General features: G+C 38.2%; 2 protein-coding genes across 4 annotated transcripts in view; one reads left to right on the top strand and one right to left on the bottom strand.

The window, feature by feature from the left end:
* Pm20d2 (peptidase M20 domain containing 2) overlaps nt 1–16,893 on the top strand; it is a 20,096-nt gene extending 3,203 nt beyond the window's left edge. The window contains exons 3-7 of the mRNA XM_076859929.2: nt 3,267–3,409; nt 5,217–5,371; nt 7,936–8,071; nt 11,856–11,963; nt 12,171–16,893. Of these exons, the coding sequence (XP_076716044.2) occupies nt 3,267–3,409; nt 5,217–5,371; nt 7,936–8,071; nt 11,856–11,963; nt 12,171–12,325 (697 nt within the window). The 3' untranslated portion in view covers nt 12,326–16,893. The remainder of the gene's footprint in view (nt 1–3,266; nt 3,410–5,216; nt 5,372–7,935; nt 8,072–11,855; nt 11,964–12,170) is intronic.
* Nucleotides 16,894–31,990: 15,097 nt separating this feature from the next.
* On the bottom strand, nt 31,991–69,456 carry Gabrr1 (gamma-aminobutyric acid type A receptor subunit rho1). 3 transcript variants are annotated; one of them, XM_076859925.2, is made up of 10 exons: nt 69,335–69,456; nt 53,655–53,708; nt 50,840–50,946; nt 48,901–48,968; nt 47,481–47,704; nt 41,723–41,805; nt 38,827–38,967; nt 34,693–34,845; nt 33,268–33,470; nt 31,991–32,284 (listed from the first exon to the last, which is right to left on the bottom strand). In XM_076859925.2, the coding sequence occupies exons 1-10, from the start codon at nt 69,454–69,456 to the stop codon at nt 31,991–31,993; spliced, it is 1,449 nt and encodes a 482-aa protein (XP_076716040.1). The 3 variants fall into 3 exon arrangements, with proteins under 3 accessions (XP_076716040.1, XP_076716041.1, XP_076965665.1); XM_076859926.1 differs by lacking the exon at nt 53,655–53,708; XM_077109550.1 differs by lacking the exons at nt 53,655–53,708; nt 69,335–69,456 and having other exon boundaries at nt 33,238–33,470; nt 50,840–50,888.
* Between the last annotated feature and the right edge of the window lie 2,633 nt (nt 69,457–72,089).

Genomic DNA, 72,089 nt, shown 5'->3' with positions numbered 1-72,089 from the left:
CTTGATCCTGTATGAATTAGGAGACCAGAATGGGCAGTGTATTGAAACCCCATCTAAAAATAGAACAACAAAACAAAAAGTGTATTGTAAGGGCTGGGGATAGAGTGCTTGCCTCCTATGCACAATGCCCTGGGTTTAATCCCCAGCAACCCCCCCATCACACACCCAACAAAAGTATATTGTAAGATAATGTGATGTCTTAACTTGCATTGAATGACATTTGGTAAGACTCCAAAACAAAACAAAAAGTGTATTGAAAGATAATGTGATGTCTTGATTAACATTGAGTGACATTTGGCAAGACTCTTCTAATTGAGATTTATTATAGTATTCATAATAGGGCTGCTAAAATAGTGCCTAAAAAACATAGGAGTAGCAAACAGAACATGGTGACATTTGTGTTCTGTTTTGAACTCTGAGAGGAATCTGATTTCTGGAAAGCGTGTATTCTTTGATAAGGAGTTGCCTTTGCAACTGAAAAGATTTGTAAGAGATGGTTTTATTAGTCAGCCTACTTGGCCCCAGGCCTGTTTCAGTGTTTGGCTTCTTTGTTTTTTCGTGGGTCATCTTTTTAAGATTTCCACAAAAGAGGAACAAGATGAAGAATTTAAAGAAAGTTATTAATTTATCTCTTTAAATTTCTAATAATGAATAAGATAAAGCAAGTTTTTCCTATTGGCCACCTTTCCCATATCCAGTCCCTTCTTTGCTGTTGTTGTTTTCTCCAGTGCTGAGGATGGAACCCAGGTCCTTACACATGCTAGGCAAGCACTCTACCGTGCAGCTACAGCACTAACCCTCCAGTCCCCTCTTTAGAGGTGTATTTATAGCACATGCGTAGGTTTATAGGACATGCATAGGTACATGTATAAATTAAATATTGAAGGAAGGTTGTTGTTTTTTTTCTCTCTCTGAGGAATTCATCTTAACACACACACATACACACATTTTATTTTGTTTTATTGAGGTACTCAGGGTTGAAATCAGGGGCCCTCTAAAACTGAGAAACATCCCCAGCTCTTTTTTTATTTTTTGAGACAGAGACTTCCCATGTTGCTAAGGCTGGCCTTGAATTTACAGTCCTCTTACCTCAACCTCCTGAGTCTCTGAGATTACAGGCATGTATCACTATGCCCAGCCATTCAATATATTGTTCTAGCTAGTTGCAGTGGCACATGTGTGTAATCCCAGTGACTCAGGAGGCTGAGGCAGGAAGATTGTGAGTTCAAAGTCAGATGCAGCAATTTAGGCCCTAAGTAACTTAGTGAAACTCTGTCTCAAGTAAGAAAGAAAAAAAAAAAAAGGTGGGGATGTGGCTAAGTGGTTAAGCACCCCTGGATTCAATCCCTATTACCAATAAATAAATAAATAAATAAATAAACAAACAAACACACACACACACACACACACACACATTTTTTGGGCCCTATTTTTTAATTTAAATTTTTCTTTTTTTTTTTTTTTTTGAAATGGGTCTTTCTGTGTTGCCCAGGCTGGCCTTGAACTCTTGATCCTCATGCTTCAACCTCCAATAGCTGGCACCAGAGGCAAGTGCCACCATCATAGGCCCTTGTTTTGTTAAAACAAGATCAAGGGCTGGGGATGTGGCTCAAGTGGTAGCGCGCTTGCCTGGCATGCGTGTGGCCTGGGTTCGATTCTCAGCACCACGTACAAACAAAGATGTTGTGTCTGCCAATAACTAGGAAATAAATATTAAAAAATTCTCTCTCTCTCTCTCTCCTCTCTCACTCTCTCTTTAAAAAAAAAAATCAAATAGTTTGTTTTGAAAATAATTTCATATTATTTTGCTTGAAGTATGTTTTTAAAGGCCAAAATATTAATGCTGATATAAAATAACTTTTAATATTTCTTTTCCTGTAGCTAATTGTTCTTTAATTGTATATTTAAGCGCTCAATGGAAGAGCGCTTGCCTGGCAAATGTGAGGCACTGGGTTCGATTCTCAGCACCTCATATAAATAAATATATAAAGATCAGTCAACAACTGAAAAAAAAAAGAAATGGTACTAGAGCCATTTTCATAAAGGACTTCCTTTTCCATTTTATACTCTAGTTTCAAGGTGATGGTGAAAAGATATATGTCAAGGAAATAAGTATCTTACAATCTTATAAATGTGTTTGAATGTTTTTACTTATCTTCATTCTGCTAACAGAATGTGAGGATTGACATAAGAATTGATAGCATTCTAAGAACTCCTGAATGTCCAGAATGGTTTTTTAGTCTAAATGTGAACAATACTAGTTAATTAGGTTTAAAAAGTGTTAACTAAGTAAGTCAATCACTTAGTTACACTATTATTTAGTTATAAAGTTATAAGTATTTAATTCACAATCTGAGAATATGAAAACCATGGAGTGAAGTAATGATAATTTATAGAATTTTAAAACATTAATGAAGTATGGGGATATAGCCCAGGTTTCATCCCCAGTGCTGGAAACAAGTTAAATAAAATGTTAGCCACCTAAAGTATTTGGAAACATTAAAATATTGCTAGGGTATCTTATGATAAAATTGTGAGTATAAAGTGATTTTCAAAGATTATCTTAACCTATTTCAAATGTTACTTTCTAATAAAGAATTATCTGAGTTTTTTGGGTTTTTTTTTTTTTTTTTTTTTTTTTTTGTTGTTTGTTTTTCTGGTGCTGGGTGCTGGGATTGAACCCAGGGCCTTGTGCATGCAAAATAAGCACTCTACCAACTGAGCTATTTCCCAGCCCTTATCTGAGTTTTTGCAGACTTTTGATAGAGAGCTATCATCATACAGTGTAAAAGGATGCAAGAACTCCTATTTTATAATCGCATCATGTAATACAGTATTGCATATGTGTTCAAGTTGAATTGTGTACAAATTTAATCTGTAGGAGGTTGGTTGAGCAACATTTTCTTTCTCTATTTAGAATGCTTTCTTTGAGTTAAGTACTATGTCACATAATAATAAGTTGTAACTAATGCAAGTAAATGTAGTGCTTTTACTGCAAATAATTTGCAAGCAAAAATTTCAGCAATGTGAATTAATTTTGAATAATAGTTTGGTAGTTCTAACTACCTGCATTTTTTTTCTTTAGTGATACTGGAGGGAGTAATTTTCAATGATTTTTTTTTTTTTTTAGTTGTAGATGAACACAATACCTTTATTTTATTTTTACATGGTGCTAAGGATCCCACCCAGAGCCTCATGCATGCTAGGCAAGTGCTGTATCACTCAGCCCCAGCCCCAGCCCTTTCAATTATTTTTTTATTTCCTAGTGTGACTGTGAAATACTATGGAAAAGCATCTCATGCTGCTGCTTACCCCTGGGAAGGAGTCAATGCCTTAGATGCTGCTGTTCTTGCCTACAACAATTTGTCTGTGTTAAGACAGCAAATGAAACCAACCTGGAGAGTTCATGGTATTACTGTCATATATTTTGTATAATGGTGCTTAATATATTTCAGTGAAATATAATTAATATTTGATTTTTTAAAAAATTGGAAACATAGTTATGTACTTTATGAAAATTCTAAAATTTTGAACATTTTCAGAATTCATGTGACAGGGTACTAGGATATTTATATGTGGATAGGAAGATATTTACAACTATTGTACATAAATGGAATGGCCATCTTTGAGCAATAGAGCTGAAGTTTTATGTGGGGAACTTTTTTTTTCTGTCAGTATTTGAAAGTAAGAACTTGATTTTCTGGTTATCCCATTGTCTATTAATGTTAACAACATTTTGTCCATTCCTCAAATTTAAAAAGGTGTAACAATTACTGGATTTTAATAAAGGTTGTTACATCCTGAAGAACATCTTTTTTTTTAAGATGTTGATGGACCTTTATTTTATTCATTTATTTAAATGTGGCGCTGAGAATTGAACCCAGTGCCTTACACATGCTAGGCAAGCACTCTATCACTGAGCCACAGCCCGGCCCCATGAAGAGCATCTTTTAAAATTATGTGTATCACCATAATATAAATACAGTAATAAAGTATACTGTCTTAAAGGTACATATTTTGTTATAGTTTAATATCTATTTTTTTACCTATTAATTTTGCTATAGGCTGAAATCAGTTAGTAATTGCACTTTTGTCAATTTCCTGCCTTATTTTCTTTAAAAGGAAAAAAAATAGGAATTTTTAAATAATAGAAATATATATTTTTTAAAATTTATTTTTTAGTTGTAGTTGGACACAATACCTTTATTTTATTTATTTTTATGTGGTGCTGGGGATTGAACCCAGGGCCTCACACATGCTAGATGAGTGCTCTACCACTGAGCCACAACCTCAGCCCCTAGAAATATATTTTTAAGATGATGGAATGTGCTGGACATTATTATCCAAAGTACATGTATAAAGACAGGAATTGGTGTGAATATACTTTGTATACAACCAGAGATATGAGAAATTGTGCTCTATATGTGTAATAAGAATTACAATGCATTCCACTGTCATATATAAATTTAAAAAATAAAAAAAAGAATGACATTTTTAAGTAGGTCATATAGAATTAGACTTTGCGTATCTATTTTGTTATTACTTTGGATAAATCTTCATTCTGTGTAGTTCCAAATGTATTTGTTTTGACAGTTTATAGTACTTAGGATCCTGACCTGAATTATTTCTTTTTGGTATGAAAATTATTTTCCCAGAGCTAAATACCATTTAGAGTATTTATGGAATTCTTGAAGTATGAGGGTAATTATAGAACCTCAAACATTGTTTTTTTTTTTTTAATGTCAAAATTTTATCAAACAGTACAACTGTAGTAAAATAATGAAAAAATTTCCCAGATAGCTTATGATATTACCACATTTTTTATAGTTATACATTTTTAAATTTTTTAAAATAATCTAAATTATAATTTCTTTCTGAGGTGCTGGGGATGGAACTCAGGGCCTTGCTTATGTTAAGCTAGTGCTCTATCAATGAGTATACCCTCAGCCCTGAATCATAATTTCCTAATGTTATATAGATTCCTTAGAATAAAGTACTTATAAGCAATTTTTTCCCTCTTAGCTAGGAAATATCACTCTCTCAATAGAAACTTATGTTGTATAACTGTTAAAATGTTTGATTTTGGTATATCAGTGAAGTAAATAGGTTTAGATTATTTTTCTTTATGTACATATTGTCTAAAAAACTTATGGATTATATTTAACCTTAAAGTAATGATCACAGGCTTAATTTCAGTAATTTGATTCTTTTTATAGGTATAATAAAAAATGGTGGTGTAAAACCAAATATCATTCCCTCTTACTCTGAATTAATTTATTACTTCCGTGCACCCTCATTGAAAGAACTTCAAGTTTTGACCAAAAAGGCAGAAGATTGCTTCAGATCTGCAGCTTTGGCTACAGGGTGCACAGTAAGAACTTTTAAGAGTTAATTATAATCAGAGGTATATATGTGGACTTGGGCTGTTTATGTTAAATTAGATTGAAACCTAACTTGCTTGCCTCCTTCTCATTTGGTGGTGGTAATATTTTGGTGCTGGGGATAGAACCCAGGGCCTGTACTCACTGGTGATGTCTGGAATTTGTAAAGTGAGTTGGTTTAATAATTAATATGAAAGCCTTTAATTCTTATGTATTTTACTCAGTGTCTGAAAAGGGAAGACTACACATCTTTTTTTTTTTTTTTTTTTTTTTTTTGGTACCGGGGATTGAACTCAGGGGTACTTAACCACTGAGTCACATCCCCAGTCCTGTTTTGTATTTTTATTAGAGACAGGTTCTCACTGAGTTGCTTAGCGCCTTGCTTTTTACTGAGGCTGGCTTTGAACTTGTGATCCTCCTGCCTCAGCTTCCCCAGCCATTGGGATTACAGGCATGTGCCACCACTCCTGGCTTACACATCATCTTATAGAGTAATTTGGATATTGCTGCTCTAGAATCCCTGCCTTTTGGCAAGTTACAACCTTCGTTGTTGGCAGTTATGCTTTTAGAAGTGCTTACAGTAAATGGAACTTAATGTCAAAATCTGCAAAAGCTGTTTTTGTTAAAATAGTGATATAAATACTCATAGATGGCTGGAATGGAAGTTAAACACAGAAGTTAGTCAAGAGAATTTGCTGATTTGCATTTAAGTATCAGTCATGTATGGTATAAAGTGGGGTGAGTTTTAGGATTATATAAAGTAAGAATTTTGCACATAGTCTAGTTGGAGAGACAAGATCTTGACTTGTGCTGCTCAGCCTCGAAACATTATTTGTATCTCTGAGTCTCCATTTTCTCACTTGAAAATAGGGATAATGTCACAGTCTTACAGTTCTTTTGAGAGATAAATGAAATAGTGTTTGTGAACAGGTAAGAGCATAACCTTCACATGTATTAACATTTTTTCTGTCCTCCGTAGTCTAGTGATGTGTGATTTGTTCACATGGTAGCAGTGTTTCATGGTAGCAGTAATTCTCAGATAGTGTATGTTAAGTGTATTAATAGTAATGTGGATAGTAAGTGTCAGGAAGAATCTGAGACAGGAAATCACTGGCCTGGGGATGTTAAAAGGAAGATTTTATGGAAGACTATAGATCGGAATGGAGCTTTTAAGGATGATCATACTTTCAGGTATGTGAAGGACAGAGAGTGAGAGCGCAAAGATGGGAAATGTGATCAACAAAGGGAAGAATTCTGTAAAAGCTCATGTTGTGTTGTTGTGAATAGATAAATAAATACATGGACAATTGTAAGAGCAAGTACATAGCCTCATATGCCATTACAGACAGCAGGTATAGAATTAGTATATAATTGTAAAGCATCCATAGCTTAGGGCAGTACAAACTAAGCTTTTATTCCCTTACTTACCTATAAATATTTAAATATTTGTTTATAAAATACATATGTGAACTCTTGCCATTAGCCTATCTCTCAAAGTGTACAATATTCCCTTAGTAAAGTTTATTGTTATAGTATTTAAATCTATGTAAGTGATGTTTTAATAATTTCTTATATTTTGACTGACTTGAAAGATGTGACTAAATTGTCATTGTTTCTACCTTAGATGTTACTAAGAAGAGAAGAAATGTGATCTCTGCTATTTCATGATTGGCATTTGCTATCATTTTTGATATTATATTTAGTCCAAGGGAATTGCCGATTTGAGTTAGTCCTGAATCTATAAATCCACTTAACAGGGCACATACACACCCCAGGCCAGTGATTTCTTGCCTCAGACACTTGCTATCCACATTACTATTAGTACACTTAACATACACTGTATCTTCATACACTTAAATTAATGAATGAGAACCACTGTCAACCCCCTTCTCTTTGTGAAACTTTGGTATTTCTTGCAGGGTACCTTTCGGACCAGGCAGGGGTATCAGTGTCATTTTGTATGTTGAATGTTAGTGAAGCTCAATTTTTTTTTCTTTTGGAAACTGAAACTAGAGTGGTAATCTTCAGACTGTGGTTTTTTTGGCCACCTGCATCAGAATTACTTGGGGATGCTAGTTAAAAGAGTAATTTCTGGCTCTCCCTACACCTTCTTCAGGTGACTGAAATTGACACTTGCTGGCTAGTTTAGAGCTTGGTGACATTATGTGGTTTAGATCATTTGAAACATTAGGGAGATAGGATCTTAAAAACTTTCATTATAAGATACATTTTTTTTTAAGTGCCCCCTCTTGGCTGGGCATGGAAACACATGCCTGAAATCCCGGTGGCTTGGAAAGCTGAAGCAGGAGGATTGCAAGTTCAAAGCCAGGCTCAGCAATTTAGCGAGGCTCTATCTCAAAATAAAATATAAAAACTGGCTGGGGTTGTAGCTTGGTGGTTAAGCACCTCTGGGTTCAATCCCCAGTACACCCCCCCATCCCTGGCCAAAAACAACAAATCTGTTCCTGTTAGAGAGAACCCTCACTGGATTGAAAATTAGAGAATTTGCATTTTTTTAAATTTCAAAATTTGTTCTGTAATTTTTTTTTATTAGGTAGAAATTAAAGGTGGAGCACATGATTATTACAATGTTCTACCCAACAAGAGCCTATGGAAAGCTTACATGGAGAATGGAGAAAAGCTGGGAATGGAGTTCATTTCAGAAGATACAATGCTGAATGACACTTCAGGTAATTAAGTTCTTTTATTGTATTTCGAGCTACCTGAGGATGAGTAATGCCATCTTCAATTAAATGGTTTTGGAGGTAAGGAAGTACTGCTGATGTTTTTGATGACATTTTCACAAACTTAATGGTTGGGGGGAAACTAATGGATTCTTCAGTGAGTATAGACTGTCAAGTTAGCAGACTTGTTTTTATAAGTAGCCAACCTAGTTTTTGATCTGTTTTCTGAATATTTCTAGTGTTTCAGTTTCCTTAGTTCTAATTTTTGAATAAGCTATTAAAATGGGATATATAATTTTAATTTATTCTCAGTTATTATAATGAGCAAGTTATAAAGTATTTAGTTATTTGGGGCATTTTCACATTCTGAAGAGTCACAGACAGCTGTTAGGATTTAAAATATATATGCATGCATTAAATAGCATAATTAATATATTAAAAATATTTGGACTATTTTAGATTTTTTCTTTTTAAAGAATATTATTACTAAAGAGACCTGCAAGTTACAGATGTACCTCCTAAGATAGAAAAATAGATATTGTGAAGTAGAACCAAAAATACATCATAATAAAAATGGAGTACTGATATCATTTATGAGAAGAAGTTCAAGAGAAAGTGTAGAAATTCTAAAGTGGAGCTATTCAGAAGTCTATTGAATCTGGAACCACAAAAGTTGTCCAGGTAGGAGATTTAGGGAGGTTGTTGTTAGTAAGATTGCCCAAGTATGAAGAGGGAGAAGATGCCCGAAGATGGAACACTGGGGTCAACAGCTTTTAAGAGATAAGCAAGGACACATTGTCTCCTTGATGGAGAAAGAGACAACATGCTCAGAGAAGATAATCAGGAGAGAGTGAGGTCATGGTAGCCAAAGGAGTAGAGAACTTCTAGAAGGGAAGGAGGAATAAATCATGTCAGGTGCTTATAGAGGTTGAATAAGGTAAGTATGGTCTAGTATTCATTGCACCAGCAATTAGAAATTTGTGGATTGTTTGGAAGAAAATAATGGGTGGCTGGTGAGACCAGATGCTAGATCTCACTTCTTTACCCACTGCATTGACTGGTGAGACAGTAGAGATAGCAAAGGAACATTCTTCTTTTTTCAAGAAAGTTAGCTTTAAAGGAAAGCAGAGTGGATGAAAACATAGAAAAGGTTTTTAAAAGAAATAGCTGAGAGAAGTAGATGCAGGTAAGTGTTCAGGAAGAAGGGCAGGAATTCAGAGATGCCCTCCCTAAGAGGTTCTGCCTTCACATGGTAAGCCTTGAAGTGGCAGCTGGAGCACTGAAAGAATTGCCACTGACAGGAGTTGGCCAGGCATCAGTTGTGTGTGAACAGCATCAAGAACTCAGCTCAATATTGAGACCATGAATTTATTGTCAAGGCTACCTTCATGTTCCTGTACTTTTATGCTGGCATGTTTATGCAGCCTAGCTGTGGGAGGGAAGATGCATGGTCAGATCTACCCAGAGATTGGATTTTATATAATAGACAAACAGCATGTGCAGAGATCCTGTGGTATCCAGATTGGATTTTATATAATAGACAAACAGTAGAATAAAATGGCTATAATTTGGATATGGTTTGCAGGCTCTAGGATCTAGCTCCACAAGTAAGATATTAAAATACTTAGCAGGCATTTGACCATCTTGTCCACTGATGTGCCATCACCATGTATCCTGAGTGTCTGGAGCCATTCCTGGTACTTTACTATGTGCTCAATGAATGTTTTCCAGTGAATCATTTTTCCAGAGCTCCAAAGCTTGGCCTTGGTCTGCCTTTACTACATAACTAGTAGCTATGAGATTATGGATACATGACTCTACACTTTGATTTCTTCCTGTGTAAAAATAAGAACTTTTCAAATGTTAATGAAGCATTAGAATTACATTTGGAACATGGTAATTCCAGATAAACATGAACTGCTGTTAAATATTTTGCTTTCATTCTCTTACCACTCATTCTTGTATAGTCTAACTTTGCCAGAAACAGTCTTTGACACATAATAAGCATTCAGTAAATATCTATTGAGTGAACAGAAGGCTTTGTTTTTACTATGATATATTTAGCAGATGTTAGTGTCAGTCAAGTGAGAGGCTAGAAGCATGGTGATTTAAAATATTGCTTTTTGCCTTAGAGAGTTTCAGAATGTGGTTTATGAGAGACATTAACCAAATAAGCCAATAAATGGAAAATGAAGCCAGGTACCTTTGCGCACACCTGTAATCCCAGTGGCTTTGGAGGCTGAGGCAGGAGGATCGTGAGTTCAAAGCCAGCCTCAGCAAAAGTGAGGTGCTAAGCAACTCAGTAAGACCCTGTCTCTAAATAAAATACAAAATAGGGCTGGGAATGTGACTCATTGGTCAAGTGCCCCCAAGTTCAATCCCCAGTACAAAAAAATAAAATAAAATAAAATGAAACCTGGAAAATTTTATGGAGGATTATAATACAATACTGTGAGAGCCTTTGCTAGAGGACCTTACCAGGGAGATAAAGTAAGAGTTCACTGAAGAAATGATGTTTAAAGCAGGTGGAGAGGGGACTGCACGTGTAGAAGTCCTATAGTGTCCAGAGTGGCTGAGGTGGAACAGTGGGAGTGTGGTCTGAAACCAGGGTTTGGAAGGTGAATGGAGTCAGACCATATTAAGATTGAAAAAATTTTTAAAAAATGGAAAAAATATTGGCAAACTAGATGCTGCTAGACCAATTAGGAGACTGTTATATCATTTCCAACAAGAGGTGGTAATTATGTAGACTAGGGACAGGTGATGGTGATGGTGATGGTGAAGGGAAAAGTGTTAGGCTTCTGAGGCATTTGGAAAATAGTATTGATGGGTAGGGTTGAAGAACAGGAAGCTTATGAATTTTGATTTTAAAAGAAATAGTTGAACAAGGCCCTGGGTTCAATCCCCAGCACCCCCCACCCACACACACACACAAAGAGTAGTTGAGAAAAGTAGATGCAGGTAAGTGTTCAGGAAGGAGGGCCGGAGTTCAGAGATGCCCTCCCTGGAAGTCCTGCCCTCACATGGTAAGTCTTGAAGTGGCAGGTAGGGGACTGCAAAGATTGCCAAACACTTTGGCTGTGTTTGATCTACCTTGAAGACATCCAGGAAGAGTTAACAGTTGGGCTGGGGATGTGGCTTAAGCGGTAGCGCGCTCACCAGGCATGCGTGCAGCCCGGGTTCGATCCTCAGCACCACATACAAGCAAAGATGTTGTGTCCACCGAAAACTAAAAAATAAATATTAAAAAAATTCTCTCTCTCTCTCTCTTAAAAAAAAAAAAAAAGAGTTAACAGTTAACAATTGGATGTACAAGCATGGAGCTCAGAAAAGACCAAGTTAGAGTTGGTGGTTATTTGAAGCGATATGTATGAACACAATCTTGAGCAAGAATATGGCAGGATAAGAGGAAAGGGCCTGGAATTGAGTCTTGAATAGTAATGTTTTATGGTTGCAGAGAGGAAGTTAAACCTCCACGGGAAACAAAGGAAGGGACCCTCATAGTTCACAGAAGGCAGGAAAGGGAGCAGCCCACTGTGGAGGCTGCTAGGAGGTCAAGTGAGAGTAGTCTTGGGGTTGGGAGGGAGTAGGTCTTGGGAGACCTTTCTGACAGCTGTGTGGGGACTGATGCAGGTGAAAGGGGAGGCAGTGAGAGCATGAGCCTGTGGGCAACTCTGCAGGGTGTTCACTTCACCAGGTCTAACAGGGCAGAGAACCATAACCAAGTTCAGGTTACGATTTCATCATGCAAAGTATTTAACCAAATATATCTTTCTTTATGCATTCCAAGGATCTACCGATTTTGGAAATGTTTCTTTTGTGGTCCCTGGAATTCATCCCTATTTTTACATTGGATCCAACGCCTTGAATCATACTGAAGAGTACACTAAAGCTGCAGGTAGGCTGTTGAGGTTTTCACATGTGCTCACTCTTTTCCTATCAGTAGTGCCTTTCTAACTATTTAGTTTAGCTTGTTATTTCAGAAATAGATTCCGTGTTGGGTAGTTGGAGAGGCAACTTAGGGATTGGGACTTAACCTGAGGAATTAATAAGTTGATTTTTAATAAACGTAGAAATAATTTAATTTATTTTCTCTGTCCTTTAGGATCACAAGAAGCTCAGTTCTACACTTTGCGAACAGCCAAGGCTCTAGCAATGACTGCATTGGATGTTATTTTTAAACCAGAATTGCTGGAAAGAATCAGAGAGGACTTTAAATTGAAACTTCAGGAAGAACAATTTTTAAATACAGTAGAATAAAAAGGAGACTTAGGAGTGGTTTATGAATCATTAAGTGATGATTTTTTTTCTTTAATCTTTTTTAATGAAGAGAACATGCTTGTTTTTAATCTTAAAGGAATCAAATTCTTCTTACCTGATATGTAAGAACAGGGTATGGTGAAAACATATTCACTCATATCTAAAATGAAATTTTTGGGTGAATCTGTACTTGATGGAATTGTGATATTTCAGGAGTTGGTAGGTGATACTGCTGCTTAAGATGGATGGTACATGATGTGTCAAAATAATATTGACAAAATCTGTATAATAATTTACAGATTTATATATTATATATTTTAAAAGGTCCAAGAGGTTTCAAACCTTATATACAGAATTGACACCCACGAAATGGTTTTGTGGTACAGAGTGGTAAACTTATTTAATGTAGTTTTAAAGTTCATGGTCTAAATTTAGGTAAAGTTTGCTTCAAATATTTCTGTTTTTACTTCAAAAAATCTCTTCATTTATAATAAAAGTAGCTTTTAATTAGAAATGCTTACGAGTAACAACTAGAAACTCAGATACAAAGAATAACTTTAGTTTTACCATTTGAAGAAAAATGAGAATGTTCTAGTTTTCACACATGATCAACTCTGGGAAGTGGCATTAAAGTAATTGGTAATTCAATAAGACAGTAAGAGGGTAGGTAAATGTTGGATGGTCAGCATCAGACTCTTCCTTTAAGGCATTTGCATGGTAGCCCTGTGTGTTCTAGGAGAACTCGGGGAGGAGCATTGGCTGGCACCTACTCTGCTCTCTAGAATGTTCAGAATCCTGCACTGCCCCTCCAGCCAGCAGCCTGCTCAGGCTCCCACTTAGAAGCCAGCTTGCCCCACCTGGCTGCACTGAATTCTGAGCCTCCTTAAGCCTCCTGCTAGCCCAGTATTTTTTAAAAATTATTACAGGTTTTCCATGATTCTTATTTTAGTGTGAATTTCTTGAACATGCTAAAAAGAATGTGTGAAAAAAATATTTGGTAAAACAGATATTTTAAGCTGTGAATGCAGTAAATCTCCAATGTACTTTATTTTAAAGGAAGTCCTCAGCTTTGAACAAGCATTCCAGAAATGGAAGGGGAAGGAGAGAAAGTGTCCATTTGGCTTTTATGGTATAATACGCAAGTCACTTGGGCCCTCTGAACTATCAACTCACTTTTTGAAAAGTTAGATCTTCTACTTACAGTCTTTTGAACCCCTAACTCCTGCTGTATCTGAAATTATTTAAAATTGCAAGAGAGGTGGTTGTGTTTGGGAGAGTTAGTAGTTGAAAACTTCCTTTCTTCTGTATAAGGGTCTGTGGATTATGTGCCTGACTTTGGCATATAGCTGCCTTCTTTTTTTTAAAGCCTGCCAAGAATGGGTTTATATTTTTTTAAAGGGTTGCTAAACAAAACAAAACAGAGACTAAATAATATGACCTGCAAAACCTAATATCTTTGCTGTCTGGCCTTTTACAAAAAAGGTTGCCAGCCCTGGCTGTATATAACAGTAAAATAAAATCTGTCTCTTTGACTTAGGTCATATGGTCGGATCTTCTGGAATAAAACTTCATAAAGAAACCCCATATCTTTTAGCAATGACTTCTAATGCTGTGATTAGAAATAATTTCTTTCTTAACCCTCACACTTCAAAGGTATTTTCATAAACCTTTACTTAACTGAAATTTTCATTGGTTGGTTTTTACAACATCAAATTTCTAAATATTTTAAAATGTAAAGAGGGAAGTGTTACAACATCAAATTTCTAAATATTTTAAAATGAGGGAAGTGTTAAATTATATCTAAACAAAGTGTTCCTTTTAGAAAAGATTCTGTTCAGCTCCTCCTCCTTTTTCTTTTTTTTTTTTTTTGAGACCAGGACTCACTAACCTTGAACTTTTAGTTCTCTTGCCTCAGCCTCCCAAGTAGCTGGGTTTGAGGCATGTGTCATAGCACCTAGCTTTACCTCTTTATTCTTACAAGATGAATGTTAATTCTTAGATGGTTAGCAAATAAGACTCATTTTTTTTAAAAGACTGAGTGAGAGGAAGAGAGAGAGAGAGAATTTTAATATTTATTTTTTAATTATCGGCAGACACAAACATCTTTGTATGTGGTACTGAGGATCGAACCCGGGCTGCACGTATGCCAGGCGAGCGTGCTACCGCTTGAGCCACATCCTCAGCCGAAGACTCATTTTTTAAAAAAAATATTTTGTAGTTGTAGATGGACACAATACCTTTATTTATTTATCTTTATGTGATGCTGAGGATCGAACCCAGTGCCTCACCCATGCTAGGCAAGTGCTCTACACTGAGTCACAACCCCAGCCCAAGACTCTTTTATTTAGAATATTTATATTGTTTTTGAAGAAGGAGATAACCAAGTTTTTGTTCATTAGTTTCATGACATTTTATTATCACTAACAGATTCTGTGATTATATATAGTTTTCCTTCACTGCCTATATATTTGAAGCTAGTGTGTGCATATTTTAAATTTTATTTTATTTTGATACTGGGAATTGAACCCAGAGGTACTCTACCTTTGAGCTATATCCCTAGCCCCTGCCCCCTCTTTTTATATACCAAGGATTGATCCCAGGGCCACTTAATCACTAAGCCACATCCTCATCCTTTTTTATTTTTTGAATTTGAGACAAGTCTTGCTAACTTGCTGAGGCTGGCCTCGAACTTGTGATTCTCCTCCCTCAGCCACTGGAATATTTAGGATTATAGACAGGTGTCACCGTGCTTGGATTGTTTTTAAATTCTTAACAGTATCTAGCATAGTGGTTTACCTGGGAATATTCAGTACTTTTTGTTTTGTTTTGATTGGAATACTGGTGGTTGAACCCAGAGGCACCCTACCACTGAACTACATCCCCATACCTTTTTAATTTTCAAATGGGGTATCCTAATTTGCTCAGGCTTCCCTTAAACATGATTCTCCTGCCTTATGTCCTTTTTGAATGAGAAAATACTGCATCCTTGCTTGAAATCATTAAAGTTTAAAATAGCTCTGTGGAGAGATCATAGGTACAAAATATGTTTTAATTTTGTGAACATAGCAATCTTTTGTACAATCTGGAGTAGAAATAGATACCTTATATTACTTTGCTTCAGATACAGGAAAACGAGATTCATTTTTGAAAAAAGCTGCACTGGTTTAATGCAAAGTTTAAAATTATAAGATTTTAAAGAATTAGTTTCTGATCTAAAATTAGTTTCTTGAGGTGTCTGTTTTATGGAAAGGTCTTTTATTGCATGCATTTATAATCTTTCATGCTCATACCCTACACTTTAAACTTTTTCCTCAAATACCAACTTTGGGCTGTGTTAAATTAGTATGCTTTAAAAGATATAATGTAAATTAATGGTTTAAATATAATTACAAACTGAAGATGTTTTTTCTATAATGACAATTTTAAGCAGGCTTGAATATGGGACCCTGTAAAACAATTATGTGTTATAGGCTGAATATCTCTTATCTGAAATGCTTGGGGGCCAGAAGTGGTATTTTGTTTTTTTGTTTTTGTTTGGTACCAAAAATGCTTAGCCACTGAGCCACATTTTCAGGCATTTTTTATTTTTTATTTTGAGACAAGGTCTTGCTAAGTTGCTTAAGGCTTCTCTAAATTGAAGAGGTTGACCTTGAACTTGTGATCTTCCTGCCTCTGTCTCCTAAATCACTGGGATTACAGGTGTGTGCCACCACACCCAGCCAGAAGTGTTTTGGATTTGGGAGTTTATTTGGATTTTGAAATATTACATATCCATAATGAGATATCTTGGGGGATGCCACCCAAGTTTAACCACAGAATTTTTTCATGTTTGCACATATATATATTATAGACTTGGGCCAAAGATAATTTTATAGAGTATTTTTAGTGTGCCTGCATTTTGACTGCAACCTGTCACATGAAGTCAAGTGTGAAATTTTTCACTTGTATAATGTTGGCATTCAGAGAGCTTGGGATTTTGGATCATTTTGGGTTTTCAGATGAGGGATATTCAACCTGTTTTATTAATTACCAAGTTGCTATATAAGATTGAATGCAGTTAGTATTTAGCTTGTCTCGTAAAATTTTGGGCTGCTTTTTAGTCTTGCAAATTCTCCTTATTTGAACTACTCAGGACATTTTCCTCTTTTCATTGCTTCTCTCTGTAGCACTCAGAAATGCTGGGGCATTTCGGATAAACTAGAACATTTTGTATGTTTATAAATATGTATGTGAACTTAAAGCATTTTGATTTTCCACAAAGTTATTTTCTTTGATATTTTAGCTTGTAATCTTGACATTTGAGCTCAATAAACATTTGTTGAAGAGTGCCTATTTCTAAGAACTTGGTGAAAGAATAAGACAAAGTCTCTGCTCAGAAAGCTTGCTGTTGGTGGCAAATTCTCACTTCTTAATTCTTTCTTCATCTGAACAACACTGGGGCTGAAGCAACAACTGAAAGCTATTGTCTTGGAATTTTTTGAAAAAGTGTTTCTAAAATATTTTAAAATATCTGAGTTTCCCCAATCTGTTTGAACAGAAGAAATTGATGTGCAAAATTTTTTTTTAAAAAAGGAACGAATGTCTTGTTTGATAATATATTCTGTAAAAAAAAAATATTAAAACCTTTCTGATAGTTTTTGTGCAGTTCTAACTTTTTACCTTAAGAAGTCTTTTGTGGGGCTGGGGATGTGGCTCAAGCAGTAGCGCGCTCGCCTGGCATGCGTGCAGCCAGGGTTCGATCCTCAGCACCACATACAAAGATGTTGTGTCCACCGAAAATTAAAAAATAAATATTAAAATTCTAAAAAAAAAAAAAAAAAAGAAGTCTTTTGGTAAATGTCCTATATACACCAGCCTTCGCATTATCAAAGTGAATTTTCATTATAAGATAAATGTTGTCTTGGTGCTGTCTAGCAATTTTTGTAAGGCTGCAAGCTATGACAAAATACTTTTTTTTTTTTTTACTTCAAGTATCTTGTACAATTATGGTTGAGGGTGGTGCATTTTGATGTGTGAAGTTGAAATTTTCAAGTAAGCAATCACTCTACTATCAGATTATGATAGTTTTTGTAATATTTTAATATATATTAAAATGTGTATGAAATATAAAATGTTAAGTATGTTTAATAACACTTGTTATTTTTAAAATGACGTATATGAAGATAAAGCACAATTACCCAAATGCACTGTGGTAATACTGTATTTTATTAATTTATCAGTATTGTAGGTGTTAGGTTGCTTTTCAACTGTATAAATGCCACATATTATTCATGTAATGCGATTTTAAAAGAACAGTTAAATCTTTTGTTTAAAAATGAATGTTTTACTAGTCTCAGCAGCTGAAAAATGATAATTTTATCTGGTAGGAATTGAATACACAGGAATTAGAATTAGAATTTCCATTTTTAAAAAATTCCACCACGTAATAATGCAAATGCAATAGAACGGATTATTAGATTGTTATCAGTAGCTAGAAAATAAGTATCTCATGTGAGTAACATAATATGGGTCCAAATTTATTTGTTTAAGTTGGCTTTTAAAAGAGTTCATACTTTTTTTCTTCAGTGATTAAAATGTAAGGTTAGTTTTGGTTAGTTAGTTTGGGTCAAAGCATCCAATAACCTTAGATATATAGAATGAAAAGAATCTAGATCAGAGTCCTAAATGGACAAGCATCTGTTTAGTTTAAAAATCAAGTAGACATTGCCCCACTGGATGAACAATTTCATGATGTCTATGTGTCTTCCTTTCTTGTAGTGTGGATCTGAGATGTTACAATTTCTTCCCTATATTCTTGTAGTACCCTTGCAGATTGTGTATATCTCACTTTGATGTTGGGCTTCCAGATCCTGCCAGTGTCCCTCAGTGTATGCTATTGCATCTAAGGTTGGTGGCAATAGCAGAGGTAACTCGAGATAATAGTTAAGGTACCCCAAGATGGAAGCAATGTTTTACAGAGAAGGGGCTGCAAGACTGGGCCTCACACTCCCTTTGGGAGTGCCTGCTCTGAGATGCAGCTGCTTTTAGGCCCTGTCTGTTGTCAAAAAGTTAGGGGCTACTGTGTGGGGAAGGCTATGGATGACTGCAGTGTTCCAAGATGGAAGTAGGTTAGGCTTAGGCTCCCAGGTGTTGGCGGGTGGCGAACTTGGACCTACCCTAGGCCTGGGTGGGTTCTGCGCAAGTCAGTGTGGACAGATCTAGGCCTGCCTGACTCCGCAGTAGTCTGCTGGTCGGAAGGGGTGGTCCTGCACCAGAGACTAGGCTCTGGTGGGTGTCTGACCAGCCGGTAGAGGGGTGGACCAGGGCCTACTATTAGCCTGGGTCCTGCTGTGGGCTGGTGTGGGCGGTCCCCATCTATGGGTTTTTATTTTTTTATTATTTGAGAGAGGGAGAGAATTTCAATATTTATTTTTTAGTTTTCGGTGGACACAACATCTTTGTCTGTATGTGGTGCTGAGGATGGAACCGGGCCGCACGCATGCCAGGTGAGCGCGCTACTGCTTGAGCCACATCCTCAGTCCCAAACACCTATGGGTTTTTAAAGACAAAATCTCATTTGAAATTGTGTGTGAGTGAGTGTGCGTGCGTGCGCACGCACACATTTATAGAAAATCTTGGGCAGGAGATTGCAACCATGATTCTCTTGGGTTTTTATCTCCAGGTATTTTCTCTAAGCACATTTGAATTCATGTTCCTCAATTCTGATGTTGTTACTAACCCAGCCTGCTCTCTGCAATTTTGAAATTTCTGGCCATAATATAATTTCTTTTGTTTCAATGAATCTAAATTTGAACAAAAAGAATTAAGGTAATCCAGAGGAAAAATTACAAAAACAAATTGATTCACAAAGCACAAACTTCTTAACCTAAGATGACAATAATTTGGTTAATAAAACTTACAGTTTGGAACTTGGAACTGGAATGTCCCCTAAAGGCCTTTTTTTTTGTTGTTATTGCTATTGTTTTTTTTTTGTTGTTGTTGTGTGTGTGTGTGTGTGTGTACTGGGGATTGAACTGGGGGGGGGGCACTCACACACTGAGTCACATCCCCTATTTTGTATTTTATTTAGAGACACGGTCTCACTGAGTTGCTTGGTGCCTTGCTTTTGCTGAGGCTGGCTTTGAACTTGTGATCCTCCTGCCTCAGTCTCCTGAGCTGCTGGTATTACAGGCGTGCGCCACCGAGCCTGGTGAGGCCTGTGTGTTTAAAAGCATGGTTACCAGCCCCTGGCACTGTTGAGAGGTAGCGGAACCTTTAAGGTGCAACCTAGTGGAAGGAAGTTGGGTCATTGCAGTTGTGCCCTTGAAGGAGATATTGAGATGCAGCCCCTTCTTCTCTTTGCTTCCTGGCTGCCATGAGATGAATAGACCACCTCCATCACCTGCTCCTGTCATGATTTACTGTACTGCCACAGGCCCAAAGCAACAGGGCCAACCACAGACAAAACCTGAGATCATGAGCTAAAACAAATCTTTTCCCTTATTAAGATGATTATCTCAGGTATTTTGCACAGTGATGGAAAACTAACAAAAAATGTGTTTTTAGTTCTTACCTCAATATATTACCACCATATTCACTTGTTTATTTTTTATGATCAATGTTTTTTATTATATAATATTTATTGGTCACGCACGTTCAATCAACAAGATCAACAGAAACTTGTATAGCATACATTATTTTATGTAGTACATTAAAATAATTCCTTGTCCTTTATATAATTTTAAAAACTGGGGAATAAATAAAAGACATAAACACACAAAACTATACATGTAAATATTTTTTTTCTTTTTTTCTGGAGATTGTACCCAGGGCCTTGTGTATGCTAGGCAAGTGCTCTGCCCCTGAGCTATATCCAGAGTCCTTTTTTTAAAAAAAAAGTTTATTTTGAGGCAGGGTCTTGCTCATTTTCCCAGGCTGGCCTCAAACTTGGGATCTCCTGCTTCAGCCTGGGGAATTATAAGTATGCACCACGCCTGGCTATATTTCTTATTTTTCAATTCTATGCCTTGATCTATGGCCCCATTACCAAAGAAATATATTTTCTGCATATTTCAAAAGCCTGTCCTTCATATTGAACCAGTTGCTGATTTTTCTTTTTTCTTTTTTTTTTTTTTTAAGTCTGAAGGGTTCCTCTAGTTCTGGCTATTGTTGAGCTCATAGTCGGCTAGTAGGAAAAATCTTGACTGGGTTCCGGTTACTTATTCCTTCTAAGTTCCCTGGAGGTCCATTTCTCCCTCTTTCAGCCCTTTAGAAGGCCTACCACAAACTAAAATAGAATTCTGATAAAGGTGGGAGTTAACTCTACTGAGAACTTAGAATTGAGACAGGATCATTTAGGTGATGATGAGCCCTGGAATTCTGAGGTTAATAAGCCTGGAGCTGAATGTTATATTGGAGAGAAGGACAATCTTGAAAGAATAAGGGAATCACCTATCAAGAAATAAAGGAAGGTACTACACAACTATACTGTTGTGGAATCTTGCTACTTTTCATAAGAGCCAGCTGTGCTTCCCTTTAATTCCTTTATTTATATCTGTGAGACTCTCCTGTCTTCTCTTTCTTTCTTAAGTGGGTTACTGGCCCATACTATTTATATACAGGCTATGGATTCAACCAACTGCAGATCAAAAATATTCAGGAAAAATGTATTCGTGCTGAGCATGTACAGAATTTTTCCCTTGCCACTGTTTCCTAGACAGTACAGTTTAGCAGCTATTTACATAGCACTTACATTGTATTAGGTATAATAAGTAATGTAGAGATGATTTTAAATATCCAGGAGAATATATACAGATTACACACAAATAAAATACCATGCCATTTATAGGAAAGATGAGCATCATTGGATTTTAGGAAAGATTTCAAAAATACAAAATTTGGGGGTCCTGGAACCCCAAAATTTTCCTGGAACCAATCCCCTATGGATACTAGGGAATTACTGTATTGCTGAGGTATAGACTCATATGGGTTTCTGATTATTAGAGTGTAATAAATCTGGGAAGCTAGAATTAGACTATTGTAACATAAAGAACTAGATCTCGGGGTTGGGGATATAGCTCAGTTGGTAGAATTCTTGCCTTGCACGCACAAGGCCCTGGATTCAATCCCCAGCACCACAAAACAATGACAAGAACAACAACAAAAAAACCCTAGGTCTCCAATTACCATCCACTCTATGCATTCATTGTTAATATAAGGAAATGGAGTGACAATGTATGCCTCAGATTCTTCATCATAATGCTATTTTTTTATCCACTATTAGAGGAAATTTTTGACTTGTATATCCATAGTATTTAGTGATTTAAATGGCTGCGATATATCATGGGAAGTTTAGTAGAAAAAGGTCATAATATGTTATGGAAAAGAATCAAAATCAATTTGCACAGAAAGCATGATAGCAGCTATATAAAAATTTGTAGACACAAAGATAGGAAATAATACTAATTACTGCTGACTAATAGGATTATGAATGAGGGTTTTTGTTTGTTTGTTTGTTTATATTTTTGGCAGGGGGTTATCAGGAATTGAACCTAGAGTTTTTGTTGTTGTTGTTGTTGTTGTTTTAACCACTGAGCCATATCCCCAGGACACCCTCCCTCCTTTTTTTTTTTTTAAGACAAGGTCTTGCTAAATTGCTTAGGGCCTTATTGAGTTGCTGAGGCTGCCTTTGAATTTGTGATCCTCCTGCCTCAGCCTCCTGAGACACTCGGATTACCAGTTTGCATCACCACACTTGACCCATGAAAGAGGTTTTTTTTGACTGTCTTCTGTAACTTGATGAACTTCACAAACTCCTACTTCTTTCCCCCCAAAAAGGGATGGGCAGGGAACAAAAGGAAATATGCCTTCCAAATTAGCACTTACACCCACGTAACTCAGATGCATACTCTCTGAGAATTAAAACAAGTTTTTAAGCTTGCCTGAGTGTTGTGGTAGAGGAATATTTTAAGAATATTCCTGGACAAACATTTCTTCATATTCTGAAGAGGCATTTGTGTTCTTTCAGCTGGACCTTGAGAGGGTGTCAAGGAGTACTTCACCAACTTCTCTGAGATCAATAAATCAGTTTAAGACTGACAGTTATTATATACATAGCTGAATGGGTAAATGCAGTGCTCATATCACTTTTAGAGAATTTTACTGAAAGGTGAGTAGTTCTGAGAACTTAGTTCAGAGCTTTGCTAACGAAAGTGCATATAAATCACTTGGGGAATCTTGTAAAATACAGGGTCCAATTGAGTAGGTCTCAGGTAGGGCCCAAGATTCTGCTTTTTGTCATGTTTTGGAATTATATTCATCCCTAGTAAGGCAGTGCAGAGGTGTTTTTTTTTTTTTTCTGGGATTACATCTAGGAAACTAGTTGCATTTATTACAATTAAAAATAGGTGCAATGATGACTCAAAGATCAAAATCCAACCTGGGGAATGCCATGGTAATTAAATCCTGTTATGGAGCAGTATTATGAAATGGCAAAATAGTTCTGATTGCTGTACTTCAATCTCTAGTTTTGAGGTGAAACTGCTAGATATATGTAATCATGCCATATTTCACAATTAAAGACCACTTTTCACAGATTTTTGGCAAGAAGCCAGAACATTAAAATGGATTTTAAAATAAGGATAGCTATGTGCAGATGCATAACATGAAAAAATGGTGCAGTTTTGGATGAAGATTGAGACATTTTTTTGAGAGGGTTTTTCTTCTGTCATCATGTTTGAACTGTTTCTTTGGGCATACCATTAAATTGGGCAATATAAGTTGATTGCTTTCCAATAGAAAGCCTAAGAAAAAGAAACCGCTGGAAAATTACAAGTGAAATCCTGTTAAGACATGCCTGAATAAGATTTGAAACTTGGCCTTTGCCAAGGAAAATTTTGGCATTGTATCAATAACATTTCCTAAATCAACTTGAAAAAAAAAAAAAAGAATTCCTTTTTTAGTTGTGGATGGACACAACACCTTTATTTTGTTTATTTATTTATTTTTATGTGGTGCTAAGGATTGAACCCAGTGCCTCATACATGCTAGGTGAGCACTCTCCCACTGAGCCACAACCCCAGCACCCCCTAAATCAGCTTTTGCTTCTTTAATCCTTTAACCAAATAATTCCATTGAGCTCTTAGCCTGCAAAAATTTCTTTCCCTTTGGAATCCATTTTTTTCAGGGACAATGTTTTGGAATTACATTCATTTAGGTTTTACATTGCAATTGAAACTTAAGATTATATTTTTATTTTTGTTGCCAGAATCTTTTTTCTTGCTTTAGTAGGTTTTTTTCCCAGTGTAAATGAGTACTTTTAGAAATGTCAAAAATTTTAAACCAAAGAAAATGGAGGGAATTGGAAAGACTTATTTTTTGCATTTTTAAAATAGCATTGTAGTCCTCTGTCTTATTTTTGCTTTTCCGGATAAATTAGACTTATCAGTTTTAAAGGGCTCTTATTTATTGGAGAATCACCAGGTTTAGATAAAGTCGCAAATGTACAAATTTTTTAAAAATATCTTTATTTATTTATTTTTATGTGGTGCTGAGGATCAAACCCAGGGCCTCATGCATGCAAGGCAAGTGCTCTACCACTGAGCCACAACCCCAGCTCCCACAAGTGTACAATCTTAAAAATGCCACAGCAACCATTCAATTCAGCATACCAGTCAAACTGTTGGGGATTATATAGACTGAAGAAATTGTTTGCACTTTATCTTGAAGTCACTGGGGGGTTGTGTTTAACTCACATTTGGCCCCAAAATGGAAAGTGTTCCCCCCGCCCCCCGCCTCCCCCTCCAGTAACCAGCTTTAAGATTTTCATCAAGAGTTTTTATTTAACTTCTTCCTTAACATCTTAGTCCATGTTTCTTAATATGCATTCTCCAGTCCATTATTATTAAATGAAAGGTTTCTGTACTTAAGGGTTGGAGTATTGAAACATGGAAGTCATGGAAAATGAAAAAGCTAGATAGAAGCTTCTCCTTTGCTTCCTCCTGTTATACATAAAAAATATCACATAAATTAGCCTCACTTTGGCATGGATTTGATTCTCAAGGAGACCCAGTTGCCTTCATTCAGTTCTCATGGTCAAGACCTGTGTACCAGCCAGGCACCCTTCAAATGCAAGTTATGTACAATAGCATTCAAGTTTCCAAAAACACACTAAATTCACCAATATGTAAATTGTTTTTTAGGTAAACCAAAGGGCACTTATAAAATACTTTGGTCTCAAAAAGGGTAAAGATGTCCCCTTCCACCCAAAGGTACCAGCAAGAATTGAACAAAAATAGATTAAAAGTAAATTTAGGGGGCTGGGGTTGTGGCCTAGAATGTTGCCTAGAACGTATGAGGCACTGGGTTCAATCCTCAGCACCACGCAAATAAATAAATAAATAAAGATATTGTGTCCATCTACAACAAAAATAGATTTTTTTTAAAAAAAAAGTAAATTTAGAATAAGGAATTAAAAAGTTGGAGCTTCCACTTTTTTAAAAAAAGTTTCTGACAATACTGAAGTGAAATAAATGGTGTACTTTAAAGTTCTTGATTGAGTATAGGATAATGTGCTTATTATTGTAGGTACTGAAATTTATCATATTTATAAATTTATCATATCAAAATAAAATTCAGTTGTAACATAGTTTTTCTTAACTTCAAAATTAAATATTTCTTGCTGTATATGGTTTATTGTGATAAATTGTCATTACATCCACACATAGTAGCAAGCTCCATGGTTGAAACTCACAAATTCATGTTCCCAGAGGTAGAATGCAGGAGTAGGACTAGATCATGTCAGGGACTGCACTTTCAAAACACTCATGATGCAAAAGATGATGGTTTGAAAATTAAAAACAAAACAAAACAAAACAAACTGGCCCTTTAGTGCATATAGTTTGAGAAGCACTGGTCTAGAATGTTACTTACTACATAATAGCTACTAAACATTACTTGATGAATGAACAAGATGGTGCCACTGCTTGGTAAAAAATATTTCCTTGTATCAGTGCAATGTAATGTGTGTGATTATTTGCTTGTCCAGTGGCCATCTATTATATATGATAAGATGAATAAGCATTGGGTTAGGACTTACTGACCTTGTGATCTGCCTCCTGGTCAGCCAATCTTTCTCAACTTCATTCAAGTTTGGATGAAACAGTGAATGTGAAAGTGCTTTTTGTAAAACTGAATTTACAAATGTTAGTATTTATTGTTCCTAACATTTTTTGTTCTTCTCCATAAAATATGAATTATGAAAAACTAAAGAATACTGATTAGGAATATATAACACAGAAAGAGAGTATAGTCATTAAGTAAAAGTTGGTTTGACTTAAATCCCAGTTCTCTACTGGCTAACACTTCTCCACATTATTGTTATTTTCACATTGTATTACAACAAAATCCTGAAGTACCTTCTGAACCATCAGGTACAGACTACATTACTTTTAATGTAGTTTTAGTCAAGTGTATTTTACAGTATTTTAACTTTTTAAAAATTATTAAAAGTGGGGCTGGGGCTTAGAGATAGAGCGCTCACCTGGCATGCGTGAGGCATTGGGTTCAATCCTCGGTGCCACATAAAAATAAAATAAAGGTATTGTGTCCACCTACAACTAAAAAATTTATTAAAGATTATAAAAATGAATATGGTCACACAGTATCAGACAATAATATTAACCAAATCTTTCTACTCATACCAAGAAAAGTTTAATAAGTACTATAGATGCCCACATATATGATGTTTTCTCCAAAATTATCCACTAGAAAAGAGGGAGATGCTTTATATTTCTTACCACATCATTTCAGAGCTCTCTTTCAATTACCTATCTTTGACAGCAAAGCACTGCCTGGAGGAAAAAAAAAAAAAAAAACAGTAGCATGGTAATTATCTCAATCAATGCTAGTCTTAGATGCTTTAAAGGTCACAAGAGAATTGCTAGAAAAGGTACTAACGAGGGGCTGGGATTGTAGCTCAGTGGAAGAGCACTTGCCTAGCATATATGAGGCACTGGGTTCGATACACGGCACCACATACAAATAGATGAAATAAACAAATAGATAAAATACAAGGTCCATCAACAACTAAAAAGTTTTTTTTTTTTTTTTAAAGAAAAAGGTAGTAAAGAAATTTAATATGACAGGGACACAAGGTTGGTTCAACATATGGAAATGTAATTCATCACATCAACAGACTTAAAGACAAGAATCACATGATTATCGTAATAGATGCAGAAAAAAAATTTGACAAAATACAACATCTATTCATGTTCAAAACACTAGAAAAACTAGGGCTAGTAGGAACATACCTCAACTTTGTACAAGCTATCTATGCTAACCCCAAAGCCGACATCATTCTAAATGGAGAAAAAATGAAAACAATACCTCTAAAAATGGGAACAAGACAGGGATACCCACTTTCATCACTTTTACTTAACATAGTCCTGAAAACTGTAGCCAGAGCAATTACACAGAAGAAAGAAATTAAAGTGATAAGAATAGGAAAAGAAGGGGCTGGGGATGTGGCTCAAGTGGTAGGGCGCTCGCCTGGCATGCGTGCGGCCTGGGTTTGATCCTCAACACCACATACAAACAAAGATGTTGTGTCTGCCGAAAACTAAAAAAATAAATATTAAAAAGTTCTCTCTCTCTCTCTCTCTCTCTCTCTCTCTCTGTCTCTCACTCGCTCTTTGAAAAAAGAATAGGAAAAGAAGAACTCAAACTATCCCTATTTGCTGAAGACATGATTCTATATTTAGAAGACCACAAAAACTCCACCGGAAAACTTCTAGAACTAATAAATGAATTCACCAAAGTAGCAGAATATAAAATTAACACCCACAAATCAATTGCATTACTATTCATCAGTGATGAATCAACTTAATGAGAAATTAGGAACTCTATCCCATTCACAATAGCCTTGAAAAAAAAAATTTGGGAATCAATCTAACAAAAGAAGTAAAAGAACTCTTCAATTAAAACTACAGAACATTAAAGAAAGAAATTGAAGAAGACCTTAGAAAACAGAAAGACCTCCCATGTTCTTGGATAGACAGAATTAATATTGTCAAAATGCCCACACTACCATGGGGCTGGGGTTGTGGCTTAGTGATAGAGTGCTTGCCTAGCACATGCGAGGCCCTGGGCTCGATCCTTAGCACCACATAAAAATAAATTACTTAATTAAATAAAGATATTGTTTTCAACTATAATTTAAAAAAAACTGCCCATACTACCAAAAGTGCTATAGAGATTTAATGCAATTCCTATTAAAATTCCAATGACCTTCTTCATAGAAATAGAAAAAGCAGTCATGAAATTTATTTGGAAAAATAAGAGGCCCAGAATAGCCAAAGCAATCCTCAGTGAGAAAAGTAAAGATGGAGGCATCACAATAACAGACCTTAAATTATACTACAGAGCTATAGTAACAAAAATGGCATGCTATTGGCACCAAAACAGACATGAAGACCAATGGTACAGAATAGAAGACACAGATATAAAGTCACATAAATACAGTCATCTTATACTAGACAAAGTCATCATTAACATCATTAGAGAAAACATAGCATCTTCTGTAGCAGAATGAAATTGAACCCTTAGCTTTCACCCTACACAAAACTCAACTCTAGTGGATAAAGGAACTAGGTGTTAGACTGGAGACCCTAGTAGAAGTAGACTAGTAGTAGAAGAAAAAGTAGACCCAACTCTTCATTATGTTGACTTAGGAACCAACTGTCTCAACAAGACTTTAGGAAGTAAAATCAGGAATCAGTAAATGGGATGGTATCAAACTAAAAAGCCTTTTTAGAGCAAAGGAAACAATCAAAAATGTGAAGAAAGAGCCTACAGAATGGGAGAAATTCTTTGCCACCTGTACCTGAGATATAGCATTAATCTCCAGGACATATAAAGAACTCAAAAAACTTAACACCAAAAAACAAATAACCCAATCAATAAATGGCCAAAAGGACTGAATAGACACTCTACGGAAGAAGAAAAACGAATGGTCAACAAATATATGAAAAAATGTTCAATACCTCTAGAACCTGGAGAAATGCAAATTAAAATTACACTGAGATTTCATCTCACTCCAGTCAGAATGGTAATTATCAAAAGTACAAGCAACAATAAATGTTGGCAAGGATGTGGGGGAAAAGGTATACTCATACATTGCTGGTGAGACTGCAAATTGGAAAGCACTTTCCACTCTGGAAAGCAGCATGAAGTTTCCTCAGAAAATTTGGAATGGAACCACCATTTGACCCAGCTACCTCACTCCTTGGTTTATAATTAAAGGACTTAAAATCAGCATACTACAGTGACACAGCCACATCAATGTTTTTTGGCAGCTCAATTCACAATAGTTAAACTTTGGAACCAACCTAGGTGTCCTTCAACAGATAAATGGATAAAGAAAATGTGGTACTTATACATAATGGACTATTACTGAGACTTTAAGAAGAATGAGTTTATGACATTTGCTGGTAAAAGGATGGAACTGGAGACTATCATGCTAAATGAAATAAGCCAATCCCCCCCAAAACAAAGAATTTTCTCTCTGATATGTGAATGCTGACTCACAATAAGGGGCAGGTGGATAGAAGTCCACTGGATTAGACAAAGAGGAATGAAGGGAAAGGAGGGGAATTGGAATAAGAAAGTAGAATGAATTGGACATAACTTTCATATGTTCATATATGAATATATGACCAGTGTAACTCCACATCACATACAAGCACAAAAATGTGGAGTTATACTCCATCTGTTTGATATGTCAAACACATTCTACTGTCATGTATAGCTAAAAAGAACAAATAAAAAAATTTTAAGAAAAGAAACAAAATATAAACAAATAAATAAATTTAATATAAATTTAATAATTTATTCTTTACAATGGCTAGCATGGCTATCAGTGTAAACAAACTTAAAAAATAATACTGTATGTATTTGTGTTGTAAAAGTCAGGATAAATATATTAGAGGGCTAGGAGTGTAGTTCAATGGTAGAACACTTGCCTAGTATATGTGAGTGAGGCCGTGGGTTTAGTCCTCAGTACCGCACACCCAAACACACACACAAAAGCATCAGATGGCTGGGTGTGGTGGCATATGCTTGTAATCCCAGTGGCTCAGGAAGCTGAGGCAGGAGGATCATGAGTTCAAAGCCAGCCTTAGCAACTTAGTGATGCCCTTGGCAACTTAAGGAGATCCTGTCTCAAAATTAAAAAATAACAAAAGGGCTGGGGATGTGGCTCAGTGGTAAAGCGCTCTTGGGTCAATTCTTGATACCAAACAAAACAAAATAAAAGTATCAGATGTACTACTGAGCAAACAGATGATTTCCACGAGCATGTTATTTTGTCCTCCCACCCCCAAAAGTTATATGTTGAAGCCCTAACCCCCAATGTGCCTGTGTCTGGAGATAGGGACTTTAAAGGAGCAATTAAGGTTAAATGAGGTCATTGAGGTGAGCCCTAATCTAATGTGACTAGAGAAAAGGAAAACAGGACCCATTTGGGTATAGAGGAAAGACCATGAGCAGACTTAACAAGGAAGTAGCCATTTGCAAACCAGAAAGAAAGGCCTTTGAAGAAAACAGATCTGTTGACGCCTTGATCTTGGACTTCAGCCTCTAGAACTATGAAAAAAAATTTCTCTAAGTTACCCAGTTTGTAGAATTTTGCTATGGCAGTTTTAACAGACTAACAGATCATTCTATTTGCTGGTTTAAATGTGGAGTATCTCGAACAAGGTACATGGAAGGTCAGATGGTCTGCCCTGGAAAACTTCTAGATGATTTGGTGCCCCTACTGATGAGGAAGAAGATGGTGGTAAAGATGTTTGTGAAGAATTTGACTGAAATTATTTCATAAAATAAGAATAAAAAAAGCAGTGTTTTAAATAATATTGTTAAATATCAAATGTTAACTTTTTTTTCCTGGTGCTGGGGATGGAACCCAGAACCTAGGGCCTTGCTTATTGTAAGCAGGCACACTACCACTGAGCTACACCTCCAGCCCCCAAAGTTAACATTTAACAATTTCATCTAGATTTAAGTTTACCACTTGAGTTTGCCAAAAATCTTCTGATGAACTTTTATTGAGGGGAATAGAGATTGTCTTATAATTAGGATATGTGCAAATAGATTTTTTTTTCAAGTTAGAATGAAGTATAGGCCTACTGAAAAAAAAAATAACCATGATACTATTTAGTGTTAATCGGTCAAATTAATTCGGAAATGAAAATGACAAAGGAAAGAATCACTTTATTGAAGTGAGTTTCAAATACGACAAGTGTTGTTTGGGTGGTTTTGGTTGGAGTTGATCTATACAGTTTATAGATACATACCATAAAGGATGCCTTTTGAATAAAACATAAAATGAACCCTCTCCTTTATCCTATGTCCTGACATCAGTTGCTACTGGGTGTCCTTCTGCCGGGTACAGAGGCTGCCTAATCTAAAATCTAAATGACAATTGTTTTGTGGCTCTTAGAAAATGCTGGTATCCTAGCTGGGCGTAGTGGTACACACCATAATCCCAACTACTCAGGAGGCTGAGGCAAGGAGGATCATAAGTTTGAATCCAGCCTGGGCAAATTAGTGAGACTCTGTACCAAAATAAAAATTTAAAAGGCTGGGATATAGCTCAGTGGTAGAACACCCCTGGGTTCAATCCCTAGGACTACAAACAAAAAAAGAGTAAAAGAAAATGCTCTTGTTCACTGAGTGTAAGTGCAGACATCCAGGAATGTCTTCCCACTTCTTTTGATTTTTGGTGTTCTTTTCTCTTTAAGAAACCATGTGAGTACTTCTCATTCTCATGAGTTATACGTAGTCCTGAATTTTGCATTTTCTTTAAATGCTGTTTATTTAGTCTCTTCCCAAGTTCCCCAGTGAAGATACTAGGATACTGAGAAAGGACCTCGTTTTGACTGAAAACCTGCCGCAAGGCAGAGAGATGCTTGAAACAGTGATTATGGAAAGGGAACACTTAAATACAAGTTTTCTAGCCTAGTTATCTCTATGACAAAATAGACAAAGGCATGCATACATCCTCATCTTCAAAATTTCCCTATCAGAGATGTTTCCACCAGAAGCTATTAAGCTATTGCTCCAATTTAAAGAGCTTGTGAAGAGGCAAAGTCTTATGAAGTGCAACTTGTAAATAAACTGAACATTGAATATTATTGCCTTTTATTAAATACAAGGAGATGCATAAGAAATAGGTAATAGACTATAAACTGAAGCATGAGTTTCTGTTGAAGTAGGGATTTAGGTGCATGTGGGTTCCATGCAAGTGAACTGTGTTTTCCAATTCCAACTAGCCCAAAGAATATAATGACATTCATTCCAAGGGAAGCATTCATGTGAACAAGCATCTGGGATCTAAACGAGGTTGAACTACAGTGCCCACCACACTGGTACTGTGCTTTTCAGGGATACCAGGGTAACAGATAACATCAGTTGCTATAGCACCTAATATGATGCTTTGTATACAATAGATGCTTAATAAATGCAAAAACTGTCTTGCCAATGAAATTTTGGAAAGCTGGAGAAGGGATAGTGAAGATGGTACTGGGAATTTTTTTAAAAACCAAAATCTTAAATCTTTTTCATCATACAGGTATTTCTGTAGTACATACCATGAAAAAAAATTTTTGAAATTTATAGAATTACAGACACCTATGAGAAAATAGACCAGTATATTAAATTGAATAAAATATATGCCGCTGGAAAAATGATCCTGGAATATTTATCAATAGCATGGGTGTTGATCTTCATGCTCACGTAGCTGCTTCTTGGACTTTTCCTCTGGGGAGAGCTCCTCTCTGAGGCCAGGGTCAGCTGCACCATCATCCTGTCGGGCTTCTCTCCATTCTCTGGCATGTAGTTGCCCAGGTCGTTCACTTCGCCATCACTGTAGCTGCCATCCAGCATCACAGCCCGCGACTGCGGTAACCCACAGGCGCAGGGGAGCTGCAAATACAGCAAACGTTCACTGGCTTTTGAGCTCAGTGTCATCGCTCAGAAGGAAGCCCTACCAATGCAACTGCATGATGATGTTGCATTTCTCCAGTTTCTTTTATTCCCAGTTTGGGGGAAAGGTGGGAAAACGACAGTGTTTTCACTATCAACAGCCTAAAAGAGCAGGTATTCATTTTTGTTGAATCAAAGTCTACAAATTAACGCTTAGGAAACAGTGCTGTGTCATGCAACAGACTATCAAGAAGGTTCACGATTAGAAAAATCACCCTATTCTCTGTGAGATTATAAACATACTGAGCCTGTGGTTAAAAGTGTTTACAAAATCACATTATTATGTGTGTGTGTGCACGCACGTGAGTGGTGGAGGTAGGAATTGGAAAGATGTGGCAAATAGGTTGTGGGAATAGGTTAGTACTGTGTGGTAAGATTTTTCTGGAGGAAATAACTATCAATTTGCAGACTGGGTGAAGAAAAGAAAGCCAGATGGGAGGAAAGATAATCTGGGAAGTGATGGGAGATGTATGAGGTCATATGTAAAGGAAAATTTCCCAGAATGGAGGAGCTTCATCCCTGGTGTGTTCTTTTATTCCTCCTCTGCGTTCATAATTTGTTCCACGGTGTTAAATTGCCATTTATTTTTCTCCTGGGATTCTCTCATTAAACTCTGAGCAGCAGCAAGATTAAAGAAATCATGCCTTAGTTAAGTTGGCTTAGTGGCTCCTGGTATATGGTAGCTGCTAAAGAAAAGTTTCAGTGAATGAAAGATGTAGTCAAGTAAATGTTACACTGTTAGGATACACATCGATTTGTTTGCTCTTTACTAAGCCCTTGTGAAGGAGGAGGGGGAAGGGATATCACAACCCCATTTTACAGAGAGAGAGTGTGACTTATCCACAGTCCCAGAGCCAGACCAGGCTCCACCCTAACCCAGCCCCATTATGTGCGGGGGGTAGGGGGGGGGGCCGGAAAGTCACCTTCTCTCGCAGCTTCAATTTCCGTTCCTTCCGCTCCTGCACGGTGGTCAGGTAGTTGACCGCTGCATACTCCAGCACCGAGAGGAACACGAACACAAAGCTGACCCAGAGGTAGATGTCCACGGCCTTGATGTAGGACACGCGGGGCATGGAGGCGTTCACGCCCGTGATGATGGTGGACATGGTCAGCACCGTCGTGATGCCTGAAGTAGACATAGAGAATGAAGCACACCGCTCATCTTCCACCAAATACTGAATGGCTCTGTGCCTCTGCTTCTTTGTCCCTACTGCTCCCTCAGCCTAAAAGGACTCCATCCAGACCCTCTGTCTAGCAAACACCTACTCATCTTTCAAGATTTAGCTTTTATGAAAGTTTTCCTTTCCCTCATCCCCACCTTTTCTCTCCTCTGTGTACCTTACAGGTTCATCTTAGCCCGGGATTCTTTTTTTTTTTTTTTTTTGCAAAGAATCCCAGACATTTTGGCATTGAGACATTTCTTTCAATTCAATTATTAAAAAGAAATTGCCTACTTAAGCAGGTATGTACATATGCTTCTTGTAAGTACTGCTCAATCTAGGCAATGAAAGTGCATGGAATTTATTTTAATATTTTTGTCCTTGCTGCTATTGTAGAAACCTATGGTCCTGAACCTGCCTTATCAGCTATTAGGCATCTCTGGCAGCCCCTTTTACACTGGACCTGGCTGCCCACTTGAGAATCTAGAAGTCAATTTTATGAAGTATGATGTTGTTAACTTCATTTATAGGAGACACATTTAAAAGCTGAAATGTATATTTGTTTAACACAATAACAGTTTTAGCTACCCAACAACCATTAGAGGACAGGGCATCTGTCTGTGGAAATTTGCCCAGGATTTCAAATTAAGCTCAGAACATTTGCTTGGCAAACATCAAATCACAGGGGATTGGGGTCATCCTGGAGGCCAGCTCCAATCCATTTTCACTAAAACCTGGTGGGTCACACTGTCCCTTGCAGCCCCTGCACTGTCTGCACAGTGGTGGTGTATGTGTGATTAAATGGGTCCAATATTTACTTGCCATCCATGGAATGTTTATGGAGGGGGGATTTCTAGGCTGGAGAATATCCAAGCTGGGATAGCTCGTTAAAAATGCAGGTTCCTTGTCCTTGTTCAGAGAGTCAGAGTCTTTCAATAAGATAGCATTCAAAAGTTCATTTTAAACCACTTCCCTCAGAGATTCTGTCACAAAGATCCCTTAGGCCATCTTCTGAAAAAAAACTTCTTGCTATGTAAAGTCTTAATTATGAAACTTTGCCTGTGAATTAATACCTTGAAGTATTTTCAAGCACCCAAAGGAGTATAGGACCAATTTAAAAAGAATTATTTTATCTGGAATAACTTGAATTTTCAGATACTTGAAATGTGCATTTGGGATGTTCCTTACCTAAAGGGACTCTGGCAGGCACCGCTCTACGGTCAATCCAGAAGGACACCCAGGACAGCATGACCATCAGGGTGGCAGGGAAATAGGTTTGGAGCAAGAAAAAGAAGATGTGACGACGCAAAGTGAAATTAATGTATAGACGATTGTACCAGCCTGAGAGACATAAGGAAGAAAAGAGCACATGTCATAGCTACTCGGCAACATTAAAAAAGAATTTTTTTTTTTTTTGGTAGCTGTGTTCCTTTTATTCCTTTTCTAAAATTGATGCATTATAATTATATATAATAGTGGGATTCATTTTTATGTATTTGTACATGCACACATGTAACAATATAGTTTGGACTATTTCATTCCCCAGTACCTCCCCCTTCCCTTCTGCCCGCCATTTCTTCTACTGGTCTCCCTTCTTTCATGAGATTCCCCACACCTATACATACACCCCTTCCTTTTTTTTTTTACTAGCTTCTACATGTCAGAAAAACATACCTGACTTTCTGAGTTTTGCTTATTTTGCCTAACATAATGATCTCAAGTTCCATCCATTTTTCCTGCAAATGATATAATTTCATTTTTCTTTATGATTGAATAAAACTTCATTGTATATACATACTGGGTTTTCTTCATCCATTCATTCACTGACAGATACCTAGGCTAGTTCTTAATTTGGCCTTATGCTGCTAAAGATGTTGAACATTTGTTTTCATATATTTGACCATTTGTATTTCTTCTTTTGGGAAGTGTCTGCTTAATTCATTTGCCCATTTACTGATTGGGTTATATATGTATTGCTATAACATGCTGACTTTGTTTTTTGTTTTAGAATATTTTAATCACATAAAACAAGATATATTTCATATAGCTATTACTCCCCAATCTCTAATCCCATTAAACATTTCAGGTCAGAGAAACTGCCAAATTGTTTTTCAAAGAGGCTGCACAATTTTATATACTAACTAGCAGTGTGAGGGCTCAAGGTTCCCACATCCTCACCAGCATTTCTTATCTGTTGTTTTGACTATAATTATCCTCCTAGGAGTTAAGCAGTATATCTTGGAGACTTTGATTTGTATTTCCCTGGTGATTAATGATGTTGATCATCTTTTCACATCCTTATTGTCAATTTGTACATTTTCTCTGGAGAGATGGCTGCTAATACCCTTTGATAAAATTTTTTCCCACATTTTTATTGGTGCATTATAGTTGTTCATAATGGTGGGATTTGTTGTTACATATTCATAGATGCACATAATTTAACAACATGATTTGGCCAAAGTCATTCTCTAGTATTTCCCCATTCCCTCCTTTTCTCCTTCCTTCTCCCTGTATTCTATTGATCTCCCTTAGATTTTCATGAGATCCCAGCCCTCCCATCTTTCTTTTCTTTTTTCTTCTCAAGCTTCCACATATGAGAGAAAACATACAACCCCTAACTTTCTGAGTTTGACTTATTTCGCTTAACATAATGGTCTCTAGTTCCATCCATTTTCCTGCAAATGACATAATTTCACTCTTCCTTATGATTGAATAAAACTTCATTGTGTATATATACCATGTTTTCTTTTCCATTTATTCGTTGATGGATATCTAGGCTGGTTCTATAGTTTGCCTATTGTGAATCGTGCTGCTATAAACATGGGTATGCATGTGTTACTATACTATGATAACTTTAATTCTTTAGAATAAATACCAAGGAGTGCTATAGCTGGGTCCTATGGTGGTTCCATTCCTAGTATGTTGATAAACCTCCATACTGATATCTGTAGTGGTTGCACTAATTTATAATCCTATCAACAGTGTAAAAGTATTCCTTTTTTTCCACATACTTTCCAACATTTATTATTGTTTGTATTCTTGATGGCTGCCATTCTAACTAGAGATGAAATCTCAATGTAGTTTTGATTTGCATTTCCATCATTGCTAATGATGTTGAAGAATTTTTCATGGATTTGTTGGCCATTTGCACTTTTTCTTTAGAGAAGTGTCTGTCTAGTTATTTGTTCATTTATTAATTGGGTTATTTGGGCTTTTGGTGGTAATTTTTTTTTGAGTTTTTTATATACTCTGGATATTAATCCTCTGTCCAAATATTAGCTAGCAAAGATTTTCTCCCACTTTGAGGTTCTCTCTTCACATTCTGAATTGTTTCCTTTGCTGTGCAGAAGCTTTTTAATTTGATGCCATCCCATTTATTAATTCTCAGTATTCATAAAAGAAATTTTATTCAGGGAATCATAAATGACTTTGGTATTCCTCTGGAACCCTATCATCCCTTTACAAGGTGGAAGTACACAAAATCAGGGAACAGAGGATTATGTAGTAATTCATATCATCTGAATCCATCTCAAGAAATCTTTGGACTTCATCCTAAATGTAAAGAGGACTTCTTAAGAAGGTCATATAAAGGCTGGGGTTGTGGCTCAGTAGTACAGTGCTTTCCTAGCACATGTGATACACTGGGCTCGATTCTTAGAACCACATAAAAAAATAAAGATATTGTGTCTATCTACATCTAAAGATTTTTTTTTAAAAAAAAGAAGGTCACATATAAGCTTTTCTTACTCAAAATATGGTATAGGGCCCAGCACCAGCAGCCTCACCATCAACTGGGAGCTTGTTAGAAATTCAGACTCTTAAACCACAGCCCAGATCTACTAAAGCAGAATCTCCACTTAACCACATTCCCTGCATGATTCACATGCATTACGAATATTTGAGAAACACTGATTTAAATAACCCCCTTTGCATTTCTTTATGAGTAAATGTGTTTTAAGATAAGATAAAGCTAAACACAATATTGTATTTAGGCACAGAGTACACAATCCTTGGTCCAGCTATGCTTTACTTTGCTTTTGTGTTCTTTACAAGGAAAAAGTATGCAAGGAGGAGGTGAAGGGAATGGAAGGGTGATAGAATGAAAGGGAAAGGCAGGATGAGCATGACATGCCTAGGACTTGGCAGGATTAATTTAGAACTTAGCACCCTGGGTAACTGTGATTCATGGAATGTGCCTCTTGGCCTCAGTAAGTTATTGTGGAAGAACTGTCAGAAGGCTGAGAGTCAAAAGAACAGTTCCCATCCCCTCCCATGAAATAGGGCTCGTGGGTGATGGATATGGAAGAGAAGATGTGCTTAAAGGATTTTGAATGTCTTCACCATAAAGAACTGGTAAATGTTTCAGGAGATAGATATGTTTGCCCTGATTTAAGCATTACTCAATGTATACATGTATTGAAACATAACATGGTAACCCACAAATATGTACAATTTTATGCTTTATGTATCAGTTAAAATAAATTTAAATGAGAGAGAAAGGGAGAGAGAGAAATGCTACACTGGAATTAACTGGTTCTCTTGTTTGCAGATTAGAGAGAACACTTAAAAGGCCACACTTCCCCATCCAGCCAATAATTATGCAAGGTTTTAGCAATATAAACTGCATAAAAATTTGAGCAAAACCATTCTGAAAGGTGATTGGTCAAAAGACAAGCAAGGGATGGAGAGATGACCTCAACTGTTCCAGCAACACAGGCTGGCAACCCAGAGGAAGGCCACAGAGCATGCCCTCAGGAAGCAATGAGGGGGCACACCTGTTCAGACGTTGGACTCCAAAAACAATGACCAGGCCCATAGGGGAATGACCAGAGGTTCCTGCACTGCAGTTCAGAAGAAGATCATCCAGAAGAACCATGTAAGCCATGTAGCAAGAGGGGATTGGCCAAGAGTGGAGCATCACATGGGACTGACTGGAGCAGGGAGAATGTGAATGAAAATCAGGACAAAGTGAACTTCTTTCTTGCTGTACAGAAGAATTCTGGTGAGTATATTGGGGGTGATATGCCATCTACTAATCTGGCAATGTGAAAGTCTCAAAACTACTTACATGTTTGAGTCCTTAATAGTATTTTCTAGGTTATCACTTTTGGTGCATTGGTGGTATTAAGAAAAAAAAAAATCACCTCCATCCAATGCCTGAAACCCACTAAACTTCACTTAGGACTGTCATCTTTAGTTTCAAATGCAAGTGAAACAGGTTCTGCTTACTTGACAAGCAAGTCACACCTTTTCTGAAATAAAAAATGAACCACCACAGGCAAACCAAAGCCTCCCCACACTCAGCCCCCACCCCATGCTCACCTGTGCTGCTGTAGAAGGCTAGTTTAGTGGTGGTGTGGAATTCTTGAATGAGGAACTGGGAGAGTGAGATCCGCTCATCTGTCTTTAAAGAGTCATTGCCCTTTTTCCAGTAGAGCATGAGGTCATCTTCTGTATAGGCATCTGAAAAGATGGGAGCCAGCATCAGGCAGGAGGTATGGCAAGGCAGGTCTGCCTACCAGGCTACATGGAAACTGTGTCCTGATCTCCCCTACAAATCTCTAGGATTGTGCTAAGATAATCCGAATAAACAAATTGCAGTATAAACAATGCAAAAAAAAAAAAAAAAAAAAAGCAAAAGGACAAATATAATTCTCTCCAGTCTTCCAAAAGTCTTCAGAGAAAAATACTCAAGCTTAAGGCCTCCTGATTCCTGCAGAAGGGCTCACACCAACAATCCAGCCTACCCTTATAAGATTAAACCAAATGAAATTGCTATTTTGTGGTCAGAAATGGCTAAATACTGGCATATTTTCACATGGTTCAGCCTCATAAACCAGGAGTGTTGATCCTTTCCTTCTTATCCTTTTTTTGGGGGGGTGGAGGGAGGCGGGGACTGGGGACTGAATCCAAGGATGCTTTATTGCTGATGCTTTATTTCATCCTCAGTCTTTTTTATTTTTTGTTTTGAGACAGGGCACACTAAATTTCTAAGGCTGGCCTTGAACTTGAGATCCTCCTGCCTTAGCCTCCAGAGTCACTGGGATTACAGGTGTGTGTCACTGCGCCCAGCCCTATGTGTAAACCATTCTTGCTGGGTCTCCCGACACCATTTTAGTCCCATTTTCTAACCCTTGATCTGTGATCATAGATTTCTTGTGTTCGCTTAGCTTGACTCTAGTAGACAGTCATTCAATCAGACACTAATCTGTGAAGGTATTTTATGGATGTGGCTAGTATCTACAACCAGTGGATTTTAAGTAAAGAAGATTATCCTGGATAATCTGGGTGGGTCTGATCTAGTTATGTGAAAGGCCTTAAGAGTATAACTGAGGTTTTCTGAAAGAAGAACTTTGACCTGGACTGTGGCATCTGCTCCTGCTAAGAGTTCCCAACTTTCCCTGCAGACCTGGGAGAACAGAGCAGCCCCTATAATCCTGCGAGCCAATTCCTCACACTGCATCTCTTACCATAGGTAATGGATTGTTTCTGTTTCTCTGGCAGGACCCTGACTGCTACAACCTTGAAGAAGCTACATTTACAGATGGAGGCAGAAGCTGCCTAGTATAGTGAGGGTAGGGGAAGCTCTGGAGCCAGCAAACTTGGTATTTCAGCCCAGCTTTGCCATTCATCTCTGTGTCCAAGATACAGGCCTTGAGCCTTGAACGATGGAGATAACATTCTTGCAGGGATTTTGTGAGGGTTAAATGATAGCACAGAGGTAAAGACACTGTGTAATTACTAGCCACTGTCTTGGTCCTGGGTTTGGCCACACACTTTCCCCACATTCAGTGCCTAACAGAGGGTCCATTTGTCCCAGCTATGGGTGGTGTCAACATCCCCATACTCCCAGGTTCCAGTTAATTACAGTCAGGAGCCACTTAATCCACCACCATAAGCCCAGGCTGGCTTACAAAGGGGCCCAAGATCAAAACAAGGCCACACTAGGACTTGAACGCTGCAGGGATTGTCAGTGTTCAGGAAGAGTGTGAAAACTGGAGTGATGGAGGAATCCAGACCATGCCCATCAGAAGGAGTGCTTTGGCAGAAAGAACAGAGCAGGAGAGTGGACAGCGAGACATGGGGTGGCTAGCTTGGCTATCCTGCCTCAGCCTGGCTCTTCCTAGTGCCTGATTTGGGTGGTTGTTTTATTGTGGTAAAGCAAGAATAACATAGAATTCTCTTAACCATTTTTAAGTGTACAGGTTAGTGGCATTAAATATATTTATAACGTTGTGAAATCACCACCACCTGAACAGTTTCTCATCTTATATTGAAACACTGCACCTATTAAACAATAGCTCTTCGTTTTCTCTCTCCCCAAGATTCTCACAGTCACTATTCTACCTTCTGTCTTTATTATTTTGACTACTCTAAGTACTCATAAAAGTAGAATTGTACAGTATTTGTCTCTTTGTGATGGACTTGTCTTATTTAGTACGATATCCTCAAGTTCCGACTATGTTGTAGCATGTGTTAGAATTTCCTTGCTTTGTAATGCTGAGTAATATTTCATTGTATGTATACAGCACATTTTCCTTGTCCATTCACCTATCACTGGACACATGGGTTGCTTCTACATTTTAGCTATTGTAAATAATACCTTTTCAAGGCTTTGCTTGCATTTCTTTGGGTATATGCTGAGAAGTGGAATTGCTGGAACCTATGGTTTTTGATATTTTGAGGAATTGCTGAATTGTTCTCTACAGTAAGCTGCACCATTTTACATTCCTGTCCCCAGTGCACAAGGGTTCCAATTGCTTCACATCTTCACCAACACTTTTTGTTGTTGTTTTTTTGATAGTGAGCATCCTAATGACTGCAAGTGGGTCACTCACTGTACTGATTTGCATTCTCTAATCATTAGCCATATTGAGCATCTTTTCATGTACTTCTTTTTTTAAAAAATTTCTTTTTCAGTTGTAGTTGGACATGATACCTTTATTTTATCTATCTATCTATCTATCTATCTATCTATCTATCTATCTAGTGCTGAGGATCGAACCCAGGACCTTGAACATGCTAGGCAAGTGCTCTACTGCTGAGCCATGACCCCAGCTTCTTCATGTGCTCCTTTGTAAGATTACTCTGGACTCAGCTTCAATCTAAAAAATCACTTTAAAAGCATAGCCATGAATGAGGAGCACATACTCTTCCTACTACTCTTTAGAATTACTTTAGGAGCTGTGTGCCGATGCCTGGGAACAAGTCTACTCACAGCTTTCAATTTCAAGCGAGCACGTTTGTGTGTCCAGGGGAAATCGGCTGAAGTCCATGTTGCACATTGCAGTCACTGTAACCCTAGAAACAAAAAGACAAACACCCAGTTTTCAGAGCTTGCAAAAGACAAGTGCAAAATGACAAAGCAAACAGAAACTGCTTCCTTGCAGTATGATAACTGACTCTTTCTTATAATTCATAAGCAAAGTGTTGGGATTTAGATAAGAAGCTTATGAATGACACCTCTTTGGAAAACTCTTAGGTATTTATGTCTAACCTTAAGAGCAGTGTGAGGCAAATAGAATGTCTCTAATTGCTAGCACATTCAAGCATTTTAAAGAAGCAATGGTCTCAATCAAATAGCCATGTGAAATAAAAACTCATTCAATATGATCTCTTAAAACAAGCTTTAGGAGCATATATTATTTCTCATGTTTTAGATAAATTCAAGTTCTTCTGTTCTTTTATTGATTGTATTGATGTTCAACATTGTTTACAATGTTATGTATACTTAACTCCAGTTGCCAAATTTGGCATTTAAAAAATATACTGATATTTTTGTATTAATAATAGTGTTTATAATTCTATGGCAATCGTAGTGACAGAAAAACACTGAGAGATCTGTTATACTAATATGAACACATTAGCTGGCATTGAATGGTTCTGTTCCAGAGTTTACACAGCAAAAGCAGTTTCTGCATCAAAGAACAAACAAATATAGGTCATTAGTCATAGATGAAAATCTCCTAGTCAGTGGGAAATTTCATGGCAGGATACAATACTGGTTGTTGGCTCATGCTGGATGTACCATTTTTCCTCCAACCATACAAAATCTGCTATGCATAAATTGTGGAAATGACTTGGATAATATATAGCTAAAAAGAAAGAAGTACATATACATTTGAAATTTAAATAGAAATTTCAAGGAAGAGTATTCAAGAAATGCAATTATCCAGATATTTGCCTTATTTCCACCCCACTCCTTTATACATGGAATGGCTGTGTTCTACAGGGTATTTGGGATCATGAGCAGTTAGGTAGCATGACCCCTGGAAATTCTAATAAACAGGGTATATTAGAATATTGACGGAAGTGAGGATTCAGGCAGCAGTTGTCTGGGACACCTAATGGGTGGGCTTCCATTTCTGTGGTTCCGTCATCAGCATAACTATGCCTAATGGCATCACTAGTGAGGAAGAAATAGGAAGTTTGGGGATACTTGGAGCTAACTTTAAGAACTTAAAATATCAGATGCAGGATTTTTTTTGGGGGGGGGGCGGTTATGAACAAGAGGACTGAATATCTCCTGTCTTTTTACTAGCCAGTACAGAAGCAGATCTTTTTAGAATCACAAACATCATCAGACTGGCCCCTCCTGCCTTGATGCTTTTCCATTCAAAACCTTACATCACACAAGCATTTGTGGTGTAATCAAAACCCATGTTTATCTTTGTTTCTCCAAGTCTTTTTAATTAGTTTATGGAAAAGGATCTTCCCTTGCCCTGGATGGGATGGGTAGAAACTTAGCAGGTCCTATTTCGTTTATTTGTTCTCTGCTCAGTCTCACCTGATAGTCAAAACTCTTTTGGGTCACAAACTACATCTCAATTCAGAAATAAAGCATTTTGGTCTGAGATCTTATTAATCAATGCTTCAAACTTCATTCAAATTAAGATTTCTGCTCCTCAATGAAGATACAAGGCTGGCATTTGAGTGGTTGGTTTCTACCCATGTCTAGTGAGAGAAGAGCAAGAGGGCAGGACGGGTCTCAGGCTGGGTGGCTTCATGGCTCTAAGGACCTGCTATCTGGTGGACGCTGATCCTTTCTTTTCTGAGACCCTCTTCCCCACCTCCATGCAGCAGGTGTCCATGCTCCAACAGTAGCTCCCCACCCCAGCATGTGGTCCACACTCCATCACACTTAACCACCCCAACAGTCCTAGGGTGCAGACTGACCCTACTGCCATGACAACTTCTGGCTCCATCCACAGGGTGGCTACAAAGCTCCCTTCTCCCCTCCTTCAAACTGCACACTGTCCCCCAACTGTAGGCACATACATATGGAGCCCTTCAGGTAGTCCCAGTGAAGGGCCACTCCTGGCAGCCTACAACCCCCAGGAAAAGCTTACCAGTCTATATATGTATATATATATATATAGTAGCTGGACACAATACCTTTATTTTATTTATTTTTATGTAGCACTGAGGATCAAACCCATTGGCCCACACATGCTAGGCAAGCGCTCTACCACTGAGCCACAACCCCAGCCCCTCACCAGTCTCTTTTCCTCACACAATCATTGACTTTTTTATATCTTGAGTTCAAAACCCATGGAATTGCTTTTCAATATTTCCTTTGTAAAATCTACCTAGTGTGATAGAGCAACTCTTTTATGAATTTCCATTTTTATTCTATCTTGGTGCCTAGGAAACTTTAGTTTTACCACCCTGATACCTATTGCCTGTCCCTCTGCCCTCTGCACGGCAGCCACGCAGTTTGTACTCTGATCATTTGGTTCCATGTCTGTCCTGTGGCCACTAGCCTTCAATCACACTAAGGACAGTGGCTTTCTACCATTCTCAGCAATTTAGGCCTTAATCTTTTTTTCCATTTAAATCAAGAAAACCCATGATTTTATTTGTAATGAGAAATCAAATACTCTGCTTTTAGGCACAAAGATGGAAAGAACGTGTTTCTGCTGGTAAGGCCAATTGAGGTTTCCTGAACACACAGGAGGTTTTCCATTCTGTTTCCTTTGTTCTGCTTCCTGTGGTCACAACCAGCGGTGTCCTGGACTAGCCGTCTACAAGCTCTTGAGAGCTGATTGTTAGATTTTCAGAAAGTTTGTGAGCCATTTGTTAAACACAGCTATTAATAAAAATTAAAATTAAGTAAGTTACTGTTATGGTTTGAATATATGTGTACCTCTGAAATTCTTGTATTGGAATTTAAATACCAACATGATAGTTTTAAGAGGTGAGGCTGTTGGGAGGAGGTCAAAAGGCTTTGCCCGCATAGATGATTAGTACCCTTAAAGAAAGGAATTGAAAGGAGCCAGCCTTTTCTTGCCCATGTACTCTCCCACCATGTGAGCAGACAGCAAGAAGTCACTGTATGAGGAACAGGCCCTTACTAGGCACCCAATCTCCTGACCCTTGAACTTAGATTCCCAACTCCAGAACTATGAGAAAATAAATGTCTGTACTTTTTAAATTACCTGAACTGAGGTATTTTGTCATGGTGGCACAAATAAACTAAGCCAGTTACACTAAAAACAAAAATAAAATATATTCGAAAAAAAATAAAAAATAAAATAAAATATATTCGAATCTCACTCCTACTTATATTATTACATTTTACTATTATCTGTGCTCCTAAAGTTCTTTATGCCTGTGTATGTGTCTGTGTGGTGAAAATAATGCTGAGTGGTATGCTGCCTGCTTGTGTCCCCAGCTCCCCATTCAGCAACAACAGGTTTGAAGCTTGAAATCAGCCATGATGGGAGTATTTGCAGAAATTGAGGCTTCATTTATTGTTTTGTTGTTTATTTAGACTGAAAAAGTAGATTAAACTAAAAGTGTTTTGTGTCCAATGCTATTCATTTTTGAATAGTACAATATATTGAGGAAATATTCTTCCAACATTTGAAAACTATTATCTAGTTTAGCTATGAGGTTGCTTATTTATTGATGAGTGAGTAAAGTTCCTGCTTAGTTCTCATAGTTTCACTTTGTCTCACTAATGTAGCAAAAATATCACCAACATTCATCAAATCTACACTAATTTGACAGTCATATAAGGGAACAGGTATTTACAAACACTTATTCATTGTCTGACTCTGTAGAATGATTATTGGTGGTTGAATTATAAAAAACTGATGAAAGTTTTAACAAGAAAAAAAATAAGAAATAATGCTCAAGTTATATGTACACGAAACTTACACAAATAGTATAAAGTTTTATTTAATTTTATAAATCATGTGCTATACATACTTTCTAACAGTAATGTTCATAATAAACTTACATAGTGCATGTCTGCATACCATGTCTCCAGACAAGTAGTCATTAGCACACCAATGATAGGTTGTATGTGATTTGGTCTAGTTTTCTGCAGCCCTGGTGGTATTGTGAAATTGTATTTTTGGTGGATTTTGAACCTTAAGATACCTTCACAACCCTTCAAAAATGAATATTGCAAGGAGAACCTGAGCAATGTGGCTTGGGAAAGAGTTGTCTGTCCTTGATCCCTCAAGTACTTCCTATAAGAGATGGCATTTTTTTTTTTTTAAAGAGAGAGTGAGAGAGAGAGGGAGAGAGAGAGAGAATTTTTAATATTTATTTTTCAGTTTTTCGGCAGACACAACATCTTTGTTTGTATGTGGTGCTGAGGATCAAACCCGGGCCGCACGCATGCCAGGCGAGCGCCCTACCACTTGAGCCACATCCCCAGCCCCCAAGAGATGGCATTTTAAGCTTTGGAGATGAAAATTCCATAACCCCACTCTCAGTTTGGAATCTAGTTGCTTAGATTCCAAATCAAGATGAGTATTACAAATATTGCTTTTGAACATGGGACAGAAATTTAGCGTTGACATTTCTGGCTCTAACCTGTTGTCACTTAATGGGGAGCTGGGGAGAAAAGTGCTCCACTCTGCAGAGTGTGTCGGGCATGCCTGTAATCCCCACTACTCAGGAGGCTGAGGCAGGGGGATGGCAAGTTTGAGGTCAGCCTCAGTAATTTAGTGAGAAACTGTCTCAAAATTTAAATAAATAAATAAATAAATAAAGGGCTGGGGATATAGCTCATGGTAGAATGTCCCTCTACCAACCTGTAAATTTGTGTGTGTGTGTGTGTGTGTGTGTGTTTCTTAGATAATAGAATGTGGGATTCATCTTTACCATTAATCAACACGTGAACCAAAGCTAAGTTCGCAAACTTGAACTGTACCATCTGCAGAGTAAATTACAGAGAAGTCAACCACAGCCAGTAACCGTGTCCCTCTCCATGTCCACCTCCCGGGGAGGTGAGCAGCAGGACAGAAGCAGAGGCTGTGTGCTGTGTTTAGGAAAACCTTCCACAGGTTAGTGCTCCATGAGCAATTAAAAACTTCTAAGGCATTTGAGCTCATGAGAAGAAAAAATTTTACTCATTAATTTGTAAAAGTTGTAAAAGTGATATATTCAAAATGTCATTGAATGTCACAAAGTAGCCCAGAAACCCATAGTTTCTCAAAACAGAAAATATGCTTGTGGCCTGCAGGTGGAACAAAAGAATTTTATTTTATTTTTTAAACAAGGTTCTAAAATTTACCCCCCAATGGGAATCAAACAGATCAGAGGAGGCAAGCCTTGGAGCACACATTATCTATTTCTCTGACTCCCACTTGAGGTGTAAGCATTTCATTAAAAGTAAACTTTTTTGTTTTTTCTTTTTTTGCAGTGATGGGGATTGAACAAGGCCATGTATGCGAGGCAAGCACTCTACCAACTGAGCTATAGTCCCAGCCACCTCAAATAAACTTTTGAAACTTAAAATATAACATTCAGGATGCAGCATAAGCCACAACTGACCAGCTTGAGAAATTTCCCCAAATGTATGTTCAAATTCCATAAAATCTTTACTCATGTGTCAAGTTAGTTTTCCTTGATGTTGATAAGTTTGGCAGCTACGGAAAAATTAGAAGTTATTCAGAGCCCAAAAGCAAAATTACTGGTGTACAACTCAAGCTTGTTTAGTGAGCCACCTGGCTTCCTACCTGAGGCTGTAGAGCACCTTGCCATCCGGCTGGACCCGTAGCATGACGTTGTCTGTGGTGGTATCGTGGATGAAGGAGCGCTTGGAGTGCACGAAAAACATATCTGGGACCCAGATCTTCTTCACCAGCCGGCCGTCAAATGTCATGCTGACGTTATTGGTGCTCGGAAAAGACAGCCTCTCGTCCTTCCAGTAGTGCCTCAGGTAGAGGGTCATCGTAAAGTCCTTCAGGCAAAGAGAAGAGAGAAAATCCAGACACACACCCACCCGCTAGAATGTCAGCAGGAGATTCTGTACCCCTGGGGAGCAGTCACCTTGCTGAGGAATGAAACTGAGCCAGGTGAGGTCTTGCTTTTGCTACAGCAGGAGGACACTGTCAGGGAGGGGGAGCCCAGCAGGAGACCTGTGGCAGACAGTGTCCCTGAGTCCCACCCTGTCTCCAGCATTTACATCTGTGCTGGGGAGGCTGCTTCACCAACTTGTGAATTAAACAGAAACGTGGCCTGAGAGTTGATACCTGTGGGCTTCCCTCAACCAGAGAGGAGGGTGGTGGGTAAATGGTCCAGCTCTCTCACCCTTCGGATGGGACAACCCTGGGCCTTTTCTGATTCCTGAAGAACTACAGTGGGACTGAGTCCTCAGGAATGACTGTCTCACTTCCCCACTGTGTTCCGTTGTTTCCCAGGATCACCTCCCCAATAAATTTATGCTAGAATGCTTGATTCCGATTTTTTTTTTAATACCAGGGATTGAACCCAGGGGCACTTAACTCCTCATCCCATTTTTTTTGTTATTGTTGTATTTTATTTGGAGACAGGGTCTCATTGAGTTGCTTAGGGCCTCACTAAGTTGCTGAGGCTGGCTTTGAACTCACGATCCTCCTGCCTCAGACTTCTGAGCTACTGGAATTACAGGTGTGCACCATCATGCCCAGCTCAGATGTGCTTCTTGAGGGACCCAAACTAAGATAACATCTTTAAAAGTTCTGTAAGTTAAGTGTTGTAGAATGTTCTAATATTTTATCAGAACCCACCAATAAATAAGTTAATTAATTCAAATTAAATGAAATGGAAGGGCACTCTTTTGCTGCTTCTGCATTTCTGTAGCCAGGCGTAGAATCTGCAGGAGTAAGATGTGTTGGGCTACTTGGCAGCTGCAACCTTAGACCCTGCAGTTTATATTTGACAGCCTTTGCCCAGAGAATGCATTCTGGCCTCAAGAGACTGTGTAATAAAAGAAGAAAGGTCAAGTTTGTCATACCAATGGGGTAGCCTTGGGCAAATGTCACAATCTTCCTGATCCGTCAGTAAAGTCAGCTTGGGAATGTCCACTTCCCAGGAATGCCCACCTCCCAAGGAAGCTGTGAATTCAGGTCCCCTGTGAATGTCCTTGATCACATTCCTGGTCAGAGAAGCACTTACCATGTCGACCTCTGAGATACTGTCCAAGCTCTCCACCTGCACATCCACACCAACAGGAATGGCTGGGCCTGAGGAGAGGGCATAACAAGAGCATTTATTCTTTTAACTTAAACTTTTACTATGCAACAGTTCAGCAAAAGAAATATTTTCCCTGGATCTTCAGAGTCAAGTCAGATTTGAAGGTCTGGTTATGCCAACCTGAAGTCAAACCCCAGATAAAAGGAAGAAATCATGGGCTGGTTCCCCATGATATTCCAGAAGGAAAAAAAAAAGGTGGGGGGTTGGGTCTGAATCATTCAGGTGATTCTGAAATGATGAGGTTAACCTATAGAATTTTTTCTTTGGTACATGCTCATCCAAAGCTATGATGAAGACCCAGGTCAAAGGCTGGGTCAAATCCGAGGAGTAAGTGATTTACTCCTTAGCATGAGGCCACCCACTTTATTTTCTATATGCACTTCCTAATTTTGCATCATCATAGAAGCTGGTAGTTCTTGTCTGATCATGAGAAAGGCATAGCCTGGAAATAATTCCCAGAACTGAAGTAATCTTCAGATCATTTATTTGTCCAGATCCACAGATCTGCATCTTGGCTACGTGGAGTAGCTTTTAGGGGAACATGATATACCAGGATGGCCTTTGAAACATTAGACTTGTTATCATTTCTGAGCCATGAAAACTTAATATTGATCAAGAAAGCATTACAAAGGGGATAGGTGGGCTGGGGTTGTGGCTCAGCGCTTGCCTAGCATCATGAAGCACTGATGCACCACATACAAATAAATAAAAAGTCTGTCAACAAAGAATTGTGTCACATTAGATTGGGTAGAGAGAAGTGATGGGAGGGGAGGGGAAAGGGAGGGGGGAAAGGAAGGACAGCAGAATAAAATAGACATTATTATTGCTGTGTGTATATATGTGACTGCATGACCAATGTGATTCTGCAACCTGTATACTCAGAAAAATGAGAAATTATATCCCATCTGATTCAAATATATGATATGTCAAGATCATTGTACTGTCATGTGTAACTAATTAAAACAAATTTAAAAATTATTTTTAAAAAATAAATTATACCATGACAGTAAGTATTAAAAAAAAAAAAGTTCATCAACAACAACAACAATTTTTTTTTTTAAAAGGGGGATAGATTTCTACCTCTTTCCTCTCTGCAGGATGTGGGTCAAGCAGAGAGCCCACTAAAATCATCACAGAGTAAAAAGGTAGACTTGAATCCAGGAAGGTTATAGAGATTATGGAAAAGGTAGATTGTGGAGTGAATAGAGATATCTTTCTAGAACCTGCAGAAGAAATAAAAGGAATAAAAATAATTTCTTTGAAAAAAAGCTTTTTTTTTTTTCAGGAGAAAAGCCTATTTGTCAAAGAGGAAAACTATTTGTCACTAAAAGGGCTGAAACCGGCAGCAGCAGGCTAAGCTTCAAAGGGCTTTGGCATTCTTCTGCACTAAATCATTAATTTTTAAGCTATTTCCTTGTAATTAAACCAAGTAGACCACACTCTTCCCTCAGATATGTACTCAGAGTTCATCTGCCAGCTCCCAGATGAGGACAAATTTAGTCAAGGTTGTTGGAATAAATCTCAGAGCATTTTCAGGAGGCAGCTTTGGGCTGCAGCTGCCCCCACCTTAAACAGCCAGCTGTTGGCCCCACTGATCCTGAGCCATCCTTTTCAGGAGCAGTGGCCCAGGGACAGCTGGCTGGTCTAGCCTGGCTACCCACTAGCAGGCGTTCCTGAGAAGGTGTTCAGGAGAGCCCCGGGTCGGGAGGGTGAATGCTCAGAAGATGCTGTGAGTGTGGTGCTTTATGCCAATACAGCTGAGACCAACTCAATCAGAACCTGAACAAAGACTCTAGGCTTGGTTTCCCAGATAAAAGGACCCTAGGAAATAAGACACCCCGCTAGAAGGCTCATTTCATACCTCCAAAGCCAGGCCTCATGCTGAAATCGTGGTCATCTATCCTCAGCAGCTGCTCCGACTTTGTCAGAGGTGATTTGGTGATGTCAGGGCTGCGTTTCAGAATTGGGCTGCTGAGGGGAAGAAATAGGTGGATCACATATCCTAAGCAAGGCAGGTAAAAACTATTCATATTCTGACCATATTGACAGGTTTGATGGGATGTGTTATTTCTTCTTCTAGTCCTGGATATCCCCTCTTCCATTCTCCAGCTTTGGGGGATAAATAAACTGACCCTGAAGGTCTAGGACAGTGGTTCTCCAAGGAGTCATGGTAAAGTTGGGCCCTGCCTCAAAGATGCTGATTTGGATGATCTGGGAATAAAACCTTCTCAAGGCTGAAAGTATTGTTCTGTAGTAGAGCTGCGTTCAACCCCAGGCACCACATGCATGCTCTCTCTCTCTCACACACACACACACTCACACACACATATACACACACACACACACATGCTTCCCAGATGATTTTTATGTGTAACCACGACTGAGAGCTGCTGTCCTGGTCTTATTAAGAAGCCTAAACTCCTCCCAAAGTACCCCAGTCTTCTTGGGGGAGATTAAAGCCAGTGAGTGTGATTGAGCTTCATGTCCTTGACCTTTTGTTGGACAGTGCTGGGAGGGTGGACTCTCTTGAAAATTAACCACCCTTTATCCATGGCAGGCAGCTTCTGAATTACATCTGAATTTTTATTTATTGTCACTTTTTTAAAAATAAATAAGATAATTGCAGAGTTTTGCAATTTAAAAAAATGCAATGAAAAGTTGGTCCCTACCTTTGCCTCTACCCATCCCTTCCTACATCCACAGGTACTTCTCTTATTGGTTTCTTGTATTCTTCTAGATATAAGTATATATATATATATATATATATATATATATATATATATATATATATATATTTTCTTGGTTATCTCCCTCTTTTTGGGGGGGAGGGGGGACAAGGTTTTCACTAAGTTGCTTAGGTCCTTGCTAAATTGCTGAGACTGGCCTTGAACTTGCTATCCTCCTATCTCAGCTTCCTTAGCCACTGGAATCACAGGTGTGTACCACAGCGCCTATCAGCTTTCCCCTTCTTTATACGGTTTACATTATATAATCTCTTCTACACCTTGCTTTTCCCTTATTTAATATGTCTTGGATTTTTTCCATGCCAGAGTGCCCCAAGCTTCTTGTTCTTTTCACAGAGCATAACATTCCGTAAACAGATGCACCATAATCCATGTGACCAGTCCTCTACTGACAGACACTGAGTTACCCCAGTCTCTTGCTATTACAAGCAATGCAGCAATGGCCTTCACTATTCTTCATTTACCGGTCAGCACCATCTTTAGAATCCTCAGAAACAATTAACCATCTTCCTAGCTCTGTCTTATGCTGTGTCCTCTCTAGGGGACCATCATACACACTTCCTTTCCATGGCATTTGCAGGTAAATGGATGCAGCTGGAGAATATAATGTTAAGTGAAGTTAGCCAATCCCCAAAAAACAAATGGTAAAATGTTTTCTCTGATATAAGGAGTCTGACTCATAGTGGGGTAGGGAGGAGGAGCATGGGAGGAATTGACGAACTCTAGATAGGGAAGAGGGATGGGAGGGGAAGGGAGTGGGCAGGGGGTTAGCAAGGGTGGAGGAATGGATGGACATCATTATCCAAAGTACATGTATGAAGTCATGAATTGGTATGAACATACTTTATATACAAACAGAGATATAAAAAATTGTTCTATATGTGTAATAAGAATCGTGATGCATTCCACTGTCATGTATTTTAAAAATAAAACCAATTTAAAAAAAAAAAAAGAAATTGTCATGCTGCTGCTTTGCAGCCAATAAAAAATTTTATGTATGCTCTGGGGAAACACACACACACACACACACAATTAACCGTCTTCCCACCTCTGTCTAGGGGACCATCACACACACTTCCTTTCCCCAGTATAGACAGTATAGGCATGAGTCAGCATCTCCTGGAGGGCTCCCTAAAACCTAGATTCTGGAACCTTCCCCACCCCCTGCAGTTTCTGATGCAGTAGGTCTGGGTGAGGCCCAGGAATTGTATCTCTAACAAGGTCAGGGATGCTGCTGGAGCTGCTGGTCAGGAGAGAGCAGCTGGAGAGCTCTGCCCTGGTGCCTGTTATTCTCAACCCGCGTGGGCTCCTCCCTGTGACTGGCTGGGTCCACCTTTCAGTCCTGTTATCCGGCTTCCCTTAAGAAACCTGCTAACATGGAGGAGAAAAAAAAAAAAAAAATTAAGGCTGGGACTTAGAAAAAACAGGACTCTGTCCTAACCGCCTACTGGGTGCCTCTGGGGAGTCTGTTTGCCTGATTGATAAAATTTGGTTCCTGATTGATAAAATTTGGACAGGTGAGAGGGTTGAATGGGATAAAGTGTGTGGAAGCTTTATTAAACTATAAAGCGACACACAGTGGCAAGGAGTCTTTGTTCCCATTGTAAGCTGAGGAGGGAGTATCCCTTAAAATGAGGAAAGGACTGAGTTTGTAGCAGAATTGGCCCCGGAAAGAATCTGAACAGTGAATCAGGACTGCGAGGGAGGAAGCTGGGAGCACAAAGGGAGGAAAACCAGTCCCGTCTGTGGTGAGTCCACCCTCACCCCCCACCTCCTGGCCCCCTACATCCAGGAGCCACTGCCATTTCCTTTTGGGCTCTCCTTCTTCTGGTCCCACCCTCTGCTTCCAGGTCCTTGGGTGGCGGGTGGGGTGGGGCAGTTGAGGTGTGGGAAGAACTCTTTAGAAGGGTGAGTGTGCTTTTATGACCATACCTGCCTTGCTTGTGAACATCTTCATGTGCTTCCCGTCGCTGTCTTTGAGGCCGACTATGAAAATAAAAAATAAAGACATTCTAGAGACAGTCTGGGTACTCAAATCAACCAAGCCCCCCGCACACTTCAGATTGCTTCAAATCTAACCAGAATCAAATGTGGGGGAAAAACTGAGATTCAAAGCACTAATTTAGGCTTTCAATAAGCTTCTTCCAAGTACCTACAGGGACTGGAAGATTAATTACTTTAAAGTAGCGATTAAAAAAAAAAAAAAACTGACATAAAATCTCTCCCCCTCTGGTCTACCCAAGCCTGAAATTGATGCCATTCTTTCAAAGGGTTCTTTTTTTTTTTTTTTTTTTTTTTTTCCCTGATACCAGGAATTGAACCCACAGGCATTTAACCACTGAACCACATCCCCAGCCCTTTTGATACATGGTCTTACTAAGTTGCTGAGTCTGGTTTTGAACTTGTGATCCTCTTTCCTTATTTATTTATTTATTTTTTAAATATTTATTCTTAAGTTTTTTTAGGCAGATACAACATCTTTGTTTTACATTTATATGGTGCTGAGGATCAAACCCAGTGCCTTGTGCATGATAGGCAAGCACTCTACCACTGAGCCACAACCCCAGGCCTTCTCTTTCCTCATTTAGATTGCACATTTTAAATTGGATCCACCATAAATAAAACTTTGGAGAGTAATACATTGTCTGGTAAGCTATTTTCCCTTGGTCCTTACCCCCTAGCTACAGTTTCTGTCAAATGACTATGGGAAGTGATGAAGAAGAAGGAGAGAGAGATCAGAGTATATGTTATCTCCTTTCTCTGATGCCAGGGACTAGCAATGCCTGCGTTGTTCTGCCTGGGGGTAGTCAAAGCTTCCCACTCTTCCTAGTCCTTGGGAACAGGAGGATGCCTGGTTAGTTCCCTGAACCCCACCCATGTCTCTGTGAATAGTTCTTTAATTCCATTATTATTGCTTAAGCCCTTTTGAATGCAATGCTGTTTTCTGCTAGGACTTCACTGATGCAATAGGGCATATTAGGATGGACGTGCAGGGATTATGTTATCTGTAGTAAAGTGGAGCAGAGGCAGGTGTGAGCTCTGCAAAAAGTTAAGATTGGAGGGCAAAAGGCCAGGAAGGGCAGAATCCTCAGCACATCAAACACCTTGGGCCCCAGTGGACTCACAGCACAGGTTAGTTGAATAAAGGAAGGCACCATCCCCTTTACATGGGCACCCGGAAAAAGAGATAGGCAGGACTGAACACAGGGGTCACAACAGAGAACAAGCTTGGTCCAGTACTGACTCCGACTTTAGGCCAGCCTGCAGAACTGGACACTGCCCAAAAGGAGGTTTGTCACACTCTGAGATGCCACCAATGTTGCCTCTGTGAAGCTCAGGCTCTAGCCTAGGGAAGACTGATAAACAGGACCCTTAAAGTCTTTTTATTGTTGATTAATATTTTTGAATACCCGTGTAAGGAAAACTGGAAAGTAGGTTAAGCATAAAGAAGACGAAAGCAATTCAGAAATAATCTGTCATTCTATAAATATCTTTACAGTCCTCAGAGACAGATTGCACTCTAACTTGCTTTTAAACTCAAATTATAACACCATGAAATACTTTCTCATGTCATTGACATCTTTTTACTGGTCGTGGATATGATTATTAATGTTGAAAATAGTAGGAACACAAAATAGTGGGAACAATGAACACTGCTGAGCACTTAGGACCTGCTAGGTACTATTGTGATTCATATGACATGTACTCAGCTCACATAATCCTCTCAACACTCTGTGAGGCAGGCCTTATCATCACCCCCAATTTAAATATGATAAAACTAAGACACAGAGGGCTTACATAACTTAAAATGATGGCACTAGGAGTCATACACAGGGGGTCTGACTCCAAAGGTTGGAAGCAAAATTGGTCACAGTGTCTTTTTGAAAGAACTGCCTCCCCACTGCCAGGAATCTGGGTCAGAGGCGAAGGTCTTTCTCTCATGCAGAAGTTAGCATGGACCTTACAAAAAATTGATGCCCAGTAAGTATTCATTGAATGAGCCCTCAGCGAGGGCTGTGAGAAAAAAATATACATGTCCCAAGTTACTTTTTTTGAATGTTTATTTTCATTTTGGATAGAATAAAAGTTCCCACCTATGAAACTTGGTGTCTGCGTGCTGTAGTTTCTAGTCAGCTAGTGTGTATTTTTTCCCATAATAGGTCTCTAAAACTTCTCCCAGGTTGAATGGGCAGGGACGGACCTTTGATGATGGAGGACTATGGAAGGCTCAGCCAGCACAAAGGAGAATCACCTGGTAAATTGATGACATCATTTCTGAGAAGATAGGGAAATTAATTTTGACAAGGAAGCAAAAATGAACTAGCAAAAAACAGTCCTGCTTTCTTGGCATTCGTCATAACCAAGGAAAGAGGCGCTTGTTTGTGGTGCAAATACTGGGATATGGTCCTGACTTCTCCCTCTCCCTACTTCCTCACTGTGGGAACAATTGGGCATGTCCAGCTCTAGCTGCACTGTTTAGAGGTAGGTCTGGCTATAGAGATACCCTTTTCTGATGTGCATAAAGTTTTTGAATAGACCAGCTGGGGCCCTACCCATACCCCCCAGCCCACCAATCCTGAACCTCTTCCAGATTTCTCTCCCTGCCCTGCTCCCACTGCCCTGTGCATCACTCTTTCTCACAAGGGAGGCAGCAGGCTTTCTTGCTTTTGCCTTGCCCTTCTCTAATACAACCATCCTGTCAACATCACATAATGAGAATCGTGATCACACCACTCCCCCTCTTAAAAACCTTCACCCTCAAAGTCAAATCCATAGACATTGGGCACGCACAGCCCATAAGTCTCTACCCTCCGCCTTGGCTCCCACTCTGGTCCAATTACTTACAGTTTGCAATTATGTCTCTACACTCTGCTCCAGATGTCCCAGGTGTCTGCAATGTCCTTTCCACCATTCTTCACCCCCTCCCTACTCAAACAACTCCATGTGCTCCCAGGTAGAGTACTACTGCCTCTGGAGGCACTTCTGGGCGTTTCTCCTTCTCACTGAATTCCCTACAGGCTTCTGTTAGGATGTGTACCATCCTGTGTGGCAATGAGCTCTCTGACCACCTCATTCCACTGTGAGCTCAGTAAAGGAAAGCCTCTTCCTTATACATCTCATATGCCCTCAGCAGTGTGCAGAGCTTATTTTATGAAGACTTAACAGAATGCGGAAGGAGAAGCACAAACCCAAGGGTGTATTCCAGAGAGTCCAATGAACCTATGAAGCCTCCTTGGTGTACAGAAGGAGACACACCTCCAAGCAGTGGAACTGGGACTGGACATGCCCAATTGTTCCCATGGGTGAGGGTGAGAGACAGGAGGATTCAAGGACAATATCCGGGCATTTGGACCACAAACAAGCATTTTTTCCCTTGGTTATTACAAATGCCAAGAAATCAGGATTGTTTTTGCTAGCCAGTTCTTAAGTCCTCGTCAAAATTGATGTCTGTCTTCTCAGAGATGACATCATCGGTAGTACTCAAAAACATGATAAAGTAAAGCAAAATTTTATAAAGTTAAGTTCTAGCTGGAAGAATCAGTAGAAGGAAAGAAGCTGCTTGAAGAAGAAGGGGCCATGTTAGCAAAGGATTACAGTGAGGCTAAGGTTCTGCTAACAGAATCCTGTTTTACTTTGATATTCTCCCACAAATAGAATAGACTTAAATTGGGAAAAGTGAAGAGAATTCGTTGCTGCCCAGGAGAATGAACATGACAGCATGAGATCAACCAACTTAATGATTCAGCTCTGCTTGTGCAACTGAGGAATCACTTAAGGAGTTAAAAACAAACAAACAAACAATCAAAAAAACCCACACCATACCCCAGAGCAATTAAATCATAATCTCTGAGCATGGGACCCAGTCATCAAGTCATCAAACCTCAGGTGGCTCTGATATTCTGACAACATTCAGAATTTCAAAATATGGAGTTCAAGTCTACAGACCTAGAGGAATGACATCTCAGGAAATTTAAGGATACTGCAGCAGAGAAAAACTGGAAGATGGGAGAGTGGCCAGACAACTAAAGATGGGGAAATGCTTTCTTGATATTCAAAAGGTGGAACAGGGTCCTGTGGAAACTGCTAAGGTTCTGTCCCAGGTTGATTCCTGGCCATGTTCTAGAACTTTGGTGACAAAAGGACTTAGGTGCATTACTGCATTGGATCATGTGCCAATAACATTAGATCAGTGTGAGTTCAATCAGAGCAAAACATCCTATACTGATCTCATGTCCCTGGGTGGGGCCTCCAGGTTAGCAGACAAGGGAGCATTGCTGGGTGCTGTTCATAATGTGAGTAGGCCTCCTCTAATCAGTTGAAGAGAAATAAAAGGACTGAGGGTTTCAAAGGAGGAGGAATTCTGCAAGCAGGTCCATGTTGCTTGCCAACTTGCCTTTGTACTTAAGACTGTAGCATCAACTCCTGCCAGAATTTCCAGGCTGCTAACTAGCTTGTCCTACAGATTTCAGACTTGGCAGCCCCTACAAATGGTCTTTTTTTATTAATTTTTTTTTAGTTGTAGACAGACACAGTACCTTTATTTTATTTATTTATTATTATGTGATGCTGAGGATCCAACCCAGTACCTCATGCATGCTAGGCAAGTGCTCCACCAATGAGCCACAACCCCAGGCCCCTCTACAAATGTCTCGAAGCTGATTTCTTAAGTCTCTCTTCCCTTCTCTCTCTCTCATTGATGGATGGATGGATACACACATGCATACATGCATACATACATATGAACATATGCATGCTAATGGCCTGTTTCTCTGCTCACTATACAGTGTGAACACTCCTTGGCTTCTGAGGTCTGAGATGCCTGGAGCCGAAGAATAGCAGGGGTTGTGGGTGTGGGCAGAACTAACCTGCCAACTCTATTCTATCTTGGGGTCATAAAATCAAGCTATCTTTCTGCCACCCATCACTGACTTTTGTTCCTGCCAACCTGGTGGGTCCCTGACTCACAGACCTGGCCTGCATTCATCTTCCGGGGAGTGAAAAGGGCACTTTTGTCAACTTGCTTCTCAGGCAAAATTTCAGCCTAGCCCATTCCTTTTTTTTTTTTTTTCTTGTAAATATGTTTGGATATAAGTTCCCTGTGCCTTTCCCCTTGAAGGGTACTGGGTTCCTTTTAGGAATTTAAAGCTCTGAACTTCTTCCTACCTATTCTCTTTGATAGATTCTCAGATTGTGCTTTTCCTATTTATTATAGAAAAGACTACTTTCTAACTTGTAGATCTGAAACATGAAACAGCTGACATTGAACCATTTTTGACTTGCAAAAGCATTTCCTCATGGTTCGACTTGAGGTTTATATCTGTCAACATAACTTTGGGTTTTCATTTTATGATGATGAGAGAACCCAGGAAGAGGAAAAAAGTGGGCTATGGGACTCAGGGTAGCTTTTGGGACTGTAACATAATATTTGTACCTTTGGGGACCTTACCCTTCTCATCTTTAATATGAGATGGTTTCTAAGGTCTTTGAAGTCTGAGATTCTGCAAGATTTATTTGATTAACATCCACCCTGCCCCCAGACTGTGAGCAGCTTGCGGGAAGGAGCAGGTCCATGTTGCTCATCATTGTCTCCCAAGCCATGGGCATGGTGCCTGGAGCAGAGGGCCCTACATACGTATTTGTTGGATGGATGAATGGAGGAACTAATGAAGTACAGGAATAGCAAAGGGTAAGAGGAGCCACTTATTTATTTATGTCCAGCATTTTTTAAACATTCACCATAAATCAGATGTTGTACTTCAACATGAAGAAACAAAGATAAATGGTGCAGGTTGAGAGGAGGTGATATCTCTTAAATATTTCAATGGGCCATAATCAGAAGAAAGAGAAGGGTGTTGTGAGCATGGGAGCAGCATGTGCAGAGGCCTCAGGAAATGTTAGAGAAAGGCAGATCTTAGGCAGAGAGACAAGACCCAGGAAATGCAAGGTGGGGACTTAACAGTTCAGGCAAAAATTTCTGGAGAACATAGGAACAAGATGAAGACAGAGCACTACTAGCTGAAGAGAACAATCAAAGTTCAGGGTATTTAGGATGATCAGAGAGACCTATCTCATAATGCAATGACTCCCACTTTGTCATGTGTGACAGAGATTTGATAGCAACATCTGATGCAGCAAGGTCAAAATCTTATTGTTGTGCTCTTATGGCTTCTACCCTTCATCATCTGACCCTGTCCAAGTCTCTCCTAGCTTAAAATTCTTGCCTGGTTCCCTGTCTTGTCTTCACTCAAGCTTAATCTTTCAGTTCATGGTCAAGTTTCTTGTAAGTGTTGTCCATAGTCATTCCATTTTCTCCTGTCTTTGCTACACTCTATTGACACCTGTCTCTTCTTTTTAAAGTCTTAATGGTGTTTAATTATTTTGTCCTATATCTTTTTAAATTTTTTTAAATTGTAGATGAACACAATACCTTTATTTTATGTATTTATTTTTATGTGATGTTGAGGACTGAACCCAATGGCTCACATGTGCTAGGCAAGTGCTCTACCACTGAGCCACAACCCCAGCCCACTTTATCCTATATCTTAAGGCTCACTTCTCATTCCTCTGCCCAATGGATTTGGACCTTGGTGTAAACTGACCCTACTGATCACTCCCTCTTGGAAACCCTGGACCCCTCACTGGAATGCCTCCCATTCTGTAAGCCTCTTGAGGCTGTATCTGATTTAGTCATTGGTGAAGAACCCATTGCCCAGGATGTTAACTGCCATTAAAAATATTTAATAACTGTCAAATAAATGGCCTTCTTAGTGCCTTTCTAATCCAGCTCTGTACCTATTTCTCTGTTCTCTTTTTACTAGTTTCCTCCACTGAGTCCTCTTCCTCTAATTTCTCCTTAAATATTGTTCTTCCCTAGATTCTAACCTTGATCCTGCTCTTATTTCTTGCTACATGCTCTCTCTGGGTACTTCATCTACCATGCCTATAGAGACTACCTTGGAATCCATATCTCCAGCCCAATACCCCTCCTCAGTTACTTACCTATATCCCTTCCTGCTACTGGACAGGTGTCTGTTGGTATCTTGCAGGTACATTCAGATCCATATGTTCTACTGAATTTATCATATTTACTCCTGAAACTCCTCCTCCTGTTTGCTAGTTCCCACACCACCATCTACCCAGTCATACAATCCAAATATTTAAACTTCTCTCTCACCCTGAAGCCAATCAAATTCTGGCAATTCTTGCTCCATAAAATTTCTCATCTCCATCTCCCCCATCCCTGTTTATTCCATTATTATTATCCTAAATCATTCTCTCTCCAAATGGAACTCTACTGGTCAGATCCTCTTTACCTTCACTATAAATGTGAATTCTTTAGCATTGCAAAGACTGTATGATAATTGTTCTTCTGGCTTCTGGTATGGTCAGTTTGCTCTCCTGGAGCCTGAGCTGTCATTTTTCCTGGAGCCTGTGGTGTGAACAGGTTATGTTTCCTTTCCTTCAGGGAGGAGGAGAGACAGTAATGTTGAATCATTCTAGAAACACTTTCCAATGCTGTGGCATTCTGATCTTTACCATATGATTTGTGAAAGTGAGCCCACCTGGATATGCCTTCCCTGGAGATTTTGTGAAAACATATGAATTATTTGCCAGAGTAGAGACTGGAGTTAGAAAAGTAAGGTGCAAAATCTAAAGAGACAGTCAAAAGTTAGGGCAAAATCTAAAGAGACAGTCATTGTCAGGGCTATGCAAGCACCTCCCTAAATTTTGCACCTTATGAACCTCAGCTTCTTCACCCCAGGTAGTCTGTGTTTACCTTGTTTCCTACTTTATTAGCATGAACCATGAAAAGAAGACAAGCATGAATTATTATCAGCAGCTTGTGGGTTTAGAGTCTGGGAGAAACTAAGTGGGCCATTTAAAAGTTTAGGCTACATAAAATAAAATTTAGCCTGTCTGATTGGTTATAAATTGGGTCCACTTGACATTTTGGAAAGAAATTTGGCCAAATATACCTAGAACTTTAAATGTTCTCATGGAATGGAAGCCATCAAGAATACAAATAATAATAAATGCTGGAGAGGATGTTGGGGGAAAGGAATACATTTCAGTCCAGAACACACCCAGGTGTCTCTCCTAATTAAATATTCATGTATACAGACAACTACTTTTATGTGCAAAGATGTACACACAGAATATCTATAATATCAAAGAAGAAGCAACTAAATATACATAAAGGAAAATGTTTAAATAGTGGCACATTGTGTATTATTATACATATTTTACTTTATTGTGCAGCCAATCAATTGAGAATTCTATAGACTTTTAAAATAAGCAAACATTCAGGTAATATATTAGATACAAAAAGGTTACAAAACTATAGACATAGAATAACCCCAAACCAGTAAATATTCAATATATGATTAGAAAAAAGGCCAGGAGAAAATACACTAAGATGCTAACAAAGTTCCTTCCAGGATTGAGGATTATGGGTAATTTTTGTGTTTTAAAGTTGTTTTCCCATAAATTATCACTGTTGGCATATGATATGATCCTATACTTAGAAGATCCACAAAGCTCCACTAGAAGATTGATAGAGCTAATAAACTAATTCATCCAAGTAATAAGTTATAAAATCAGCATACAAAAATCAAGTTTTCCTATATATCAATAGTGAGTCTGCTGAAAAAGAAATCAGGAAAATAATTCCATTCACAGTAGCCATTTAAAAAAAGAGAAAAAAATACCCTAGTAATAAATCTAACCAAGGAAGTGAAAGACTTCTACAATGAAAACTACAGAAAATTGAAGAAAGAAATTAAAGAAGACATTAGAATATGGAAAGACCTCCCACGTTTATGGATTGGAAAAATCAATCAATATTGTTAAAATGATAATACTACCAACAGCAATATATAGATTCATTCAAAGTATTCCCCTCAAAATACCAATAACATTCTTCTCGGAACTAGAACAAATAATCCTAAAATTCATTTGGAATAATAAGAGACCCAGAAGAGTCAAAGCAATTTTAAGCCAAAAATGAAATGCTGGAGGCATCATAATTCCTGACTTCAAACTATACTACAAAGTTATTTTAATAAAAACTGATGGTACTGGCATAAAAACAAATACATAAACCAATGGTACAGAATAGAAGACACAGAGACAAACCTACACAGATACAGTCATATCTGATCCTCAACAAAGGTGTTAAAACACACTTTTTTTTTCAATAAATAGGGTTTGGAAAACTGGTTATCCATATATAGAAGAATGAGACTTTCACCCTATATAAAAGTCAACTCAAAATATATAAAAGACCTATGAATTAGATCAGAGACTTGGCAACTCCTCAAAGAAAACAGGGTCAGCACTCCAATATATAGGTGCAGCCAGTGACTTCCTCAATGGGACTGCTAATGCTCTGAAAATATTATTGAGAATTAATAAAAGGGGTGGCATAGATTTTAAGAGTTTCTGCACAGCAAAGGAAACAAGAATGAGAAGAGTAACTATAGAATGAGAGAAAAATCTTTGCTAGTTACTCTTCTGACAGAAGATTAATATCCAGAATATAAAAAGAACTCAAAAGACTTTACACTCAAAAGAAAACCAAATAACTCAATTGATAAATGGGCAAATAAATTGAACAGACACTTTTCAAAAGAAGAAATACAAATGGCCATTAAATGTATGAAAAAACATTCAACTTCTTTAGCAATGAGGGAAATGAAAATCAAAGCTACTTCATCATTCCAGTTAGATGGAAGCCATCAAGAATACAAATAATAATAAATGCTGGAGAGGATGTTGTGGGGAAGGAATACATTTCACTCTCAGTAGGATTGTAAATTAGTACAACAACTATAGAAATTAGTATGGAGTTTCCTCAAAAGACTAGGAATGGAACCATCATACAATCCATCTATACCATTCCTTACTGTCTATCCTAAAGAATTAAAGTCTTCATACTATAGCCATATATGCATACCATGTTTATAGTAGCACGATTCACAATAGCCAAGTTACGGAATCAGCCTAGGTGTTCATTAGTGGATGAATGGATAAAGAAACTGTAGCATATACACACAGTGGAGTTTTATTCAGCCTTAAAGAAAAAATGGCATACACCTGTAATCCCAGTAGCTTGGGAAGCTATTTGAGGCAGGAGGATCACAAGTTTGAGACCAGTCTCAGCAATTTAGTGAGACTCTAAGCAACTTAGAGAGACCCTGCCTCAAACTAAAAAATTTAGAAATGGCTGGGGATATTGCTCAGTAGTTAAATACCCTGGATTCTCTCCCCAGTACAAAAAAAAAAAAAAAAGAGGAGGAGGAGGAGGAAGAGGAAGAAGAAAAGGAGGAGGAGGAGAAAATTATGTCATCTGCAGGAAAATGGATGAATCTTGAGAACCTTATGTTAAGTGAAACAACTCAAACTCAGAGTCAAGGGGCGTATGTTTTTTCTCATGTGGAAACGAGATAGGAAAAAGGAAAAGAAAGGTAAGTGTGTGGAGAGAGGGAATCTCATAAAAATTAAAGGAATATCAGTAGAGTAGAGGGAAATGAACCAGGAGAGGAAAGAGGGGAGGGAAAGCAGAATTACTAGAAAAGATACTGAACAAATTAGATTGTTAATTGTGTGCAAGTACAAATATGTAACAACGAATCTCACCATTATGCCTAAGGCACCGATAAAAATGTGGAAGATTTTTGGTTATATGTGTCCACATAATAAAAAAAAGAAAATTTGAAAAGTAATCTTTAAAAAGAAAGTCTATTTCACTCTCTAAGATCAGAAATAAGATAAGAATATCTACTCTCAGTATTTCTATTTAACTATAGAACTAAAAGTCCTTGCCAGAGCAATTACACAAGAGAAAGAAATAAAAGGTATCCAAAGAAGGGAAGCGAAGTATGAAATTGTTGCTGTTTGCTGACAATGTGATTTTATTTTATTTTTTTTTAGTTGTTGATGAACACATAGTTCATCAACAACTAAAAAAAATAATGTGGTTCTGAGGATTGAACCCAGTTCCTCACGCATGCCAGGCAAGGGCTCCATCACTGAGCTACAACCCCAGCTCCAATAATGTGATCTTACAAATGAAAACTTAGATTTCATCCCCAAACTGTTACAACTAATATTTGAATGTATTAAGGTTGCAGGATACAAACCAACACACAAAAATCGTTGGGGTTTCTATATTCTAATAATGAAGTAAAGAAAACAGCCCCGTTTATATATTCTAATAATTAAATAAAGAAAACAGCCCCATAGCTAAATTGAAACATGAATAAAATATTTAAGAATAAATTTAACCAGGGAGGTATCAGTTACACTAAAAACTATAAAAACTGATGAAAGAAATTGAAGAAGACACAAGTAAGTAGAAAGATATTCCACATTCATGAATTGGTATAATTAATATCATTTTTTGGGGGGGGGTTGCTGGGGATTGAACTCAGGGGCACTTGACCAATGAGCCACATCCCAGCCCTATTTTGTATTTCATTTAGAGACAGGGTCTCACTGAGTTGCTTAGCGCCTCACTTTTGCTGAGGCTGGATTTGAACTTGCAATCCTCCTGCCTCAGTGTCTCTAGCTGCTGGGATTATAGGCGTGTACTTCTGTGCCCATCTAATTAATATTATTAAAATATCCATAACTACTCAAAGCAATATATAGATTCAATGCAATTCCTATGAAAATTCCAATGGTATTTCTCACAGATATAGAAAGAACAATCCAAAATTGTTCATGGAAACACAAAAGACCCCAAGTAAACAAAATAAAATCTTAAGCTAAAAGAACAAAGCTGGAAGCATCATACTATTTGATTTCCAACTGTATTACAAAGCTATTGTACTTAAAACAGCATGATCTTGGCATAAAAATAGACACATCAACCAATGGCTCAGAATATACAGCATTTCTAGTTGTGCATTTATAGTCAGTTGATTTTCAACAAAGGTCCCAAGAACACAATGATGGAAAAATGACAGTCTCTTTAATACTGGGTGGTGGGTATTAGGTGCAGGACAGGCTGAATAAGCTGTCTGCAGGTCATGCCCAACAAAGTTAGCTGCAGGGTGACCTGGTCACTCAAACCCTCTGTCTGGCTCTTTATCACCTGTTTGCTTCAAGCCCAAACACCCAAGCCCCCTGCTCAAGGCCGAACACTCAACCCCCTGCTCAAGGCCGAACACATAACCTCCCTTGTGCCAACAAGGCAGCTTGCAGACTTAGAGACCTCATTAGATTTGGGCTATAAAAACTCCCTCCTGCCGGGCCCCTCTCTCTCTTGCTTTCTCTATCTCTCTTGCTATTTCTCTTGCTTTCTCTGTCTCTCTCTTGCTCTCTCTCTCTCTCTTTTCTCTTTCTCTCTTTTCTCCTCTGTTGCACTGCTGCAATAAAGACCTCTTGGTTGGTCTGAGTGTTGTGGTCACTTTTCTTTCAGTGGGAAAACTGGATCACATACAGAGGAATGAACTTGGACTCTCATCTTACATCCTATGGGAATCAACTCTTAAAGGATTAAAGACCTAAATGTAAGACCCGAAACTATAAAAAATATTAGAAGGAAGCATGCAGTAAAATTAAAAGACATTGGTTTAGGTAATGATTTTTTAAAATCTGACTCCAAAAGCTGAGGTAACCAAAGCAAGATAAATGAGATTACATCCAACTAAAAAGCACAGCAGAGGAAACAATTTGCAGAGTAAAGAGCTAACTTATAGACCCGGACAAAATATTTGCAAGGTGTACATCTGAGAATGAATTATTACCTTAAATATATAAGGAACTCAAACAACCCAATAGTAAAAAAGCAAATAACTAGATTTAATTTTTATGTATTTTTTGTGGCACTGGGGATGAAAACCAGAGGTGCTTTACCACTGAGCTACATCCACAGCCCTTTTAGTTTTTTATTTTGTTTTGTTTCAAAATGGAGTCTTGTTATGTTGCTGAGACTGCCTTTAAACTTGTACTCCTCCTGCCTCAGCTTTCCAAGTTGTTGGTGTTACAGGGTGCACTACCATGCCTGCTGAATTAACCTGATTTTACAAAGGGCAAATCAGGAACAGTAATATATACTTATAGTCCCAGCACTCAGGAGGATGAAGCAAAAGAATTGCTTGAGCCTAGGAATTTGGGACCAACTTGGACAATACAGTAAGACCCCCCTCTCCCCAACTATTAAAAAAGAGGCAAGGGGCCAATTTGTTTTTTCAAAAGGAGACATAAAAATGACCAACAGATAAATGAGAAAAGAAAAAAGCTCAATAACATTAATCACCAGGGAAATGCAAATTAAAACCACAATGAGATATTGCATCACACCTGTCAGAATTGCTGTTAAAAAAAAGATAAATGCTAAGCATTAGAGAGGATGTTAAGAAAAGGAAATCGTTGTACATTATTGGTGAGAATATAAATTAGTACAGCTATCATGGAAAACTGTATGGAGGTTCTTAAAAAAAAAAAGGAAAATAGAATTTCCATAAGATCCAGCAATCCTACTTCACAGTATATACCCAAAGGATCCGAGTTCAGGATGTTGAAGAGATACCTGCACTTCCAGGTCCACTGAAGCACTATTTGCAATAGCCAAGATATGGAAGCAACCCAGGGGTCCATTGTTGGATGAATGGTATGTATTCTTGATGGAATACTATTTAGCCTCAAAAAAAGAAGGGGAGTCTGTCGTTTGTGGACAGAATAAATGAACCTGGAAGACCTTATTCTGTGTTTAACAAGTCAGGCACAGAGACAAATACCTAAAGCCAATGACTTTATCTCCTTTCTAAGCTCCAACTCTAATAAACTCCAATAGACTAATTGTTTCTAAATGCCTAAAAGAGATCTCCACAGACTATCTGACCACTTTCTTAAATTTAATGTCCAAAAATAGACCTGTCTAAATACCACATGATGTCACTTATACGTGAAATCTAAAACAACTGAACTTTTTGAACCATAAAGGAGAATGCGATTTCCAGAGGCGCGTGGGGAGGGGGATTGAGAGGAGATATTGGTCAAGGGGTACAAAATATCAAATAGACAGAGGTGTCAGTGTTTTTTTTTTTTTTTTTGCAATATATTGCACAGTATGGCAACCATAGTTATTAACATTACATTTCAAAATTGCTAAGATAATACATTTCAAATGTTCTCACACACACACAGAAAAAAACCTGAAATGTATTTAAGGTGATGAATATGTTAATTAGCTTGATTTAATCATTTTGCATTGTGTATGTATTTATACACATATAAATATATGTAACACATAAAAATAGCATCACTTTATACCCCATAAATGTATAGTTATAATTTATGAGTTTATAATAAAATTAAAAAATTAATAAATAAAATTAAAATCTTCATTTTTAAAAATTTTTTTAAACAAAAGTCTAATTCACTGTGACTTCTTAATCACCTGCATTTGCTAATAGGTTTTTACTCTAACTTGGGAGAGAGGATGAGAAGTTTTTGATGACAACCAATATGGTTCATTGCTATTGTTACTTTTAATTCCTTTGAGCATATTTGGTTCAAGCAATCTCTATGGTTGTATCACTCCACAAATTACACTGTTTGCCAAGATGATCCTGGTGGGCACAGTGGGCTTTCTCAGTATACCAGGGCTCATGGTAGCCTCTAGATATTTAAACTCCTAGTTTTATGATGTTGCAAAGCAGCTTGAAATAAGTGCTATGAGCTATACTGACTGTGTAGGAGCCCATTCGTATAAGTGTCTCTCAAATTCCAAGAGGCAGGGCACTGAGAAGCAAGACATAACCTGCCCCCAGCCCTAAACTTCCAAAAGCTCAATTTCCTTTCATATTAATTGGTATTTCCAGCTCTTCTAGAAAGCCAAAATCAGACTTGGAGCTAAGGCTAAGGATCAAAAATCAAAGATGCCCTTACTGACTCCATTTCTTCATCAGTCAAGAAAGAGTGCTGGACTAGGTTGTCTCCACAGTCCTGCTTTATTAACTAATGGCATCCAAGCAGGTGGGCAGTGCACATACATGCAACCTTGCCATCAGAGCACCCAGGTGAGGCCAAGCGCAGAAGGGCCAGTGGGGAGTCGCTCCCTGTCTAAGCTCCATCTGCACAAGCTGGTACGGCTGGGGCTGCACGTACTGTTGGCAGCTCCATCCCTGCTCCCTCCCAGTTTACAGGTAGGCAATGATCAAATGGTCCTTCAAGTCACACAATCTACCTTTTTTTTTTTTTAATATTAAGAAGGGACCCACATATCTAATAGAAATAATAAAATAATTCTCCGAGATTAAAGGTCCAATAGGTGATTTGAGAACTCACAGATTTGTTCTAAACCTAGGATATGGATATCAAAGAATTGTCCTTAATATTTTAGAAAATGTGCATATATTCTTTTTTCCAGAATCTCTGTCACTCAGAACAATTATTAGTTAAGAGTTTAAGAATATATGATGATAATATCATCTGATTTAGCATCATTATAAAAGAAAAGGGGAGAAATGGGAGAACAAAGGGAAAGGGCATCCACACAGAACACAGAAACTGAAAATGATGCTCGGTTCCCAGAACAATGCCCAAGCTTGCTCTGCACACCCTCGTTCCCTAAAATCCTCTGTCGCTCAATGTTCACTCACCTGCCTTTCTTAGACATCTCGTGCACTTCTCTTCCTGGCCAGTGCACTCTGCTTTCAGTGGCCAAAACCCATCCCCACCACAAAAGGAAGATACCAAATTTCATATTCTGGACAGCCAACATGGGTTTCAAAATCCAAACACGTCTCTCAAGAAACCACAAAAAGGAAACGGATGTTCTTTTCTCTCTTAAGACATTATTGGTCTGTTCATTATTGGAAGGATGTTTACTCATGCAAAAAAAAAAAAAAAAAAAAAAAAAAATCAACCGGCAGTATGTAATCTGGCAAGCAGGAGAAAGCAATTTCCACTAAACCTATAAATCCTCCTACGTCAGATGTCAGGGATTTTCTGAACTGAGGTTGAATTCCTGTGTCCCTGTGGAACAATTATTTTAGCTGGTCTAAATTAGTTCATCATCAAATGGGGCAAATATGTTAGTCAACGTCTGTATTTTCTTGTCTATTGCATAGAAGGAAGTAAAAATGGACCACAGCAATTTCCAAAATGAAAAAGTCCAGAGGTGCTGAACTGCTTCATATGCCATGTTAATAGCTCCTCCCCAGATCTATTTTAAGCTTCCAGCCATTACTATTTGCTTTGCTGAGGGCTGGATTTGGACAGCTCCCGGCTCCCACTCCTTCTTGTGGCTGAATCCCTGGGACCTCAGACATTGATCAGCACCTGGGCAGGTCATCTCTGTAGATATTGGGAGGGTGAGCAGAGTTTTTCCTTGTTCTGCACAGAAAGAACGAAATTTCCTTGTCAGTTGCATTATTCTTACTGCAAACCTCATTGTACTTTTCACATTTGAAAAATGCCAGTAATAAATGAACTGTAGCCATCAAGTCTGTGTTAGCTACAGATAGTTTTTCTTTTCCTTTGATGCTTGCTCAAAGGCTCTGCTCTAATCTGTAGGCCTGAGTTTGTGTCTTCATCAAAGGACAGTCTCAGAGCCTTGCGGGAGAGGACTGTACTCTGTACTCCAGACCACTGCCTCTTCAAAGCTGAACTTTGAGTCTGTATTGGCAGACTTGAGTCACGATTCCCAGAACTCTGTAGTTGAAAAGCAGACAGTTTCACAAAACTACTAACCCAAGATCCAGCAGAACAAGAATTAATTGTTGTGCTCTGGATACGGTTTGAACACGTTCCCCAGTGGTTGGTGTCCTGGAAGTTCAGTTCCCAGCATGGTGGTGCTGAAGTGGCGGAACTCTTAAGAGGTGGGGCCTAGTGCAAAGTAATTAGTTCATATAGAGGTTCTGCCTTCAGAAGGAATTAAAGGGACCCTATTAGTGAGGGAGTTGTTATGAAAAGAGCAAGCCTGGCCCCTGATATTCTCTCTCTCTCTCTCTCTCTCTCTTATTTTTTTATTTTTATTTTTTTGGTACTAGGGATTAAACTCAGGGGCACTCAACCACTGAACCACCTCCTCAGCCCTATTTTGTATTTTATTTAGAGACAGGGTCTCACTAAGTGGCTTAACGCCTCGCTTTTCCTGAGGCTGGCTTTGAACCCATGATCCTCCTGTCTCAGCCTCCCAAGCTGCTGAGATTACAGGCATGCTTCACCATGCTGGGCCTGACTCTTTTGATTCCTGTCTCTTTGTGTGACTGCTCTCTCCCTCTTGATATACTCCCAAGATACCATCTGCCTGACTGCAATATAATCAGACCTACACCAGAGGCTGAAACAGTGAAGACAGCTGATCATGGATGCTCAGCTTCAAAAACTATGAGCTAAATAAACCTCTTTTCTTTTTACTTTACTCAGGCATTTTGTTACAGCAACAAAAAATAAATGAATAATTACATAGGCTTGAATGAATTGGTGAGGGAATTTTATCTAGGTTGTTTGGATTATCATCGATTTGTTTTAAATTCCTATTTCCTAGATATATAAGAATTTTTTTCTTCCTTCTTATGCTATCTGTAATTAACAATAATTTTAAAAATTCTGCTTTTGTAAACCATGATGAAGCATTTTAAAATGATATATGATTCTCACTGATATAATTCCCCTTCTTCAAGTTCAGAAACATTCCATCCATTTACATTTCATGGCAGTATAATTGTTTGCTTAGGTTCAGTAAAAATCTGTCTTCTTTTGTGCCAGGATATAAGTGGAAGAATCAATTATGCAATCAAGACCTTGCCTGGAATGTCTTATTTGAGACTGATGTTCACTTAACTAATGTGACAAGCCATTTTAAGGAACAAAGTTTAGATGTACTTATGAAATCAATGTCTACAAAGTCCTCCCTAGAAAACTGATCCTGGGGCCAATTTATAGGGTCCAGGCTTATCACTTCCAGGCAAGTTCTAGGGGTAATGATTTTTAACCTGGTACTGAGATTAAATTCAGGGCCTCACACATGCAAGGTATGTGCTCTACCACTGAGCTACATCCCAGTCACCTTGGGGTAACTTTTTAAGCCTCAAGAAGAAAATAATTCACCCAATGTACAGGTACAGGTGGAGTTTTTTGGGCTTGGTTTCTTAGTCTCAGTAAATAGCAAGTGATAAGTGCTTTTAAAAGTCCCGTCTAGAATTCCCGTCTAGACAGAAGCTAATTTGGAATTGTTCGAGTACATATGGTTCTAGATTTTACAAAACAAACTGAAAGAGGCCTCCATGGTAAATAATACTCTGAAGAATTTATGAAAGTAGTCAGCCAAACCTAAAGAGACCAGCCTTTTTTTTTAAAATCAAGAATAACCTTTCTTTGAAATTATATATAATCAATCACAATGAAAAT

Source organism: Callospermophilus lateralis, chromosome 6 (genome assembly GCF_048772815.1).
Source record: "Callospermophilus lateralis isolate mCalLat2 chromosome 6, mCalLat2.hap1, whole genome shotgun sequence".
NCBI classification, from domain to species: Eukaryota; Metazoa; Chordata; class Mammalia; order Rodentia; family Sciuridae; genus Callospermophilus; species Callospermophilus lateralis.
The sequence above is the reverse complement of the archived record's forward strand: the minus strand, read 5'-3'. Positions and strand labels throughout refer to the sequence as shown.

What these genes read in the sequence shown, in the direction of transcription:
- Gabrr1 (XM_076859925.2), bottom strand. Translation starts at nt 69,456, where the DNA reads ATGTTGGCTGTCCAGAATATGAAATTTGGTATCTTCCTTTTGTGGTGG. An exon ending in GATGTTCACAAGCAAGGCAG is followed by an intron (nt 50,947 to 53,654) that starts GTATGGTCATAA and finishes TCCCCTCAGCAG; the next exon opens with CCCAATTCTGAAACGCAGCC. An exon ending in AGCCTTCTACAGCAGCACAG is followed by an intron (nt 34,846 to 38,826) that starts GTGAGCATGGGG and finishes TATGTCTCTCAG; the next exon opens with GCTGGTACAATCGTCTATAC.